The sequence below is a fragment of the Pleuronectes platessa genome, chromosome 10 (genome assembly GCF_947347685.1).
Source record: "Pleuronectes platessa chromosome 10, fPlePla1.1, whole genome shotgun sequence".
Taxonomy (NCBI): Eukaryota; Metazoa; Chordata; class Actinopteri; order Pleuronectiformes; family Pleuronectidae; genus Pleuronectes; species Pleuronectes platessa.
Genome location: NC_070635.1, coordinates 5,209,781 through 5,269,974, shown reverse-complemented (window position 1 = coordinate 5,269,974; position 60,194 = coordinate 5,209,781). Strand labels below are relative to the sequence as shown.

The following is a 60,194-nucleotide window of genomic DNA, read 5'->3' as shown; positions in this document are numbered from 1 at the left end:
TTTATATTCATGTAAAAATCACTGGAAACATCATAGTACTTACACAGTACTTGTATGCACACTGGTTGACTCTTATCCCCTCCACCAATGAGGTTTGAGGAGCTGCAGCTGTAACAAGCTTCATCTGCTCTTTGTATTGTTAAACTCAGCTCTCGTCTGTTTGTGTTCTTCCACCAAGAGTCAGTTTGTTGATTTTTGCTGCGGGACCAGGAGTAAGTCGTCGGGGCAGGATTGGCATCGGTGTCACATGTTAACGTGAGAGAACCACCAACTTTAACTTGGTTATCAGAAGAGCCACTGACAGAAATGCTCGTCTTCCTCGGCTTATCTGGAAAAAGGACCCAAGTGAAATGACCTTTATCTCAACAACAGGTGAATCTCAAACAGAAGATTCTTTCAGGTTAATTCACAACCCAGATAGCACACGGATGTGGGCCACTTCAGGCAATGATCCATCACTTCTGGTCTTCTCGTGGCCCCGGCAAATCTGGACCAAGACACTTGCTATGTGAGTGACGGTCCACTAAGAATGTAATATTGTGAATACTATGCAGAAGATTTTAGTTCAGAATTCAAACTAAATCTATACATGAGGACAAAGTTTGTGGACAAAGCTTTTGAAACAAGAGCCCTGAGATTTGAGAATTTTCGGTTATTAATTCCTGAGGTGTTGTTGTTTCAACTGTCAGAAGTAAAAATTAATGAAAAAAAATGGATCACTGAAAAAATACATGAGAAGATTTTTCTTCTGCATGGACAATTTTTTTATGGAAGATTTTGTCTGATTTGTTTGTTTAAAACATAAAGCCGCAGCTGAAACACTCACATTTCACCACCAACTTCTTCTGCTTGCTGTCCTTTGAGCCCTCAGTGTTCTGGGCACGGCAGAAGTACAAGCCAGCGTCGGATGAAGTCACAGTAAACGTGTGGTAGAGAGAGTTGCTGGTTTGTGAATAAATACTATTTTCAGTGCTTTTTAAAGACTGAGGATTTGTGTTGATCTTCATCAAGGTGAGAGTTGACTGTGGGAAACTTTCAGCAGTGCAGCTGACGGCGATGGTCTGACCTTCTGTGACCTCAGACCTCATAGACAGTTTAGGTTCAGTGGGCGGGTCTGTAGAGAGGAAGCAGAATCTTCTTTAAAGAAGGCACATTATGATTTTATTGTTTTTCTTCCCTCAGTGTAAACAACACATTTTCCTTCACATCAAGACCAGGTGAATCTGAGACATTTTTAATTGTTATTAAATGTATCTTCATATTTTGATGTGTTGTTACTATATATGTTATATCGGAAGCACTTTGTAACGTTGTTTTGAGAAGTGCTATTTAAATAAATCAAGTTATGACAACAGGACACTTTAATCATGTTGAAAAAGTAGAAGAAAGTAGAAATATCGCAGTACAAAATACTCCATTACAAGTATAGGCCCTGATTTCATAATTTGAATAAGCAGCACAGTAGTTTATCAGGAGTATTCATTAAGTGGCAGAGTGGCACCACGTAACATTACTGGATCATAATTATTGATAATTTATAGATTCAATTACTTTATATAGGGTCTGGTAGTTTATTCATATTGTCCAAGCTCTACAGAACTTAATCAAATAGACACATTTAGTTTAGGTCATTCATTTCTCAGGTGCTATTGTTTCAACTGTCAGAAGTAATAGTTGATAGAAAAATACATGAGAAAATCTACTTTTGCATAGATAGATTTGTTAAAGGAAGATTTGGTTTGATCTGTTTGGTTGAAAAAAAAAGGCGCAGCTGAAACACTCACATTTCACCACCAACTTCTTCTCGCTGTCCTTTGAGCCCTCAGTGTTCTGGGCATGGCAGAAGTACCAGCCAGAGTCGGATGAAGTCACAGCAAACGTGTGGGAGAGAGAGTTGATGGGTCGTGAATAAAGATTATTTTCAGTGATTATTTCAGCCTGATTATTTGTGTTGATCCTCATCAAGGTGAGAGTTGACTTCGGGAAACTTTCAACAGTGCAGCTGGCGGTGATGGTCTGACCTTCTGTGACATCAGACCTCATAGACAGTTTAGGTTCAGTGGGCGGGTCTGTAGAGAGGAAGCAGAATCTTCTTTAAAGAAGGCACATTATGATTTTATTGTTTTTCTTCCCTCTGGTCTGTGTCACATTGCTTTTTTCGAAAATGTAAAGGTTCTACAGAGATAAAAAATCCAACAATCAGTGGTAAAGGGAGCTCCTCTCCTGAAGCTCATAAACTCCTGGTCAGCAGATTTTCCCGTGCTTCAAAAACACACCATAACTGCATCATGTTCACCTAGTGGCTAACCGGTCACGCCCCCTCATTACAGTAATTTAAACGAGAGCAGAGGCTGACATTTCACACACAAGCTGGAAGCAGATGACCAAAGTATTTGAATTCACGTGAAAGTCACTGGAAACATCATAGTACTTACACAGTACTTGTATGCACACTGGTTGACTCTCATCCCCTCCACCAATGAGGTTTGAGGAGCTGCATCTGTAACAAGCTTCATCTGCTCTTTGTATTGTTAAACTCAGCTCTCGTCTGTTTTTGTTCTTCAACCAAGAGTCAGTTTGTTGATTTCTGCTGCGGGACCAGGAGTAAGTCGTCGGGGCAGGATTGGCATCGGTGTCACAGGTTAACGTGAGAGAACCACCAACTTTCACTTGGTTATCAGAAGAGCCACTGACAGAAATGCTCGTCTTCCTCGGCTTATCTGGAAAAAGGACCCAAGTGAAATGACCTTTATCTCAACAACAGGTGAATCTGAAACAGAAGATTCTTTCAGGTTAATTCACAACCCAGATAGCACACGGATGTGGGCCACTTCAGGAAATGATCCATCACTTCTGGTCTTCTCCTGGCCCAGGACAAATCTGGACCAAGACACTTGCTATGTGAGTGACGGTCCACTAAGAATGTAATATTGTGAATTCTACGCAGAAGATTTTGTTCAAAATTAAAATTAAATCAAAACATGATGACAAAGTTGGGGGACAAAGCTTTTGAATCAAGATCCCTGAGGCTCTGAAACATCCTGAACGAGGACATACAGCAGACTGAGTCAGGAGCTGAACACATACTTTCATCTTTCCTCATTCACTGATTTTACTTAGGTCTGGTTTCTATTCTTTTATTTATTCTTGAATGACAGACGTGTAATTATTGTTTTAATTCAAATTCATGTTTCGATGTGCTTTTACATTTAGTTTTTTGGAAGCACTTTGTTACGTTGTTCTGAGAAGTGCTATTTAAATAAATCAAGTTACGACAACAGGTCACTTTAGTCATGTTGAAATAGACGTTTTCAGTTCAAAGAAATGTTGCTTTAATGACTGTAACTCCAGTAAAAGTTAGGGTCACCCGTGCTTTTTATGGTCGGCCTTTACAGACACAAAACAACCCCAAAAAATTTCTCTTCAGAATATATTTCAACTCTCTGAAAAAATATAACAAAAATATACCCCAAATGCTGAGGTTCAAATAATATTGGACAAGTGCATCTGAACTTCTAGGGACAACAAAGAACCAACACAACACAATAGACAAGTGCCTCTTGTGTCTGCCTAAGAACACTTATAGACCACAGTATAACCACTCCGGATTTCTGTATATATCACTAACAGAAAGAAAAATCACTTACAACTCAAAGTCACAAAAATACTAGGAAAGTTTTGGTTTGATCTGTTCGGTTGAAAAAAAAGCCGGAGCTGAAACACTCACATTTCACCACCAACTCCTGCTGCTTGCTGTCCTTTAAGCCCTCAGTGTTCTGGGCACGGCAGAAGTACCAGCCAGCGTCGGATGAAGTCACAGTAAACGTGTGGGAGAGAGAGTTGATGGGTCGTGAATAAATATTATTTTCAGTGATTAGTAAAGACTGATGATTTGTGTTGATCTTCATCAAGGTGAGAGTTGACTGTGGGAAACTTTCAGCAGTGCAGTTGACGGTGATGGTCTGACCTTCTTTGACATCAGACCTCATAGACAGTTTAGGTTCAGTGGGTGGGTCTGTAGAGAGGAAGCAGAATCTTCTTTAAAGAAGGCCCATTATGATTTTATAGTTTTTCTTCAAATAAATGAGGTTTGAGACGTTGCATGATTAATTTTCAATGATCCATCACTTCTGGTCTTCTCGTGGCCCAGGACAAATCTGGACCAAGAAACCTGCTATGTGAGTGACGCTCCACTAAGAATGTAACATTGTGAATACTATGCAGAAGATATTAGTTCATTTATTAAATCAATACAAAAATGTGAAAGAGGTAAAATAACTGAAAATCACAGACACGCCACAAGTTGATATGGATTCATACAGAGCAGCCTGGTGACACTGGTGGACATTTGAGGGTTGTGGGAGGATGGAGCCAATCCCCAGCTGACTCTGGCTCTGAGAGGTCACCAGCGTATCACAGGGACGACATCCAGAGACAAACATCCATTCACACAATTTAGAGTTTCCAATGAACTTCATCCTAATCTGCATGTCTTTGGACTGTGGTGCGAAGCTGGAGTACTGGGAGAGAACTCATGTAGACTGGGAGAACATACAAACTTAACAGAAAGATCACAGCAAAGTTGGGATTCAAACCAGCAGCCTTCTTAGAATAATAATCATAACAGCAGGGTGTATTACCTAAAAAACAGAACATCAATAAAATGAATTCATCAACTTACATTTAACAGTGACTTTAATATTCCTGATCAAATATTTGTCCGTGTTGTCCTGTGTTTGGCATGAAAACTCTCTCCCATCATCCTCCCTGCTGGCTGTAAAGCTGAAGGTGGTGGTTCTCTCCTTATCCTGATGAGAGCCTGTGACCTGTGTCCGGTCGATCTGAGTCACATCTTGAATCTGAGGGTGTGAAGGACATGAACTTGAAGTGGAGCATGTGAGTGTGACCACGTCGGACTCCACCACAGCAGCTGGTCCCTCAAAAGTGAGCGGGCATCGGTTTACTGAGAATATGAAAGCAAGAGAAATGTGATGATGTGTCTACACAACAGCTAAATACAAATTGCGGAGGTGTCACTAAGAAAACATTATTTTAATAGAAGGGTTGATTTTTAAAGGTGAAGCCGACTTGACTGGGAAACTATGTGGAGTCAAGCTAAAGCCAAACTGCTCTAGAGTCATAACTGATCTAGAAGAGTTCAAACCATCGACGAAAAGTGAGGTCAAAGTGTGTAGATCGCCACCTGGTGCCTGACTGCAGTATATATCTCACCTCCTGAATCTCAGTGAATGGGACATGGAGCAAACTAAAGAGTCAAAATACACATCAACTAAAATGATCTCAAAGATGGATTGTATAGTTTTTATCACTGTTGTATGTTCAAATGTTCATTTTCATGTACATTTGATTAATTAGTACATTTCCTTGCTCGAGGCATGAAGGACACATTTGTCCACTAAATGTAATGTTATGTATATTATGAAATGTATTATAAATTCAGATTTTTATTAAAACATACCTTCAACACTGAGGGTAACTTCTTCAGATGACCATTGCTCCCTCCCTTCGAATCTCAAAGAATACTTTCCGCTGTCACTTCTTCTCAGGTCACAGATCAAAATATTGCACAGTGGCTTCGGCCCGGCAGAGTTAGCATTCTGCCAACTTGAAGATGGAGAACCAATGTAATTCACTCTGTTTGCAAAGTCAGGACTGACCGGACGTGTCACGGTGTTTGTGCTGTAAATGACAGTGGATGTATAGTCTTTCATCCAAAACCAGTATGCATCATGATCATCGACATCTCTTGTGACTTGGCATTTAATTTCAACACAGGATCCCTCAGTAGCCAGCAGCCCACCAGGTTCTAGTTTAAAGGGACTTGTAGAAACATCTGTCGGTGAAAACACAAGTGGAGATAATCGATTAATCTTTAATGCAAATGTTGGAAAAAAAATATTATTTTAAAAGTGGAGAAATAAAATCCTTACGTTTTATTAGGGCCAGAAAAACCAACCACTTGACTGTCTGAGCCTCCATCTCATGTGGGACTACAACTGGATTTCTGAAAATAATAAAAACTGAAAAGTGGATAAAAACTTCATAAGATCACAGAACTTATTCTTTTACTGTAAAACGTGTGATCAAAGTAATTTTTCAGCTTGTGTCAGAATTTCCATCTTCCTCTTTTCATTTCTTGTACTGACAGAGTGTCTTTGTTTTGTTCCTCATGTCAAAATGGTTGTGAAGTTGTGGTTTGAAAACACAAAAGTCACCTCACCTCTACAGAGAATTTGTTTTTTATCAAACGAATTTGAATTTAATAAATTTAGAAAAGGAATATTTATGCCACATGTTTTTGTTAATCTCAGAGTTCAGTTTCTTTTTTCCTTGAATAACAAAAATATTGTTTGTTTTGTGTTTTATATTTTACTTTATTTGACATTAACTACTTGATCAAATCACTTTCATTCAAAGAAACCTCAGAACACATTTAAAATATGTTGACTTGAAACATAACAGTGTCTTAATTACATTTTAATTTGTGAACCTTCAAATCTGAAATAAACAGTTTAAAAAGTCATATCTGGTTCTTTGGGTTCATCTCAGTCTTCAGGGAACTACAACATCTGAAACTGATGTTTGAATTTTCATTTGGATACAAGTTTTTCAACTGAATAGAAGAAAAGGGGTTTTAAATTATTATGAATTTTATTAAGAAAGAAATCATATTGTTTGTAATCAGTATATATAGTGTAAATAAAACTTCTGAAACACTATATTTTACTTTAGTAGATTAACATCATGAGGAGATAAATAACCATAGAAGCTTGTTCTTACCTCAGAGGACCCACTTGTATCAGTCTGTCACACACAGCCTCACTCCGAGAATGAGACTTTACAGAAAAAGGAAGTTTCTACACCTTGAAAGGGGATGTAAAAAAATGATCATCATCCCCTGTCAGGCAAGCTAGAAAACAGCTTCTTGTAGGTGTTATGATTACGGTGGTAGAGTTTTAAGCTTCTCACAGTATCTGCACGCAGATGCACTTCCCCCCCACTTCCTATTTTTGTCATTTTTTGTGGTGAAGTCTTGTTCCTAGACACAGAGCAGTTTTCATTACTTCATATTTATTTGGAGAATTCTTGCTCACATAGTATTTACTCCATTTGTCTCTATTTAAAACTTCATCTAACAATGTGAAAACGTATCAAAAGGGTTTGTGGAGAGTTGAATAAACATAAAAGTGCAGGTGAACAACAAGTAAACAGGAAACATCGCACACAGAGAAAAGCATCCCCCCCCCGAGAGCTGCAGCTAAGATATTCACGGCCTCGGCCGCCATTTCATCAATGGCGCCGTTCAGAGCTTGCAGCATGGTGGTGAAGGAGCGGCTGGCATAACGGTCTTTGCAGTAGTAATGATAAATCATCAACTTAGAGGAAACCTGAACTAAAATGTTAAATAATAATAATAATATTGTTGGGACCTAGTATTTGTGAACTACAGCTCAGCCTACATGTTTAGTAAAAATCTGACCACATGTTCATTTGTTCTGGAGACGAAGGAGAGCCTCCAGAACTTAGTCTCCCAGGGTGCTTCAACTTCACACCTAGAGATTCAAGACTCAAGGGATTCAAGAGTTTTATCATCAAATGCACAGAGATAACAATTAAGCAGCCGCTAGCAATGAAATGCTTGAGTCACAGGCTCTCTTCTAACAATGCTCAAGATTTGAAAAAACTAAAACAAAATTTGAATAAAATAGAATATCAAAAATGTAAAATATGAAATAAAATATATATATATATATAAATATATATATACAGCTGAAGGTGTGAAAACTGACCTTGGACACAACTTTCAACCTCTATAGGTCACTCTGGGCCCCATGACCCATGAGGTCACCAGGCAGACTGGTGACACTGGTGGACATTTGAGGGTTGCGTGAGGAAGGAGCCAATCCCCAGCTGACTCTGGCTTTGAGAGGTCGCCAGCGTATCACAAGCCCAGTTCCACCTCTCCTAATTCTCTTTCTGCTCAACTCTCTGAGAGGAGAAGTGTAGCTCTCCAGCTCACCTCTCGTTCTGATAAACTTCGATGGAGGAGAGGCGTAGCTCTCCAGCTCACCAAGCTAGGGAAACTTCCTCCCTAGCCAAGCTCTACCAACCCTCCAGCAGGCCTGCCTGCAGCAGACTGCTAAAACCTTCTTAGGCAGCGACGCACAAGCTACATCGCACAGCAGAACACACACGTGATCTCAGCCACATGGTGTAAACAACAGTGATTCTTTTTCTTCATAATGGCCAGCCGCCATTTTGAAAGCACACTCACTCACGCACACACATAAACACACACACACACACACACACATGCACACAAATTCCCATGTACACATCTGTATTTAGTAAGTAAACATTTAGTAGTTTGTGTTTTTTTACTTTTATTATCTTCATGGTAAATATTTTTCTTCAAAAAATGGTTGTCTTCGTTAATGTTGTATAAGTGTCACTTTTGCCAACCTCTACACAAGAATTCTATCTCCTTCAACTTTGCTAACTACTTATGTGTTCATTTCAGTTATAGTTATTTATATAATTATTAATCAGAGTTCCAAACTTGTAATTTTTAATGAGACTTAATCAATAAATTGTCTTTCTTTTCCTTTCAAATAAAGTGTATTGTTTTCTTCAGATACACTTTCCTTTGGGAAGGAACAAGAGGCTGAAGTCAAGCCCAAGAGAGAAAGACAGAAAGGCGTTGATGATGAGAGAGAAGGACCAGTGTTCCCACTGTTAAGATTAGATTAAGATTAAGATACATTTATTTGTCCCAAACACATGCAGAGACACACTTCTGCTTTTGACCGATCTGGTGCAGGACACACAGAGCAGTGAGCATCCATGTACGGCGCACAGGGAGCAGATGTTGGGGGAGTAAGGTGCCTTGCTCAGGGGCACTAGACAGGGTAGGGAGAATCCTCTTGGATTTTTGGACAGATAAATCCAGGTTCGTCTTTTTGTTGTTTCTCCGTGGAGTCGAACCAGAGACGAACCAGAGACTTTTTCTGCCCATAGTCCAAGTTTCTGCCACTAGTCCACCAGGGACATAATCAGTATTATATAACTGTGGTGTTGAATACAAAGACTGTTCTGATCCTGTTCATACAATGTAATAAAAATATGTTCTTTGCCAATTAGAATGGAATTTAAAGGCTCAAGATAAATACACACCTAGCAGAGTTATCAAAATAATATGGTATTTACTGTATAACACATTTTGCTTATGTGGATGCACTGTTTGAGACACGTTTCTATAGTTTAAATACAAAATGATGAAAACTCAAACACAATGTTAAGTCATTTATGCTATTGTCCACTGACATCATTTTGAAGCTACTGTTAACCAATAGCTGATCTCCAAACATCTTAAATATGTATATTTAGATCGGGGGGTACTGCCCTCCGGCTACGGCCCTGGCTCCATGGCAACTAAAATACTTACTCATTGATGCATCTTTATGAAAATGTAATAACGTATCTAATAATATCTTAATGTCTCAGAATTTGTACTTTTTTACTTTGGATGCTCAAGAGTTTAAGTTCAGGTTTTCAGAGGTGGGGGGGCGGGGAGAGCACCCTCACCTGCACCACAGAGGATCAATCAGTGCAGGTGAGAGCAGATAGCTGATGATCCTCACACTTTAAAAGGCAGCTTCTTCACTGCCTCATGGCGCTCAGACTCAGAGAAGGAGGAACCTGAGAGACGCTGGACAAAAGCTGGAAAGCTTGTAACGTTGTTTTGGATTTAAGTATTTGTTTGTACACATGTGTGGTGAGAATAAAGATGTGGAAAAGCAACATGTTCGTTTCTGGCTGTGTGTTGGAGAGCCCCGTGGCAAGCACCACTGCCACAAGGTTATAATCATATACTTGATTTTACTTTAGTTATTACTTAATTCAAGTAAATGAAAGGTTTACATGGTCCGTTAATAGAAATGCATCACAAGATAATGTCCATTTCATGACACAATGCATTTTGTGTGTACATGCATTCTTCAGAAACTCTTTCACACTGTGACATGTTCACAAATCCCACAATAATGTCAATAAACCTTAAAGTTCATCATTTGTTCCAACATATTTCATTTTATTTTGAGCTACAGGATATTAACATTTCATGTGTGTGGGTTTGGATTAAGTTCACAACACTGGAGGGCACAAAAAAAAACATTCAGCAGTGATTCTCAGCATTTCTTATCTAACTGCATGTCATTTATATATATAGATTATATAAAAAGTTATTAATACAATCATTTTATACTCACATTATTTACATTTAAAGTAGCAAAATAAGGATTTTAACCATTTATCCCTCACATATTGCTATGTTCACTGTTTTACCTTTAATTAATCAATCAATCAATCAATCAAATTTTATTTGTATAGCCCATATTCACAAATTAAAATTCGTCTCATAGGGCTTTAACAGGGTGTGACATCCTCTGTCCTTAACCCTCGGCAAGAGTAAAGAAAAACTACTAAAAAAACCTTTTACAGGGTAAAAATACATGGAAACCTCAGAGAGAGCCACATGTGAGGGATCCCTCTCCCAGGACGGACAGAAGTACAATAGAATTAACACTTTTAAATATTTATATATTATATTTTAGCTCATTAATGTAACTTCTGTGCCTTCTTGCTAACTAGTTTTAAAATACTCCTAATGGCAACACGCAGGTTTTTATTGTAGCTGCATAAGGTTTGTTTACCAGCTTACATTACTGTAGATTTACGGCTACGACCTATTTTGCTCAACTCATGAACTCTTCAGACTCTCTGTGATGACTTATTGTGAATATAAACTTCCTCAGGCCCGAGGTAGCTGTAAAAAGCAGGACGAGAACATCTCGGGTCAAATCCTGACGTTAGAGTAAAGACTCTCATCTTGGTGTGAGCTGCTGGAGTCTCTGTTGGTCGTCTGACGTCGGGGCGTCGCTGTGAATCTCACCTGTGGAAAGTTCAGCTCCACTTCACCTTCACTGGTGTGGTCGTCCAATAGATTTGGAGATGTTGGTGCACGTGCAGTTGCATTACCAATTTCATCATAGTCCTGCAGGCTCTCTGGTTCATTCTAGGATGAGAGCCGAGATGGTTTATAGATTATTGAGAAATTCTGGATTTAATGCACAGTAAAATTCGAACAAGACTCACATCTGATTCTTTAGGACTTACAGACGTTTTCCTTGATTTAATTGTTTTGTTCGTTGCACAGAATAAATGGGTGAAGGGGAGGTTTCATCTCCTGACGATTTGTGTTTCCTCTAACCCCATGATTATCCAGCAGCAACTGAATCTCTTCATTCATGCTCTAAAATGGATGCTGTACAGGTTGTCTTTTCATCACTGGCCCCAGTATACTGAGATATAAGTGCACTGATAGACAGCTACTGACAGGGCAAACAGTGAGGGCAGGATATGGAAGAACAAGGAGGGAAAAGCAACAGCTTGAACAGTAAAAGACACATCTGCATGTAGAGCCAGATTAATACTGATGATAGAAGATGGAAGGCAGCAGCTCTACATGGTCAATTTGAGGGGTTGTAGATATCCTGATAGATTATTTATTCCAAATTTTTGTATCTAATGTGCACATGTTGTTGTCTTGTTTCAGATCCTTGCATTGTGTGTTCTCAAAACAAAAGAAATAACAGATTTTGGGACTTCAGAGGTTTTATAATATCACCATTAAAACATATTTGATAACATATTATTGAAACTATGACATAATTTAGAGTATTTAGAAGAATTATTAGTTTTATAGCCGTAACAGGTCAGAAGTGGTGAAGCAGAGGCTTAAATATCCTGAATCTTATACCTGTACTCTCCTTAATCCAGTGGTTCTGTCATGACCCACCCGTTCTCCCTCCCTAAAAAAATGTGCCAAGTTTAACATGTGTATTTACATAAAATACACATGAATATTAAATCCACATTACTTTCAGGAATTTCTGATGTGCAAAATTTTTTTTTTTTCAAACAACTTTTTGTGACATTTGTCCCTTTAAAAATATAAAAGTGCCATAACTTTGCTTAAATTCTACTTAATTGATGTACTTTAGGTGACATTTATCTCTACATCCCTCCATCAGTCTGTACTTTTTCAATAATAGAGAAAAAATGTATTCAATTATAATAACTTTATTACAAAGATGATAAAGCTCAACCAAAAAGAACACATGCATGTGACTGAGTTGTAATGTTTCTAAGTGTCTTCTTAATTTGTTGGTTCTCATAGAGTTTTCAGACATAAACTACACACTGGTCTGTCCTCATGTTCTACCACATTGACTGTGAACCCAAGAGCAGGACAGGCTTCATCGTACTCTCTTTTCAACTTGGTTTTTGAACACTGTCTCTTGGTTGTTCCTGACCGGCTGCTTCATGTGAACGAGCTCTGATCTCACAGTGGTGTCTTAACCCGGGACTCACCTGGGGCAGATTCATAAGGTTGTAAACAAGGTTGATGTCGGTTGGAGGCCTGTGGAATATAAAAGGTATTTAAGAATAAACATATGTATACAGAGTGAAAGACTTTTATAAATAACAGGGCAGACTTTCATTGTGCTATTTATGTCAAAGGATCTCGAAAATAAATGGATGCTTTGACTCCAGCATGAGCAGCAGTCCATGTCTGACTCTGTTCCACACAGTGTTCCTTGTCCTGGCTGGGGACAGTGTGTTGAGTGGGTGTGGTCTTACGTGCTGTCTGGAAGAGGCTGGTGTCGTTGGGCATCTGGACGCCTCAACTGCTCTGACAAGAGGTCGTCTCTGCTCCTGAAAGGCTCCACAGAGACATTCTCATTTGTCAGACTCCTCCTCCTGATACCATTACACCAACCCTTAAATTATGTACACACACACACACACACACACACACACACACACACACACACACACACACACACACACACACACACACACACACACACACACACACACACACACACACACACACACACACACACACACACACACACACACACACACACACACACACACACACACACACACACACACAGGATATGTCACTTCTGTCCGGAGGTTTTCAATAGAGAAGTAGAATGGCTAAAACAAAAGTGTCATTACCAAAAATCCAGAAGGGGATTTGGTGTTTGTTGTTCCTTTTTGAATAGATTTCTTCTTCCTGAGTCTGAAAACATAGAGGGACATGATGTGGTTACACATGTCGAACCATCTCTGAAATGTGTTTATTTAATCAAATTCACTTCTTATTCATTCACCTTAAAACTACGACGATTAAAATGATGATTATCAGGACAAGTAGAGCAGGAACGATGAACTTCAGGATGTGCAGAGAGTTTCCTGTGGTTAAAAGAGGGAGGATCATAAAGACCTTTGACCTTTGACCTTTGGCTGCCGAAATCAAATCAGTTACTCCGTGATTCTAATCCAGGATTGTGTTTGTGCGAAGGACGTAGGACGTAGGACGTACGGACGGACAACTAGAAAACATGATCTGATATAAACCTCCCACATGTCTCCTGAGCAATAAAACACATAAGGTCTTGAAATTCACTCACGTTCAAACAGATGGACGGGATAAGACAAACTTTGATCTGCTTCATTTTGTGCGACGCAGTAGTAGACTCCTGACTGGTTTGAGTACACTGTGTGGTTTTGATGCTCTGACACAAGTTCGTCCTTTTCCTCTCCCTGACTCTTCCTGTACCATGAGTAGAGTTGGACTGGGGGAAAGCTGTGACTGAAGCAGCTCAGCATCACGGAGCTCCTCCCGTCAAGCTCCTGCTTCTCTGCCGACTCCGTGATGTGTGTGTGTTTTGGAGAAACTAGCCGGGAAATTCAGGAGAAAAGACAACGTCATTTTCTGAACATCATCAAAGATCAAAAATGAATAACATAACAAATGAAGTGACAGTATTGCTGCTCTTTAAAACCAGACTGAGAAGAATGGGAAACTTTAAATGGGAGATTACTTTTTTAACTTATTTTTTAGCAGGTTTGCTAAACGTTATTTTAAATGATTTGTTCAAAAAGTCTATCTGAAATAGATGTTGAAGTATAAACAACTTGAAATGTCATTAAATAATAAACAAAGCTTTTGTACGAAGACAAAGTTGGGGAACAGAGTTTTAGAAATAAGAACCCTGAGGCTCTGAAACACCCTGACTAGCTTAAAACTAAAATAAATACTTTTATCTTACTTCGCTCTATAATTTGACATATTTCTAGTTTTATTCTTTTTTTGTAATTTGGGAATCACATTTTTACGTTGTTTTGAGAAGTGCTATTTAAATATATCAAGTTATGACAACAGCCACTGTAGTAATGTTGAAATAGACGTTTTCCGTTCAAAGAAATGTTTGATAAGTTTAATGACTTAATTAATTAACACCATAGTTAAAAGCACCCTGTCATGTTTTTGACTTTGTGGAGTAATGTTTTCTTGTTTTTAGAACAAGCACGTCTGATCAGTATTTACTTTATACTCAGTAATGTAGAATATATCCTCCTTGTTTATCCATTCACCATCACAAGTGCATCATTCTACTCACATCTGACTTTAACCTCAGCTGGCTGTGACTTTCCACTTCCAATGTCATTGGTGGCTTCACAGCTGTACAGTCCACTGTCAGAGGGACTGGCTGAATTCACCCTGAAGGTCTGAGTCTGAGTCTGTTGGATGATTTCCTCTCTCCCATCAGTCGTCTTCCTCCAGGTGACAGAGCTCACTGGTGGGTTGGACTCAGCAGAACAGCTCAGTGTCAACGACACATTTTCATTCACATCAAGACCAGGATTGGCTTGAACTGTCACATGTTTGGGACTGTCTGCAGTAACCAAAGATATAGAAAACAGAGAACTGTCAGATTTAACCACTGTCCAATATAATGGTCTTTATAATATACAATGTCCATGCTTAATATTGTTTTTTTTATTTCATCAGTGGTTGATGTCATCTTAGATTTGTAGGTAGTGGACTAATTTACACAATGGAGAACAATAACATGCAAACCTTTGAAAACAATACATTGCATGTGTATTGGAAAATGAGTTAGTGTGGTTGAAACCTATTTAATAGTTGAAGAGTAACTTCTTGACTACCTGTTTAAGACCTGAAATGTTTATGACCTGAAACCAGTTTGTCCTTTCCATTACTTATTGACTGTCCAAAGAACCCAATGGAAATGTATTCAAATCATTTATTCCTGTGCTTTAGTACCTGTCTTAAACTATGCCTACAGAACCAGTCTGAACTGGCTCAGGCAAACATCCTTGTTCTCCTATATAAGATCCTTGCATTTGACTTTTCTCCATCTTCACTCTGAGATCCTTGTGACCCTGTGTTGATCCTTTCTGCAGAAAGTCCCTAAAATACACAAAGACAAATATGGTGTTCCAGCCTCTTGTATTTCCAGAACCTTCACATCTGAAAAATACATAAGAAAAGCTTCTTTTTTATAGATAGATTTTCTGAAAGAAGATTTGGTTTGATCTGTTTGTTTGAAAAAAAAAGGCCGCAGCTGAACCAATCACATTTCACCAACAACTCCTGCTGCTCGCTGTCCTTTGAGCCCTCAGTGTTCTGGGCACGGCAGAAGTACCAGCCAGCGTCGACTGAAGTCACAGTAAACTTGTGGGAGAGAGAGTTGATGGGTCGTGAATAAAGATTATTTCCGGTGATTTTTAAAGGCTGATTATTTCTGTCGATCCTCATCAAGGTGAGAGTTGACTGTGGGAAACTTTCAACAGTGCAGCTGACGGTGATGGTCTGACCTTCTGTGACCTCAGACCTCATAGACAATATAGGTTCAGTGGGCGGGTCTGTAGAGAGGAAGCAGAATCTTCTTTAAAGAAGGCACATTATGATTGTATTGTTGTTCTTCCCTCTAGTCTGTGTTACATAGGTTTCTTGTAAATGTAAAAGTTCTGCAGAGCAAAAGATCCAACAATCTGTGGTAAAGGGAGCTCCTCTCCTGAAGCTCCTGAACTCCTCTTCATCAGTCCAGCCCATACGATTGAATGTACTAAGAAAAAGTTGGGGGACAAAGCTTTGATACAAGAGCCCTGAGCCCTGCTGTGACATTAAAGATAGAGAGAGTGGCAGTTCCTCTTTCTTCTTTTAATAGAGCAAGTCATTGAATGTGTTTTTCCGCAGAGTTGTTCCTGTTCCATTTTTGATGCTTTGGTCAAAAACGTCAGTCCACTTGATCAACGTTTGAAGGAAACTGTCAACAGTGCACTTCAGAGTCAGACTCTTGCTTTCACTAACACATGCAATTTGGGTTATTCTGACTTTCTTCACATCTACGATAGATAATCACACGTTGCACAGTCATATAATGTGGTTAAAGCACAACGTTTCCTGTTGTAAAATTCAGCCAATCAGAAATGAAGTAGTTCTACTCACAGCTCACACTCAGAGTCGCCGTCTCCTCTGTGCTCACGTGTCCTTGGAAGAGGACCGTGCAGGTGATGTTGGTGCCATGATGTTCAGCTGAAGGGGAGAAGAACAGAGTCGAGCTGCGTCTCTTAGCGAACTCAGTCACGTTCTCAGTTTCGATGGCCGTGATGTTTCCTGTGAGGTCAGCGTCGCTCTCTCCTCTTCCTCGCCACCTCCAGTTGAATGCAGGTTCAGATCCAGAGCAGAGACCAGGAGCAGTGCAGGTCAGTGTGGTCAGCTGTCCTTCTGTCAGAGGTGGAATCATCACTGTGGGCCTCTGACTCAGACCTGATGGGAGACCAGTTCATGAATGGAGTCAGATGAGAACGTCGTCATTCACTTCATTCACTTTTTTAAAAATGGTGCAACGATAGGAATCTGCATCAGCTAAACAACGGCCAAAATTACTTTAGGTCCCACCCATAGACTGTGAATAAAGATGGACGACATGACAGCTCCACTAAAGTGAAGCCAAATTCCCAAGATCACCCTCTGGTAGTTGGCTGCAGTACAGGTCATTAACCATGCCACCTCCATGTTAGTGAATGGGACATGGATCAAAAACTCAAACTTCACCTCAAATGAACTTTTCATAACAATTGTTTCTGTCATTTCCGGGAGTCCGTTAAAGTGCAAATTCTTCAGAAAGTTGGTTTTGATTCGTTTTTTGGTGTTAGCCTCTGTAACGGGATGAAACATCTTAATTGGCCTTACAATCGGTTGAGCCCATGTACTGACGGGACTTTGACACCACTCTACATAACAACATCTCTACTGTACAAACTTTGACACCAAAAGTGCAACGTGGCATCACACGTATTTTGTACAACGGAAGGAAATGGAGAAGTGTCGTTCATGTTTATTTGCAGCCTATGGCCCAAATACACCAAACATGTCATACAGCAGGATGGTTCATACCTTGAACAGAGACATTTGCTGTTTGGGAGAATGTTCCTGAACCTGCCACCGGTAAAGCTTCAACTCTGTGTTTATATTCTCCAGAGTCCGACTCCTTCAGGTCATTGATGATGATGCTGCAGTTTTTCTTGCTCACATCAGACTCCAGCAGTGACACTCGTCCTTTAAACTCCGACCGAACCTGATCGCTGAAGGTGTTACTGTTGAAAATCATGTCTCCATCACCACAGTTCCCTTCAGTCGATTCACATTTAAACCAAACTATATGTAAGACTTTGATATCCTCAGGAACAGTGAAGGAGCATGGTATCACGACACAGAGTCCGGCCTCCGCTGTTATTTCTCCTTCAACTAGAGTGATACAGTAATCTGTCAACGGACAACTTTGTTTCCCCCACACTGAAGAACCTGTTAATGCAAACATTAAGAGAAAAACAGGGAGAGAGATTATTTAAACTTTTAAAATATACCAAAAAACAACGAAAGGCTATCAGTTTTACACAGTTTTAAATATACAAAATCATGTCAGCAAACACTACACAGAGGAATTCAAATATTCAAATCATATTCAAATTTTAATCCCAAATGAAAACCTTGTCAGTTTTTAATTGCAAACTATTTCCACCTATTTTCTTCATAACTATAAAGTTGGCATATGAGTTAATTAAAAAGTGAATACCTGTCTCAGCATCACTGACTCTCAGAGAGAAAAGCAGAGTCGCCCAGATGAAAACAAACATCCTGATATGATGAAAGTTCGTCTCTTCTTCTTCTTCCTCCAACGAACCTGACACAGAAAATACAGTAACGGAACCAGAGGACAGTCTACCATCGAAATCATCGTCTTGATAAAGGATGCTGCCTGTTCGGATTTTCCTTGAGTCGCTCTTTTACAAGAACAAGCAGCAGCTCTGAATCGATTTATATTTGTAAATGTTTCAACATTTCCATGTTTCACGACCCCTGTCCAACTGTGAACCATTAACTGTCAGTGTTGTGCATGAACGAACGCAAAAGAACGCGTTCATTGAACACGTTCACTTTTGTGAAAACGGTGAACTGAACGCAACTCAATGACAAATAATGAATTTGAACGGTGAACACGTTCATATTTCAGCGTCCTCGCTTATAGACGACAGGAAACTTCTCTCTTTATGTGTAACTTTATTAAAGTCCAGCGAACACGACACACTTCTTGTTGTAACTCCGACACTCCTGTCACCCACTACTGTGTTCTTCACTCCCCTTCCTCGTTCACCCTTGACATACCAACTCATCAGCCAATGAGAGCCTGTCATGCCAGATAACTCTCCAGCCATTGGTCTAGAACTGTCACTTGCCTCACCCCGACTGGTTCACTGAACCTCTGGAAATCCCAATACTTATTGACATGGTGTAGTTCGCTGAACATAAGTCATAACAAACACATAGCAGTCAAACAGAACATGAACCTAACTACCAGTCCGTTACAATATTATCTGAGTTCTAGCTAAAACGTTACGGAATGTCTTCCTTCTCCTGTGGAGAGACGCTGTCTAAATCGAATGCTTGCACCATGTCGTTGCTCAGTGCCCGTGAAATGTCCGTGATGTAGCCTAACCTGAACCAAGTAACTCGACTTCGCACTACGTTACCCATGATTCATCGCACACACACATGCACACCAAACAAGCAACGTATTCCAAGTGTTTTCTTCTTTGGCCAGTGTCTCGGCTCCGAGCCGTAGTCTGGAGCTCGGCTCACGGGTTATCTTGGCTCGCTGTCCGGACCACTCCGTGAAGAAGGAGGAGGAGATGTTTCTTTACTTGGAATGCGGCCACTTTATTTCTCGGATATACAGCAGGAGCAACACTCGCATCACCTCTAGGTGCTCCGTCACTTCTCGTTCTAAACACAGTTTTAGGGTGTCTTCCCACAATACCCAGGTGCACTACGTCACACACTACAAACTTTCCTTAAAGGGGCAGGCCATACCTGCAACACAACAGCTCTGGTCTCTTACAAAAAATGGCTCACTTTCCACCTTAAACTATGAAATGAACTGAACTATGAACTAGTTCAGAATTTAAATGGTGAACTATGAACGTGAACTATTCATATTTACTTGTGTGAACTGAACTTTGAACTAGTTCATGAGAGGTGTGAACTTGCACAACACTGTTAACTGTATAGTTTATATTTAACACTACATCCTCACTCTTTCTCCAGCACAGTCTCACACCCTCACTTCACCAGCAAAACCAGGAATGTGGCAAAGATTGTTACATAAACCTTCTCATTTCAAAACATTATATATGTCAAGCATTGGTTAAATGTTGTATTTTACCTTTCTGTCTCACTCTCTCTCTGTTACTGCTCTGAAGTGACTTCTGCTCTTGTTGCTTGTCTGTCTCCTCCCCAATTATCACACTCAACAGTTTAAGGAAGACACTGCTGAGAAATGTTTTGGAGGGGGGGTGTGTGTGGGGGGTGTGTGTGTGGGGTGGGGGGGTGGGGGGGGGGGGGGGGTTGGGTGAGGGTGCTCTGGGTGAGGTAGAGGAAAGGGGGGTGGGAGGTAAAGGGGAAGAAGAGGTTGGTGTAGGTAGCAAACAGGTGGAGGAGAAGACAGGTGAAGAAAAGAGCATTTAGCAGGATGGAGGGGACAGTGGAAGTAAAGCAGGAGAAGCAGGGGAGGGCAGGGTGGCATGGAGTGAACAGGTGGAGGAGGAGGAGTTGAGGAAGAAGCAATACAATCAAAACAAACAGTCAAACGCAGGAGGTCAGCCAGGACAGTTTTAAATGAAGCAAAGACTAGTAAAGTACAAATGGACAGTGATGTGAGTGAAAGTGAGTGTGTGTCTGACAGCAGCAACGTTACGCTTTTTCTAAGCAGTCAAAAAAAGAAATTTCTGACAGTAGACAAATTTAAATAGTTTTTTCATCTCACAAAAAATCAACAGGGTCTTAAACTTGAAGACCACTTCCCAGATGTAGGTCTTTTTATTTCCTCAGCCAGAATCCACATGAGCCAGAGGGAGGAGTCTGGCCTCACAGACCAGGTCGTTTTTAGAATAAAAAAACTGGTGCTCAAAGCAAAGAGACAACTGAGCAGTGATGGAAAGGACAGCAATGTGTGTGTTAATTAATTTTATTGTTTACTGTTGTTGTTTCTGACATTTTAAACAACATGGATGTTTTTAAAGTTGGGGTTTTAAATGTGAACGGTGCAAGAGATCAAAGGAAATGAACTCTTATTTATGAAACAATAAAAATGAAAAAAATGTATGTGATGTTTTTACAAGAAACGCACAGTGATTTTAATAATGAGTCTGACTGGAGGAGTGAGTGGGGAGGGGAGGCCATTTTAGGTCACAACACTTCTCTGAGTGGAGGAGTGGGCTTCCTCTTCTCCACGGCTTTATAATCGAACGCACTGGAGGTCAAACATGTGATCCAGGGGAGGCTTCTTTTAGCCAAAGCTCAGTTCGACCATTTTTCTGCTGTTTTTATTAACGTCTATGCTCCAACAACCGGTGCAGAGAGGAAGCCGTATTTACTAAAAATAAGTGAGGTTCTTAATGATTGTGCAATGGAGGATTTTTTATTCTTGGGTTAGGATTTTAACTGCACTGAAGATGCGATTTTAGACCGCAACCACGCAGAGCCTCATCCAGCCTCTCAGCACTCCTTAAAGCAGCTGGTCCACTCTCACGGCCTGGAGGACGTGTGGAGGAGGATGCACCCAGACTGCAGACAGTACACCTGGTCCCACATCAGAGAGAGTAGGGTCTCCTCAGCCAGGCTAGACAGGATGTATTGTTTTAAACATCACTCTAACATTTTTAAAAGCTGTGCCATCATGCCTGCTGGTTTTAGTGATCATTCCCTGCTTTTATCTCATGTTTTTGTTCGGAATGTTTTACTGAAGAGATCGTATTGGCATTTTAATTCTGTTTTAACATTCGATAAGAATTTTAAAGATGTCTTTACATTTTTCTGGAGTGTTTTTAGAAAGAGGAAGGGCGATTTTAACATTCTTAGGCAGTGGTTGGACCATGGCAAGAAACAAATACGCCTATTGTGTCAACAGCACACCCTCAATGTCACACCAGATGCCACCCGATCTATGAAAGATCTAGAGACTGATATAGTGGAACCAGAGCATTTAAGTGAGTCCACCGGAATAACAGGGCGCGTTGGTCAGGTCTCGGTTCCAGAACATCACTGAAGTGGATGCTCCAACCAGCTACTTCTTCAGTCTGGAGAAAAAGAACGGGCAGAGGAGAGTAATCCACACACTGCTCGCGGACACTGGGCAAGAGCTAGTGGAACCACGCCAGATAAGAGAGCGATGGCCATTTACATCAGTAGAAAGATCAGGGGAGAGAACAGAGACGGGCAGGAACAGGGGCGGTGTGGGTGGTAAGCCTCCGGGCCAGACTCCGACTCGAGTTCAGTTTTTACACAATGGTATCTGATCTTAAGTCTTTTAAAGGAATTTGGTGTTTTAACGACATACTCTGCAATGTCACCAACAATGAGCTGTCCTTTCCACACTTTTTAACAGACCGAGTTTTTTTACATTAGCACTTTTGTTTATTTATTGTATACTGTAAGCAACTGTTTATAAAATGAAAAATATGTAAATAAAGTGTTTGTGAAAAATCTCTCTCTCTCTCTCTCTCTCTCTCACATGGTTTTGAAGCTATACTGTTAACCAATAGCTGATCTCTAAACATCTTAAAATGTGCATATTTAGATCGGGGGATACTGCCCTCCGGCTACGGGCCTTGCTCCATGGCAACTTAAATACTTACTCATTAATGCACCTGTGTTAAAATGTAATAACGTATCTAATAATATCCTAATGTCTCAGAATTTGTACTTTTACTTTCAATACTCAAGAGTTTAAGATCAGGATATAGTCATATACTTGATTTTGTTTTACTTATCAATTAACTCAAGTGAATCTAATGTTCACATGGTCCGTTAATAGAAATGCATCACAAGATAATGTCCATATAATGACGCAATCCATTTTGTTTGTTCATGAATTCTTCAGAAATTCTTTTGCGCTGTGACATGTTCACAAATCCAACAATACAGTCAATAAACTTTATAGTTCATCATTTGTTCCAACATATTTCATTTTATTTTGAGCAACAGAATATTTTACATTTCAGGTGTGGGGGTTGGATTAAGTTCACAACACTGGAAAGCAAAAAAAAAACATTCAGCAGTGATTCTCAGCATTTCTTGTCTAACTGCATGTCATTTATATATATAGATTATATAGAAAGTTATTAATACAATCATTTTACACTTACATTATTTACATTTTAAGTTGCAAAATAAGGATTTTAACCATTTATCCGTCACAATTAACTGTGTTCACAATTTTCTCCAGAACCTTTAATTAACAGTTTTAAATATTTATATATTATATTTTAGCTCAGTTATGTAACTTCTGTGCCTTCTTGCTAACTAGTTTTAAAATACTCCTAATGGCAACACGGTTTAACACATGAACTCTTCAGACTCTCTGTGATGACTTATTGTGAATATAAACTTCCTCAGGCCCGAGGTAGCTGTAAAAGCAGGAGGAGAACATCTCGGGTCAAATCCTGACATCAGAGTATGAACTCTCATCTTGGTGTGAGCTGCTGGAGTCTCTGTTGGTCGTCTGACGTCGGGGCGTCGCTGTGAATCTCACCTGTGGAAAGTTCAGCTCCACTTCACCTTCACTGGTGTGGTCGTCAAATAGATTTGGAGATGTTGGTGTACGTGCAGTTGCATTACCAATGTCATCATAGTCCTGCAGGCTCTCTGGTTCCTCCTAGGATGAGAGCGGAAGTAGTTTATAGATTATTAGTGTGAGGATTTCTGGATGTGATGCACCATAAATTTCATAAAATACTCACATCTGATTATTTTAGGACTTGCAGACATTTCCTTGATTAATTGTTTTGTCTGTTGCACAGACGTTTTGTTTCCTCTAACCATATGATTATCAAGCAGCAACTGAATCTCTTCATTCATGTTGTAAAATGGATGCTGTACAGGTTGTCTTTTAATTACTGGCCCCAGTATACTGAGATATAAGTGCACTGATAGACAGCTACTGACAGGACAAACAGTGAGGGCAGGATATGGAAGAACAAGGAGGAAAAAGCAACAGCTTGAACAGTAAAAGACACATCTGCCTGTAGAGCCAGATTAATACTGATGATAGAAGATGGAAGGCAGCAGCTCTACATGGTCAATTTGAGTGGTTGAAGATATCCTCACAGATTATTTATTCATAATTTTTAGTTCTAATGTGCACATGTTTTTGTCTTGTTTCAGATCCTTGCATCGTGTGTTCTCAAAATAAAAACAAATAACTCATTGTGGGACTCTGGAGGCTTTGTAATATCGCCATTAAAATATATTTGATTAAATATTATTGAAATTTGCTGAAAGTAATTTGAAGAATTTGTAGTTTTACAGCTGTAACAGGTCAGAAGTGATGAAGCAGAGGCTTAAATATCCTGAGTCTTATTCCTAAACTCTCCATAATCACTGTTTCCTACGATTTCCATAATACAAATAATCAAATAGAAACTGATTTAGAAGTTTCAACGACTGGTAGTTAAATAATTAAAAAATCTATTGTGCTAAGACAAGGTTCTGACAACAGGCCACCATGACCACACACTTTGAATCAAACTCTTTTTAATATAAATCTTCACGAGTTTTACTATAGTCTCCATATATGGTTGTTGTAACTTGTTGTTCCTTGTTTGAATTTTTTCCTCAACCTGGGACTCACCTGGGGCAGTTAACCCCCCACCCCCCCCCCCCCCCCCCCCCACACAGACACACACACGATGAATCATTTCTGTCCTCATGTTTTCAAAAAAGAAGTAGAATTGATTAAACAAATGTGTCATTACCGAAAAACCAGAAGGGGATTTGGTGTTTGTTGTTCCTTGTTGAATAGATTTTTTCCTCCAGTATCTGAAAACATAGAGGGACATGATGTGGTAAAACAAGCCAGACCATCTCTGACATGTATTTATTTAACTTGATCAAGTGCACTTCTTATTCATTCACCTTAAATTTACGACAATTACACTGATAATCATCAGGAGAAGTAGAGCAACAACGAGGAACCTCAGGTTCTCCAGATAGTCTCCTGTGGTTAGAAGAGAGAGAGCATCATATAGACACTGAGTTGTGAACATGTAGAATTAGTTTCAACTTTATTCAATGAGCAGTGATTTATTTCAGACTGAAGTAGAAATACTGTTCTGCCGTTGTTTACCTCCATCAACCAAAAGTCTGATGAGGCCATTGTGACCTTTGACCACTGATATCTAATCACTTCACATCTTTGAGTTCTCATCAAAAGTTGACATTTTTTTCTGAAGGCAGTTTTGTGAACTTGACCTTTGACCTTTGGCTACCAAATTAAATCAGTTACTCTTTGAGTCTAATTGTGTGTTTGTGCCAAATGTGAAAGCACTCCCTCAAGGTGTTAGGTGAATATTGCTTTTACATGGCAAAAATATGCTTTGTGAATTCACAGCTTTGTGACTACACTGTAAATTTAACATTTTCACAAAGTTTAAACATATTCACTCAAGACCTTCTTGAGATGTCACGTTCACAAACATATGACGTATGGACGAACAACCAGAAAACATGATCTGATATAAACCTCCCACATGTCTCCTGAGCAATAAAACACACAGTTATAAGGTCTTGAAATTCACTCACGTTCAAACAGATGGACGGGATCAGACAAAGCATGATCTATTTCATTTTGTGCGACACAGTAGTAGACTCCTGACTGGTTTGAGTACACTGTGTGGTTTTGATGCTTGGACACAAGTTCATCCTTTTCCTCTCCCTGACTCTTCCTGTACCATGAGTAGTGTTGGACTGGGGGAAAGCTGTGACTGAAGCAGATCAGCATCACGGAGCTCCTCCCGTCAAGCTCCTGCTTCTCTGCCGACTCCGTGATGTGTGTGTGTTTTGGAGAAACTAGCCGGGAAATTCAGGAGAAAAGACAACGTCATTTTCTGAACATCATCAAAGATCAAACATGAATAACACAACAAGTGAAGTGACATTATTACTGCTCTTTAAAACCAGACTGAGAAGAATGTGAAACTTTCAATGGGAGGATAAAACAGACTGGCTTTATATTCACCTGGTGAAACTTTCAGTTTTTTTCTAAGCAATTTCTCTTTGAAACAAACTACAGCCACAGATTTTAGGTTACTGTTCCTTTTTCAACTTCAATGTTTTTTTATCAGGTGTGCTAAACGTTATTTTGAATGATTTGTTGAATTTGCTGAAATAGATTTTGAAGTATAAACAACTTGAAATGTAGTTAAATAATATACAAATCTTTTGTACTAAGACAAAGTTTGGGAACAGAGCTTTAGAAACAAGAACCCTGAGGCTCTGAAACAGCCTGATCTTCAGGACTGCTTCAGCACGACGGACTGGTGCCTGTTCCAGGATGATGATATCAACACGTACACAGACGCGGTCATCTGCTACATCAGCAAATGCATCGATGACGTCGTACCCAGGATTTCTGTACGAACATTTCCAAACCAGAAGCCCTGGATTAATGGTGACGTCCATGCTAAACTCAAAGCACGGACTGTTGCCTACATCTCAGGGGATCTGGAGGAATACAGGAAATCCAGGTAAGCACTCCGGAGTGCTATTAGCAGTGCTAAGAGACTCTACAGGGACAAAGTTGAGTCCCATTACAAGGGCTCCAATACTAGGAACATGTGGGCCGGACTGAGAACCATCACAGACTACAAAGCTAAGACCAGCAGTGCTGATGTAGTGTCTGCATCTCTCCCAGAGGATCTGAACACTTTTTATGCACGCTTTGAGAGTAACTCCCCGGCTGCGGAGATCGAAGAGGCCCAGGAGGACCGCTGCCCCCCCGTCATATCCAGGGTAGACGTGTGGAAATTCCTTAACCAGATCCACACCCGCAAGGAACCTGGACCTGATGGGATCCCTGGCCGAGCTCTCAAGGTGTGTGCAGATCAGCTGGCAGATGTGTTCACAGACATCTTCAACCTGTCACTGCTCAGAGGGAGACATATGTGAGAATGCTGTTCATCGACTACAGTTCAGCATTCAACACCATCGTGCCCCTGATGCTCGTCACCAAGCTCAGAGACCTTGGGCTCAACATCGCCCTCCGTGAGTGGATCCTGAACTTTCTGACGGGCAGACCACAGGTAGTGCGGATCGGCAGCACCACCTCCTCCACCCTGACTCTCAACACTGGTGCCCCCCAGGACTGCGTGCTCAGTCCTCTCCTGTACTCCCTGTTCACGCATGACTGCTTGGCCACCCACTGTCATAGGCCTGATCACCGGCGACGATGAGAAGGCCTAGAGAGAGGAGGTCAGAGCCCTGACATATTGGTGCCAGGACAACAACCTCCATCTCAACGTCGGCAAAACGAAGGAGCTGATCGTGGGCTACAGGAAGAGACGAGGAGAAGAACACGCCCCCCTCTCCATCAACGGGACCACGGTGGAGCGAGTCAGAAGCTTCAGGTTCCTCGGGGTCCACATCACCGATGACCTGACCTGGACCCATCACACAGACTCCATCAGGAAGACGGCCAGGCAGCGACTCTTCTTCCTCCGCAGGCTGTGGAAGCTTCACATAGACTCCAGGATTCTCTGCAACTTCTACAGGTGCACAATAGAGAGCATCCTGACTAACTGCATCACCGCCTGGTATGGCAACTGCACCGCCCTGAACCGTAAGGCTCTACAGAGGGTGGTGAAGTCCGCCCAGCACATCACCAGGACGGCGCTACCATCCATAGAGGACCTCTACACCCAGCGGTGCAGGAAGAAGAGCAACCGGATTATTAAAGTACCCTTTCACCCCAGCCATAAACATTTTGACTGCTGCCGTCTGGCTGACGGTACCGCAGCATACGGGCCCGCACCACCAGGCTCAAGGCCGAATTATAGTCCTGCGACTGCAGCCGCAGAAGGCCACGCAGTTGCATCGACAGACTCGTTTTGGTTTATGCTTCTCTAACGTGTTGCGCGTGTTGCAACCCAATTCACCGCCAGAACACTAGGCGGAGTAGTGTGTTTTGTCGAAGACAAAACACACAAAGAAGAGACGTCTTCTTCTTCGTCGACTGTTTATTTACATCGCCACTGCGGCTCCTTATAGCCTTTTTCTGTAGTAAGCAGACCAATTACAAGCCTTGCGGGCTGCGTGAGGCTCGCGACGCTTTGTCGTATAGTTAGAAAAATTGGCGGACGCACGCGACGCGAGGGGCGTGTTGCGCGTCTTGCGTGCATGCGTGCGTGCGTAAACCCGACTATAAATCGGCCTTCAGAGACAGTTTCATCCCCCAGGCCATAAGACTCTTATGCTCCTCTGACCTGCAATAACTCCACTAAATAAGCAACGTGGCATATTTGCACTATTGCACAAAATTGCACTACTGTTCTTTCTTTCTTCTTTGAAATTCTATTTTACACTATTTTATTCAAATTTTGTTTTTTGTTTTTTTTTAATTCTTGAGCATTGTTAGAAGAGAGCCTGGGACTCAAGCATTTCATTGCCAGCGACTGCTTGATTGTTATCTCTGTGCATTTGATAATAAAACTCTTGAATCTTGAAACTAGCTTAAAACTAAAAATAACACTTTTAACTTACTTCATTCACTGATTTTATGTAGTTTTAGTTTTAATTCTTTTATTTTTTCTTTTCTTACAGATTTTATTATTTGTTTTTAAATGTATATTTATAAATTGATCTGTATTTAATTTTTTTTTTTCGTGAAGCCCTTTGTAACGTTGTTTTGAGAAGTGCTATTCAAATAAATCAAGTTATGACAACAGGCCACTTTAGTAATGTTGAAATAGACGTTTTAACTTAAAAGAAATGTTGGATAAGTTTAATGAATTAATTAATTTACACCATAGTTAAAAGAACCCTGTGATGTTTTTGAGATTGTGGAGTAATGTTTTCTTCTTTTTGGAACCAGCACGTCTGATCAGTATTTACTTTATACACAGTAATGTAGAATATATCCTCCTTGTTTATCCATTCACCATCACAAGTGCATCATTCTACTCACATCTGACTTTAACCTCAGCTGGCTGTGACTTTCCTCTTCCAATGTCATTGGTGGCTTCACAGCTGTACAGTCCACTGTCAGAGGGACTGGCTGAATTCACCCTGAAGGTCTGAGTCTGAGTCTGTTGGATGATTTCCTCTCTCCCATCAGTCGTCTTCCTCCAGGTGACAGAGCTCACTGGTGGGTTGGACTCGGCAGAACAGCTCAGTGTCAACAACACATTTTCATTCACATCAAGACCAGGATTGGCTTGAACTGTCACATGTTTGGGACTGTCTGCAGTAACCAAAAATATAGAAAACAGAGAACTGTCAGATTTAACCATTGTCGAATATAATGGTCTTCATAATGACCTGCATAATATATGTTTTTTATTTCATCAGGGTTGAATTCATGGTTAATTTGTAAGTAGTTCACTAATCTATATAAGGGAGCACAATAAAATGCAAACCTGTGAAAATCATACAACTCTGTTTGTGCCAAATGTGAAAGGATTCCCTCAAGGCATTGCGTGGGTATTGCTTTTACAAGGTAAAAAATATGTTTTGTGAGTTCACAGCTTTATGAGGACACAGTAAACTGAACATTTTCACTAAGTTTAAACAAATTCCCTCAAGACCTTCTGGAGATGTCAGGTTCACAAAAACAGTACATATGGACAGACAACCAGAAAACATGATCTTATATAAACCTCCCACATGTCTCCTGAGCAATAAAAAACAGTTATAAGACCTTGAAATTCACTCACATTCAAACAGATGGACGGGATCAGACAAACTTTGATCTAGTTCATTTTGTGCGATGCAGTAGTAGACACCTGGCTGGTTTGAGTACACTGTGTGGTTTTGATGCTCAGACACAAGTTCATCCTTTTCCTCTCCCTGACTCTTCCTGTACCATGAGTAGTGTTGGACTGGGGGAAAGCTGTGACTGAAGCAGCTCAGCATCACGGAGCTCCTCCCGTCAAGCTCCTGCTTCTCTGCCGACTGCGTGATGTGTGTGTGTTTTGGAGAAACTAGCCGGGAAATTCAGGAGAAAAGACAACGTCATTTCCTGAACATCATCAAAGATCAAACATGAATAACACAACAAATGAAGTGACATCATTGCTGCTCTTTAAAACCTGACTGAGAAGAATGTGAAACTCGTTTCTCTTTGAAACAAACTACAGCCACTGATGTTTGGTTACTGTTCCTGTAATAACTTCTATATTTTGACATTGTGGAGTAATGTTTTCTTCTTTTTAGAACCAGCACGTCTGATCAGTATTTACTTTATACACAGTAATGTAGAATATATCCTCCTTGTTTATCCATTCACCATCACAAGTGCATCATTCTACTCACATCTGACTTTAACCTCAGCTGGCTGTGACTTTCCTCTTCCAATGTCATTGGTGGCTTCACAGCTGTACAGTCCACTGTCAGAGGGACTGGCTGAATTCACCCTGAAGGTCTGAGTCTGAGTCTGTTGGATGATTTCCTCTCTCCCATCAGTCGTCTTCCTCCAGGTGACAGAGCTCACTGGTGGGTTGGACTCGGCAGAACAGCTCAGTGTCAACAAAACATTTTCCTTCACATCAAGACCAGGATTGGCTTGAACTGTCACATGTTTGGGACTGTCTGCAGTAACCAAAGATATAGAAAACAGAGAACTGTCAGATTTAACCACTGTTCCTAATATAATGGTCTTTATAATATAGAATGACCCTGCATAATAAATGTTTTTTATTTCATCAAGGTGGAATTGAAGTTAAGTTTGGAGATAGTGGACTAGGGAGCACAATAACATGCAAAACTGTGAAAAAAATACATTGCATTACACAATTACACAACATATTATAATTAAAAAAAACTTAAAGTCACAAGTTTTCAAATTAATAGAATTATTCTTTACTCTGGTGGAAGAATTACAAAGATTTAAGTACTTTAGGTAATTATTTCCGAGGTGCAATTGTTTAAACTGTCAGAAGTAAAAATTAATTTAAAAAAAATGGATCACTGAAAAAATACGAGAGAAAAATTTACTTTTTCATAGGTAGATTTTTTTAAAGGAAAAATTGGGTTTGGTCTGTTTGGTCATGAATAAAAAGCCGCAGCTGAAACACTCACATTTCACCACCAACTCCTTCTGCTCGCTGTCCTTTGAGCCCTCAGTGTTCTGGGCACGGCAGAAGTACAAGCCAGCGTCGGCTGAAGTCACAGTAAACGTGTGGGAGAGAGAGTTGATGGGTCGTGAATAAAGATTATTGGTGTAGGTCTTCATCAAAGTGAGAGTTGACTGTGGGAAACTTTCAGCAGTGCAGCTGATGGTGATGGTTTGACCTTCTGTGACCTCAGACCTCATAGACAGTAGAGGTTCAGTGGGCGGGTCTGTAGAGAGGAAGCAGAATCTTCTTTAAAGAAGGCACATTATGATTTTATTGTTTTTCTACCCTAAGTGTCAACAACACATTTTCCTTCACATCAAGACCAGGTGAATCTGAGACATTTTTAAATGTTATTAAATGTATCTTCATATTTTGATGTGTTGTTACTATATATGTTATATCGGAAGCACTTTGTAACGTTGTTTTGAGAAGTGCTATTTAAATAAATCATGTTATGACAACAGGCCACTTTAGTCATTTTGAAATAGAAGTTTTCACTTAGAGGAAATGTTGGATAAGTTTAATGAATTAATTAATTTACACCACAGTTAAAAGAACCCTGTTGTGTTTTTAACATTGTGGATAAATGTTTTCTTCTTTTTAGAACCAGCACGTCTGATCAGTATTTACTTTATACACAGTAATGTAGAATATATCCTCCTTGTTTATCCATTCACCATCACAAGTGCATCATTCTACTCACATCTGACTTTAACCTCAGCTGGCTGTGACTTTCCACTTCCGATGTCATTGGTGGCTTCACAGCTGTACAGTCCACTGTCAGAGGGACTGGCTGAATTCACCCTGAAGGTCTGAGTCTGAGTCTGTTGGATGATTTCCTCTCTCACATCAGTCGTCTTCCTCCAGGTGACAGAGCTCACTGGTGGGTTGGACTCAGCAGAACAGCTCAGTGTCAACAACACATTTTCCTTCACATCAAGACCAGGATTGGCTTGAACTGTCACATGTTTGGGACTGTCTGCAGTAACCAAAGATATAGAAAACAGAGAACTGTCAGATTTAACCACTGTTCAGTATAATGGTCTTTATAATATAGAATGACCCTGCATAAATTGTGTTTTTTTATTTCATCAGGGTCTAATTCATGGTTAATTTTTAGGTAGTGAACTAATTTATATAAGGGAGCACAATAACATGCAAACCTGTGAAAATAATTCATTGCATTACATAATTACACCACAAATTGTACTATAAGAAAAATTATAAGTGCTTAAAATCACAAAGCTTCATATCAACAGAATAATAATTTACTCTGGTGGAAGAATTACAAAGATTTAAGTAAAAGTAGAAATATTGCAGTACAAAAATACTCCATTACAAGTATAGGCCCTGAATTCATAATTTAAATGAGCAGCAAAGTAGTTTATCAGGAGTATTCATTAAGTGGCAGAGTGGCAGCACGTAACATTACTGGATCATTATTATTTATAATTTATAGATTAAATGACTTTATATAGGGTCTGGTAGTTTATTGATATTTTCTAAACTCTACAGTACTTAATCAAATAGACACATTTAGTTTATGTGATTCATTTCTCAGGTGCTTTTGTTTCAACTGTCAGAAGTAAAAGTTGATGGAGGAGTAAATGAGAAAAGCTACTTTTGTATGTATAGATCTTTTAAGAAAGATTTGGTTTGATATGTTTGGTTGAAAAAAAAAGCTGCAGCTGAAACACTCACATTTCACCACCAACTTCTTCTGCTTGCTGTCCTTTGAGTCCTCAGTGTTCTGGGCACGGCAGACGTACCAGCCAGCGTCGGATGAAGTCACAGTAAACGTGTGGGAGAGAGAGTTGATGGGTCGTGAATGATGATTATTGTCAGCGATTATAAAAGACTGATGATTTGTGTTGATCCTTATCAAGGTGAGAGTTGACTGTGGGAAACTTTCAACAGTGCAGGTGACGGTGATGGTCTGACCTTCTGTGACCTCAGACCTCATAGACAGTTTAGGTTCAGTTGGCGGGTCTGTAGAGAGGAAGCAGAATCTTCTTTAAAGAAGGCACATTATGATTTTATTGTTGTTCTTCCCTCTGGTCTGTGTTACATATGTTTCTTTTAAATGTCAAAGTTCTGCAGAGCAAAAAATTCAACAATCAGTGGTAAAGGGAGCTCCTCTCCTGAAGCTCCTGAAGTTCCTCTTCATCAGTCCAGCTGATACGATTTACTGTACTGAGACAGAGTTGGGGGACAAAGCTTTTGAAACAAGAGCCCTGAGGCTCTGAAACAGCCTGAACGAGGACATACAGCAGACTGAGTCAGGAGCTGGATACATACTTTTATCTTTCTTCATTCACTGATTTCATGTAGGTCTGGTTTTTATTAATTTATTTATTCTTCTCCTGATATTTGAAGCCGGCTTGACTGGGAAACTATGAAGAGTGAAGCTTTCGCCAAACTGCTCTAAAGTCATAACTGATCTAGAATAGTTCAAACCATCGACTAAAAGTGAAGCCAAAGAGTCTAGATCGCCGCCTGGTGCCTGACTGTGGTATAAATCTCACCTCCTGAATATTAGTGACTGGGACATGGACCAAACTTAAAAGACAAAATACACATCAACTAAAATTATCTCAAAGATGGATTCTGTAGTTTTATCACCGTTTAATGTTCAAATGTTCATTTTTCATGTACGTGTGGTTATTCATTATATTTCCAACCAGAGGAGCCTTGGTTGCTCGGTGCATGAAGGACACATTTGTCTACTGATTGTAATTTTATGTATATTCCGAAATATATTTTAATATTCCAATTTTTAATGTACATACATTCAACAGGATTTCCAGGATCATTTGAAGAAACATCTGTCGGTAAAAACACAAGTGGAGAGGTCAGTTAATCTTTAATTATGCAAATGTTGGTAAAAATACAAAACATTGTTTTAAAGTGGAGAAATAAAATCCTTACGTTTTATTAGGGCCAGAAAAACTAACCACGTGACTGTGTGAGCCTCCATCTCATGTGGGACTACAACTGGATTCCTGAAACAAATAAAAACTGAAAAGTGGATAAAAACATCATAAGATCACAGAATTTTCTCCTTTTACTGAAAAACGTGTGTTAAAAGTTATTTTTCATTTTGTCTTAGAATTAGCTTCTTTCTCATTTCATTTCTTTTACTGACATTTAGAGTTGTCTTTGTTTTGTTCCTCATGTCAAAATGGTTGTGAACTTGTGGTTTGAAAAAACAGAGTCACCTCACCTCTACACAGAATTTGTCGTTCAGTAAAATAAATTAAATGTAATTATTTTGAAATGGAATATTTGTGCCACATGTTTTTGTTAATCCCAGAGTTCAATTTATTTTTCCTTTAATTTCTTAAATATAGTTTGTTTTCTGTTTTCTGTTTTAATTTTATTTGACATTAGCTACTTGTTCAAATCTCTTTAATTCAAAGAAACCCCAGAACACATTTAAAATATGTTGACTGGAAACATAACTGTATCTTTATTACATTTAAATTGTTGAACCTTTAGTCTGAAATATACTGTTTAAAAAGTCACATCTGTCTCTTTGGGTTCATCTCAGTCTTCAGGGAACTACGACACCTGAAACTGATGTTTGAGTTTTCATTTGGAAAAAATCATTTCAACTGAATGGAAGAAAAAGGGTTTTAAAGTATTATGAATTTTATAAAGAAAAAAATCATATTATTTGTAATCAGTGTATATACTGTAAATAAAACTTCTGAAACACTATATTTTACTCTAGTAGATTAACATCTTGAGGAGAGAAATAACCATAGAAGCTTGTTCTTACCTCAGAGGACCCACTTGTATCAGTCTGTCACACACAGCCTCACTCCGAGAATGAGACTTTACAGAAAAGGAAGTGTTACAATTTTGAAAGGGGATGTAAAAAAATGATCATCATCCCCCGTCATGCAAGCTAGCTTCTTGTAGGTGTGATGATTACGGTGATAGCGTTGGCAGCTTCTCACAGTATCTGCACTCAGATGCACTTCCTCCAACACAGAGCAGTTTTCATTACTTCATATTTATTTGGAGAATTAATGCTTACATAGTTTTTACAATGTCTCTATTTAAAACTTCATCTAACAATGTGAAAACGTATCAAAAGGGTTTGTGGAGAGTTGAATAAACATAAAAGTGCAGGTGAACAACACGTAAACAGGAAACATCTCACACAGAGAAAAGCATTTCACTCCCTGAGAGCTGCAGCCACGATCTTCACGGCCTCGGCCTCCATTTCATCAATGGAGCCGTTCAGAGCTTGCAGCATGGCGGTGAAGGAGCGGCTGGCATAACGGTCTTTGCTAGCCTGGATGCCAGACGAACTTAGCCCCGCCCACAACATTTTTGGTCGGGCAGTTCGGTCTGGAGTCGCTCCATTGGGAAAAAATTATGGCCCGACCGGGCCAATCAGATTGTCAGGGCGGGCTTTATACGATGATTGACAGATGATCAACGGTAACGTAATCAACCACGTCATCACAGTGCCCTCGGGTTGAATTCGTTTTCAACAAACATGCCTGCCGCTGGCGAGCTGAGATGTGTAGATGCTGCCATTGAGTCTGTTTTAGAAGACATCGACAGCGCATTCATTTTGAAAGAGGAACACAGAACGTGGAGGCGACGCCAGAGCACCGCGCTAATCCCTATCGCCCCGGCGCTTGGCTGTTCACACCGGACACTGAAGCGACGCTGAACCGCCGGGCAGCGCTAATAATATCACCCGTTGATCCAGTAGATCGCTGCACGGCTTTGTGCCTCGCGGTGCTTCAGCCTCCGGTGTGACCGGCACAAAGTTTTAACATGGGAGTGGATGGGAGCCAGCTGTTATTTAAGGCTTGGCGCTGCGCTGAAGCGTCCGGTGTGAACCCGGCGTTAGTAAATAACTCACAATGCGTTGCTTAGCATACGTCACATACTACGTTGCTCTGATTGGTTGTAGGTCTATCCAATTGAGCGAAGAGGAATTTTACTTCCTGGTCAGTTGAAACACGCCCCATAATCACAGCCCAATGGAGCGGTCTCAGACTCACATTCTGACTAGAATTGTGAGTCTGACAACGTCAGGCTAGGTCTTTGCAGTAGTAATAAAAAATCATTAACTTAGAGGAAACCTGAACTAAAATGTTAAATAATAATAGTAATATTGTTGGGACCTAGTATTTGTGAACTACAGCTCAGCCTATGTTTAGTAAAAATCTGACCACATGTTCATTTGTTCTGGAGACGAAGGAGAGCCTCCAGAACTTAGTCTCCGATGGGTGCTTCAACTTCACACTGAGGTGTCAAAACTGACCTTGGACACAACTTTCAACCGCTATAGGTCACTCTGGGCCCCCTTCGTTAATGTTGTATAAATGTCACTTTTGCCAACCTCTACACGGTCAAGAATTCTATCTCCTTCAACTTTGCTAACTACTTATGTGTTCATTTCAGTTATAGTTATTAATATACTTATTAATTAGAGTTCCAAACTTGCAATTAGTACTTTAATGAGACTTAATCAATAAAATGTCTTTCGTTTCCCTTCAAATAAAGTGTATTGTTTTCTGTCCCCAGCAAAGTCGGAGGACTGTCAGAGGCTGTTTAACATGTTTTATAATTTCCGTAACAATGTCTACACTGTTGCCCATATCTGTTATTCAGCATGTAAATGGAATAGAACATTTAAAAGAAAAAGTAAATAGTACATTGGTTCTAATTAAACCATCGATCGGTTCAGGAATCCACATCCTGAGATCTCCTCTGCCGCTTATACACCTGAGCCACCACACAGTAAGATGTTTCCATGACTCTTTTTTTAAACCTATAATATGCAACGTATCTGCATTAAAAAGTGTCATAAGTTCTACATCTACATATATGTGTTGTTGATTTGTATATCTGCATTATCTGAAATGTTTCCAACAAATCTCCAACCCAGAGAAGTTAGAGAAATCCCAAATTTAATTCAAGTAACAGGCTTCTGCAGACATTTGTTTCTTCAATTAGAGGAAAAGTCCAAATAGGGTTTTTAAATTCTTGAATGCAACAGTGCAACAGTTCTGATAAAAAATATGCTCTCAGGGTATTACTACACACTGTATTGTACTGATACTACAACTTCATGATGTGTAGATACTTCAGAGTGAAATGAGGTTGAGTGTAGCCTGCCAGTCATTTGAAACTAATTAAACAGTTCAGAACTATTGACAGGGAAAGAACACTTCAGCACCAAGACAGCACACTAAGAATGTCGTAATCTGATTGGCTGTCAGTGAATTAAAAATATACGCGGCTGGCCCCCCCACAGGGCTGAAGCCGCTTCTCGCTTCAGGGTTCACACCCCTCACTTTTTGCAGTAGTAGAGAAATAACGGAAGAACTTCTTGCCTGGAGAAGCTGTTGTATTTATTTTCCAACACACTGTGACAATGTAAATATGTGAGCTGGGTTGTTGTGTTTCTTCACTGAGACTCAAATGAAGAGATTTCTTCAGACACACTTTCCTTTGGGAAGGAACAAGAGGCTGAAGTCAAGCCCAAGAGAGAAAGACAGAAAGGTGGTGATGATGAGAGAGAAGGACCAGTGTTCCCACTGTTAAGATTAGATTAATATTAAGATAGATGTATTTGTCCCAAACACATGCAGAGACACAATCCTGCAGGTAGGGAAATTTAACCTCTGCTTTTGACCGATCTGGTGCAGGACACACAGAGCAGTGAGCGAGGTATCGAACTGTTAATATTAACAGTTCCCACTGTTAAGATTAGATTAATATTAAGATACATGTATTTGTCCCAAACACATGCAGAGACACAATCCTGCAGGTAGGGAAATTTAACCTCTGCTTTTGACCGATCTGGTGCAGGACACACAGAGCAGTGAGCGACCATGTACGGCGCCCGGGGAGCAGATGTTGGGGGAGTAAGGTGCCTTGCTCAGGGGCACTAGACAGGGTAGGGAGAATCCTCTTGGATTTTTGGACAGATAAATCCAGGTTCGTCTTTTTGTTGTTTCTCTGTGGAGTCGAACCAGAGACGAACCAGAGACCTTTTCTGCCCATAGTCCAAGTTTCTGCCACTAGTCCACCCAGGACAGAATCAGTATTATATAACTGTGGTGTTGAATACAAAGACTGTTCTGATCCTGTTCATACAATGTAACAACAATATGTTCTTTGCCAATAAGAATGGAATTAAAAGGCTCAAGATAAATACACACCTAGCAGAGGTATCAAAATAATATGGTATTTACTGTATAACACATTTTGCTTATGTGGATGCACTGTTTGAGACACGTTTCTATAGTTTAAATACAAAATGATGAAAACTCAAACACAATGTTAAGTCATGTATTCTATTGTCCACTGACATCATTTTGAAGCTACTGTTAACCAATAGCTGATCTCCAAACATCTTAAAATGTGCATATTTAGATCGGGGGATACTGCCCTCCGGCCACGGGCCTGGCTCCATGGCAACTAAAATACTTACTCATGTATGCACCTTTATGAAAATGTAATAACGTCTCTAATAATACACTAATGTCTCAGAATTTGTACTTTTTTACTTTGGATGCTCAAGAGTTTAAGTTCAGGTTTTCAGAGGTGGGGGGGCGGGGAGAGCACCCTCACCTGCACCACAGAGGATCAATCAGTGCAGGTGAGAGCAGTTAGCTGATTGATCCTCACACTTTAAAAGGCAGCTTCTTCACTGCCTCCTGGCGCTCAGACTCAGAGAAGGAGGAACCTGAGAGACGCTGGACAAAAGCTGGAAAGCTTGTAACGTTGTTTTGGATTTAAGTATTTGTTTGTACACATGTGTGGTGAGAATAAAGATGTGGAAAAGCAACATGTTCGTTTCTGGCTGTGTGTTGGAGAGCCCCGTGGCAAGCACCACTGCCACAAGGTTATAATCATATACTTGATTTTACTTTAGTTATTACTTAATTCAAGTAAATGAAAGGTTTACATGGTCCGTTAATAGAAATGCATCACAAGATAATGTCCATTTCATGACACAATGCATTTTGTGTGTACATGCATTCTTCAGAAACTCTTTCACACTGTGACATGTTCACAAATCCCACAATAATGTCAATAAACCTTAAAGTTCATCATTTGTTCCAACATATTTCATTTTATTTTGAGCTACAGGATATTAACATTTCATGTGTGTGGGTTTGGATTAAGTTCACAACACTGGAGGGCACAAAAAAAACATTCAGCAGTGATTCTCAGCATTTCTTATCTAACTGCATGTCATTTATATATATAGATTATATAAAAAGTTATTAATACAATCATTTTATACTCACATTATTTACATTTAAAGTAGCAAAATAAGGATTTTAACCATTTATCCCTCACATATTGCTATGTTCACTGTTTTACCTTTAATTAATCAATCAATCAATCAATCAAATTTTATTTGTATAGCCCATATTCACAAATTAAAATTCGTCTCATAGGGCTTTAACAGGGTGTGACATCCTCTGTCCTTAACCCTCGGCAAGAGTAAAGAAAAACTACTTAAAAAAACCTTTTACAGGGTAAAAATACATGGAAACCTCAGAGAGAGCCACATGTGAGGGATCCCTCTCCCAGGACGGACAGAAGTACAATAGAATTAACACTTTTAAATATTTATATATTATATTTTAGCTCATTAATGTAACTTCTGTGCCTTCTTGCTAACTAGTTTTAAAATACTCCTAATGGCAACACGCAGGTTTTTATTGTAGCTGCATAAGGTTTGTTTACCAGCTTACATTACTGTTGATTTACGGCTACGACCTATTTTGCTCAACTCATGAACGCTTCAGACTCTCTGTGATGACTTATTGTGAATATAAACTTCCTCAGGCCCGATGCAGCTGTAAAAAGCAGGACGAGAACATCTCAGCTCAAATCCTGATGTTACAGTAAAGACTCTCATCTTGGTGTGAGCTGCTGGAGTCTCTGTTGGTCGTCTGACGTCGGGGCGTCGCTGTGAATCTCACCTGTGGAAAGTTCAGCTCCACTTCACCTTCACTGGAGTGGTCGTCCAATAGATTTGGAGATGGTAGTGCACATGCAGTTGCATTACCAATGTCATCATAGTCCTGCAGGCTCTCTGGTTCATTCTAGGATGAGAGCCGATATGGTTTATAGATTATTGAGAAATTCTGGATTTAATGCACAGTAAAATTCGAACAAGACTCACATCTGATTCTTTACGACTTACAGACATTTTGCTTGATTTAATTGTTTTGTTCGTTGCACAGAATAAATGGGTGAAGGGGAGGTTTCATCTCCTGACGATTTGTGTTTCCTCTAACCCCATGATTATCCAGCAGCAACTGAATCGCTTCATTCATGCTTTAAAATGGATGCTGTACAGGTTGTCTTTTAATCACTGGCCCCAGTATACTGAGATATTAGTGTACTGACAGACAGCTACTGACAGGGCAAACAGTGAGGGCAGGATATGGAAGAACAAGGAGGGAAAAGCAACAGCTTGAACAGTAAAAGACACATCTGCCTGTAGAGCCAGATTAATGCTGATGATAGAATAATATAATAATATACATCTTCAAGAATTTTACTAAAGACTCCATATATGATTTTTTTAATTTATAGTTTTCTTGTTTGAATTGTTTCCTCAAACCCGGGACTCACCTGGGGCAGATTCTAGTGCAGTAAACCCCCCCCCCACACACACACACACGCACACGCACACGCACACGATGAGTCATTTCTGTCCAGATGTTTTCAAAAAAGAAGTAGAATTGATTAAACAAATGTTTCACTACCGAAAAACCAGAAGGGGATTTGATGTTTGTTGTTCCTTGTTGAACAGATTTCCTCCAGTGTCTGAAAACATAGAGGGACATGATGTGGTGAAACAAGCCAGACCATCTCTGACATGTATTTATTTAACTTGATCAAATTCACTTCTTATTCATTCACCTTAAATTTACGACAATTACACTGATAATCATCAGGAGAAGTAGAGCAACAACGAGGAACCTCAGATTCTCCAGATAGTTTCCTGTGGTTGGAAGAGAGAGCATCAAATAGAGCTTGACCTTTGACCTTTGGCAGCCACATCAGTGTGTTTGTGCGAAGGACGTCGGACATAGGACGTATGGACAGACAACCAGAAAACATGATCTGATATAAACCTCCCACATGTCTCCTGAACAATAAAACACTCAGTTATAAGGACTTGAAATTCACTCACGTTCAAACAGATGGACGGGATCAGACAAACTTTGATCTACTTCATTTTGAGCGATGCAGTAGTAGACTCCTGGCTGGTTTGAGTACACTGTGTGGTTTTGATGCTTCGACACTAGTTCATCCTGTTCCTCTCCCTGACTCTTCCTGTACCATGAGTAGTGTTGGACTGGGGGAAAGCTGTGACTGAAGCAGCTCAGCATCACGGAGCTCCTCCCGTCAAGCTCCTGCTTCTCTGACGACTCCGTGAGGTGTGTGAGTTTTGGAGAAACTAGCCGGGAAATTCAGGGGAAAAGACAACGTCATTTTCTGAACATCATCAAAGATCAATGCCATGTAAGAGAGACTCTCATTTCTCCTGTGAGGAGAGAAGCATATGGAAGCTCATTCACAGTCACTCAAGCATGACATTTCTGACTAGAGTTTTTGGGAAGGTAGACATGATAGATACCCAAATGAATGTGTAGAAGCACTACCAAAGTGGAATTTTCATAAGATGTCCCCTTTAAATGAATCAAGTTATGACAACAGACCACTTTAGTCATGTTGTTATAGACGTTTTCAGTTGAAAGAAATGTTGGATAAGTTTAATCAATTAATTAATTGGAGTAATGTTTTCTTCTTTTTGCAACCAGCACGTCTGTTCAGTATTAACTCTTGCAAGAACTTAATCAAACAGACGCATTTGCTTTAGGTCATTCATTTCTCAGGTACTTTTGTTTCAACTGTCAGGAGTAATAGTTAATGGAAAAATACATGAGAAAAGTTACATCTGGAGCGATTGACTTTTTAAAGGAAAGTTTTGGTTTGATCTGTTTGGTTGAAAAAAAAGCTGAAACACTCGCATTTCACCACCAACTTCTTCTGCTTGCTGTCCTTTGAGCCCTCAGTGTTCTGGGCACGGCAGAAGTACCAGCCAGCGTCGGCTGAAGTCACATTAAACGTGTGGGAGAGAGAGTTGATGGGTCGTGAATGAAGATTATTTTCAGTGATTATTTCAGCCTGATTATTTGTGTTGATCGTCATCAAGGTGAGAGTTGACTGTGGGAAACTTTCAACAGAGCAGCTGACGGTGATGGTCTGACCTTCTGTGACCTCAGAACTCATAGACAGTTTAGGTTCAGTGGGCGGGTCTGTAGAGAGGAAGCAGAATCTTCTTTAAAGAAGGGACATTATGATTTTATAGTTTTTCTTCCCTCACTGTCAACAACACATTTTTATTCACCACAACACGAGGATTGGCTTGAACTGTCACATGTTTGGGACTGTCTGCAGGAACCACAAATATAGAAAACAGAGAACTGTCACATTTAACCATTGTCCAATATAATGGTCTTTATAATATAGAATAACCTGCATAATATGTGTTTTTATGTTTCATCAGGGTGTAAATCAAGGTAAGTTTGGAGATAGTGGACTAGGGAGCACAATAACCAAAATATATTCTATTAGATAACGTATAACTGCTTAAAGTCACAAGGCTTCATATCAACAGAGTTATATTTTACCAGATTTTAAGAATTACAGAGATTTAAGTAAAAGTAGAAATATTGCAGTACAAAAATACTCCATTACAAGAATAGTCCCTGAATTCATAATTTAAATAAGCAGCACAGTAGTTTATCAGGAGCATTCATTAAGTGGCAGAGTGGCACCACGTAATATTACTGGATCATTATTATTGATAATTTATAAATTAAATGACTTTATATAGGGTCTGGTAATTTATTGATATTTTCTAAGCTCTAAAGTACTAAATCAAATAGACATATTTACTTTAGGTTATTCATTTCTCAGGTGCTATTGTTTCAACTGTCAGAAGTAACAGTTAAATAAAAAAATACATGAGAAAACCTACTTTTGCTTAGCTAGTCTTTTTAAAGGAAGATTTGGTTTGATCTGTTTGGTTGGAAAATAAAGCTGCAGCTGAAACACTCACATTTCACCACCAACTCCTGCTGCTCGCTGTCCTTTGAGCCCTCAGTGTTCTGGGCACGACAGACGTACCAGCCAGCGTCGGCTGAAGTCACAGTAAACGTGTGGGAGAGAGAGTTGATGGGTCGTGAATAAAGATTATTTTCAGCGATTATAAAAGCCTGATATGTGTTGGTCCTCATCAAGGTGAAAGTTGACTTTGGGAAACTTTCAACAGTGCAGTTGACGGTGATGGTCTGACCTTCTGTGACATCAGACCTCATAGACAGTTTAGGTTCAGTGGGCGGGTCTGTAGAGAGGAAGCAGAATCATATCTAAAGAAGGCACATTATGATTTTATTGTGTTTCTTCCCTCTGGTCTGTATTACATAGCTTTTTTTGAAAATGTAAAGGTTCTGCAGAGATAAAAAATCCAACAATCAGTGGCAAAGGGAGCTCCTCTCCTGAAGCTCCTAAACTCCTCGTCAGCAGATTTTCCCGTGCTTCAAAAATACACCATAACTGCATCATGTTCACCTAGTGGCTAATCGGTCACGCCCCCTCATTACAGTTATTTAAACGAGAGCAGAGGCTGACATTTCACACACAAGCTGGAAGCAGATGAACAAAGTATTTGAATTCACGTGAAAGTCACTGGAAACATCACAGTACTTACACAGTACTTGTATGCACACTGGTTGACTCTCATCCCCTCCACCAATGAGGTTTGAGGAGCTACAGCTGTAACAAGCTTCATCTGCTCTTTGTATTGTTAAACTCAGCTCTCGTCTGTTTGTGTTCTTCAACCAAGAGTCAGTTCCTTGATTTTTGCTGCGGGACCAGGAGTAAGTCGTCGGGGCAGGATTGGCATCGGTGTCACAGGTTAACGTGAGAGAACCACCAACTTTCACTTGGTTATCAGAAGAGCCACTGACAGAAATGCTCGTCTTCCTCGGCTTATCTGGAAAAAGGACCCAAGTGAAATGACCTTTATCTCAACAACAGGTGAATCTGAGGCAGAAGATTCTTTCAGGTTAATTCACAACCCAGATAGCACACGGATGTGGGCCACTTCAGGAAATGATCCATCACTTCTGGTCTTCTCCTGACCTAGGACAAATCTGGACCAAGACACTTGCTATGTGAGTGACGGTCCACTAAGAATGTAATATTGTGAATTCTATGCAGAAGAGTTTAGTTCAGAATTAAAATTAAATCAATACATGAAGACAAAGTTTGGGGACAAAGCTTTTGAAACAAGAGCCCTGAGGCTCTGAAATAACCTGAACGAGGACATACAGCAGACTGAGTCAGGAGCTGAACACACACTTTCAACTTCCTTCATTCACTGATTTTACGTTCGTAAAGTTTTAATTCTTTTATGACAGATTTTTAAGTTGTTTTTAAATTTATATTCATATTTTTCTGTATTTTTACTTTTTTTGTTATTTGGGAAGCACTTTGTAACGTTGTTTTGAGAAGTGCTATTTAAATAAATCATGTTATGACAACAGGCCACTTTGGTGATGTTGAAATAGACGTTTTCACTTAGAAGAAATGTTGGATAAGTTTAACGAATTAATTAATTTACACCATAGTTAAAAGAACCCTGTTGTGTTTTTGACCCTGTGGAGTAATGTTTTCTTCTTTTTGGAACCAGCACGTCTGATCAGTATTTACTTTATACACAGTAATGTAGAATATATCCTCCTTGTTTATCCATTCACCATCACAAGTGCATCATTCTACTCACATCTGACTTTAACCTCAGCTGGCTGAGACTTTCCTCTTCCAATGTCATTGGTGGCTTCACAGCTGTACAGTCCACTGTCAGAGGGACTGGTTGAATTCACCCTGAAGGTCTGAGTCTGAGTCTGTTGGATGATTTCCTCTCTCCCATCAGTCGTCTTCCTCCAGCTGACAGAGCTCACTGGTGGGTTGGACTCGGCAGAACAGCTCAGTGTCAACGACACATTTTCCTTCACATCAAGACCAGGATTGGCTTGAACAGTCACATGTTTGGGACTGTCTGCAGTAACCAAAGATATAGAAAACAGAGAACTGTCAGATTTAACCACTGTTCCTGATATAATGGTTTTTATAATGTAGAATGACCCTGAGTAATATTGTTTTTTATTTCATCAGGGATGAATTCATTGTAAATTTATAGGTAGTGAACTAATTTGTCAAAGCGAGAACAATAACATGCAAACCTGTGAAAACAATACATTGCTTTACACAATTAAACACCACAAATTATACCATAAGAAAAAGTATAACTGCTTAAAGTCAGAAGGCTTCAATTTAATAGAATTATACTTTAGTCTGATGGAAGAATTACAGAGTTTTCAGTACTTTAGGTCATTAATTTCTCAGTTGCTATTGTTTCAACTGTCAGAAGAAATAATTCCTGAAAAAAAACTGGATCGCTGAAAAAATACATGGAACAATTTGCTTTTGCAATGATAGTTTTTTTAAAGGAAAATTTTAGTTTGATTTGTTTGGATGAAAAAAAAGGTCGCAGCTGAAGTAAGTCTTCGGGGCAGGATTGGCATCGGTGTCACAGGTTAACGTGAGAGAACCACCAACTTTCACTTGGTTATCAGAAGAGCCACTGACAGAAATGCTCGTCTTCCTCGGCTTATCTGGAAAAAGGACCCAAATGAAATGACCTTTATCTCAACAACAGGTGAATCTGAAACAGAAGATTCTTTAAGGTTAATTCACAACCCAGATAGCACACGGATGTGGGACACTTCAGGAAATGATCCATCACTTCTGGTCTTCTCGTGGCCCAGGACAAATCGGGACCAAGACACTTGCTATGTGAGTGACGGTCCACAAGGAATGTAATATTGTGAATACTATGCAGAAGATTTTAGTTCAGAATTCAAACTAAATCTATAGATGAAGACAAAGTTTAGGGACAAAGCTTTTGAAACAAGAGCCCTGAGATTTAAGTACTTTCGGTTATAAATTCCTGAGGTGCTGTTGTTTCAACTGTCAGAAGTAAAAATTAATGAAAAAACTGGATCACTGAAAAAATACATGAGAAGATTTTTCTTCTGCATGGACCGTTTTTTTTATTGGAAGATTTTTTCTGATTTGTTTGTTTAAAACATAAAGCAGTAGCTGAAATACTCACATTTCACCACCAACTCCTGCTGCTCGCTGTCCTTTGAGCCCTCAGTGTTCTGGGCACGGCAGAAGAACCAGCCAGAGTCGAATGAAGTCACAGCAAACGTGTGGTAGAGAGAGTTGATGGGTCGTGAATAAAGATTATTTTCAGTGATTATTTCAGCCTGATTATTTGTGTTGATCCTCATCAAGGTGAGAGTTGACTGTGGGAAACTTTCAACAGTGCAGCTGACGGTGATGGTCTGACCTTCTGTGACATCAGACCTCATAGACAGTTTAGGTTCAGTGGGCGGGTCTGTAGAGAGGAAGCAGAATCATATCTAAAGAAGGCACATTATGATTTTATTGTGTTTCTTCCCTCTGGTCTGTATTACATAGCTTTTTTTGAAAATGTAAAGGTTCTGCAGAGATAAAAAATCCAACAATCAGTGGCAAAGGAAGCTCCTCTCCTGAAGCTCCTAAACTCCTCGTCAGCAGATTTTCCCGTGCTTCAAAAATACACCATAACTGCATCGTGTTCACCTAGTGGCTAATCGGTCACGCCCCCTCATTACAGTTATTTAAACGAGAGCAGAGGCTGACATTTCACACACAAGCTGGAAGCAGATGAACAAAGTATTTGAATTCACGTGAAAGTCACTGGAAACATCACAGTACTTACACAGTACTTGTATGCACACTGGTTGACTCTCATCCCCTCCACCAATGAGGTTTGAGGAGCTACAGCTGTAACAAGCTTCATCTGCTCTTTGTATTGTTAAACTCAGCTCTCGTCTGTTTGTGTTCTTCAACCAAGAGTCAGTTCCTTGATTTTTGCTGCGGGACCAGGAGTAAGTCGTCGGGGCAGGATTGGCATCGGTGTCACAGGTTAACGTGAGAGAACCACCAACTTTCACTTGGTTATCAGAAGAGCCACTGACAGAAATGCTCGTCTTCCTCGGCTTATCTGGAAAAAGGATCAAAGTGAAATGACCTTTATCTCAACAACAGGTGAATCTGAAACAGAAGATTATTTCAGGTTAATTCACAACCCAGATAGCACACGGATGTGGGCCACTTCAGGCAATGATCCATCACTTCTGGTCTTCTCCTGGACCAGGACAAATCTGGACCAAGACACTTGCTATGTGAGTGACGCTCCACTAAGAATGTAATATTGTGAATACTATGCAGAAGATTTTAGTTCAGAATTCAAATTAAATCAATACACGAGGACAAAGTTTGGGGACAAAGCTTTTGAAACAAGAGCCCTGAGGCTCTGAAACAGCCTGAACGAGGACATACAGCAGACTGAGTCAGGAGCTGAACACATACTTTTAACTTACTTCATTCACTGATTTTACGTACGTCTAATTTGTATTCTTTTATTTGTATTTTTATGACATATTTTCTAATTTATTTAAATTTATATTCATATTGTGACGTGTTTTTACTTTTTTTGTTATTTGGGAAGCACTATGAAACCAGGTTTTGAGAAGTGCTATTTATACATACATTCGACGGGACTCACAGGATCACTTGTAGAAACATCTGTCAGTGAAAACACATGTGAAGAAGTAAGTTCATCTTAAACAATAACCTTGTTTAGAAAGAAGAGAAATAAAATCCTTTCCGTTTATAAGGGCCAGAAAAACCAGCCACATGACTGTCTGAGCCTCCATCTCATGTGGGACTACAACTGGATTTCTGAAAAAAATAAAATAAAAGATGAAAAGTGGATAATAACTTCCTTAGATCACAGAACTTTTTCTTTTTACTGTAGAATGTGTGATCAAAGTTATTTTTCATCTTGTCTCAGAATTTCCTTGTTCCTCTTTTCATTTCTTTTACTGACAGTTAGAGTTGGCACTGTTTTGTTCTTCATTTCACATAAGTCACCTCACCTCTACATGTAAAATATGTTGACTGCAAACATTTATACAATATTTATTACATTTTAATATTTGAACCTTTATTTTGAAATATACTGTTAAAAAGTCATATCTGGCTCTTTGGGTTCATCTCAGTCTTCAAGTATTTCAACTTAATGGATAAAAAGGGTTTTGAAACATTATAATTATTATTATTAATAATAATACAACAATGTATTGATCTTGATAACAAACATATTTATGAAAAAAATCAGATTGTTTCATCCCGAAAAAATACAGTTTGTTGTCAGTGTATAAACTGTAAATACAACTTCTGAAACACTTTATTTTACTCTAGTAGATTAACATCATGAGGAGATAAATAACCATAGAAGCTTGTTCTTACCTCAGAGGACCCACTTGTATCAGTCTGTCACACACAGCCTCACTCCGAGAATGAGACTTTACTGAAATAGGAAGTTTTCACACTTTGAAAGGGGATGCAAAGAAATGATTATCATCCCTTATCATTCAAGCCAGAAGACAGCTTCTTGTAGGTGTGATGATTACAGTGATAGCGTTTGCAGCTTCTCACGGTATCTGCACGTGAACTCTTGTTCACAGGCACAGAGCAGTTTTCATTACTTCATATTAATTTGGAGAATTAATGCTCAAATATTTTTTACAGTGTCTTTATTTAAAACTTCATCTAACAATGTGAAACGTATCAAAACGGTTTGTGAAGAGTTGAATAAACATAAAAGTACAGGTGAACAACACGTAAACAGGAAACATCTCACACAGAGAAAAGCATTTCACTCCCGAGAGCTGCAGCCACGATCTTCTCGGCATCGGCCGCCATTTCATCAATGGAGCCGTTCAGAGCTTGCAGCATGGCGGTGAAGGAGCGGCTGGCAGTTGAAACCGCGGTTTCCCACTACAGCAAAGTTGATCCTATTTTTCCTTCTAAAGGAAACTCAGGCCTTTGAAAACATCAGCCATTTCTGCAGAGAGACACAGAGTGAATTATTAGAAGAGTCACAACAGGTCCTTTGATAAAGAACAGATATGATGGATACTATCTATCATCTATCCACTAATTCCACTAATCTCTCTCTCTCTCTGTTTAGTCTGTTGTTCTGTGACTTTCATATCTGGAGAAGAGTTCATCTTATCGGCTTCACACGTGACAAGTGCATTGTTAAGGGCCCAAGGAAGTGCAGTGTGGAATTTATCGTGACTTGGACACGCAATACTTTCAACAATAAGCTGATAAGCTTTGAATAAACAGGCGACCAGTGCTCTGCAGCAGAGGCGACTGGGACCATCAACGGTTCTGTGGACTGAGTCCCACAGTCGGCCTTTAGTTGCTGTGACAAATCAAACAGGCACGTTTACAACTGGCTCTGGTAACAGTAGATACAACAGGTGTCTTTGCAGTAGTTATGATAAAGCATTAACTTAGAGGAAACCTGAACTAAAAAGTTAAATAATAATAATATATTAATGTTATATTCTTAAGCAGTACTGTTAGTGGAGGAAAGTAAACATGTAAATATTCTCCAGAACTGTGCATTTCTTGTTTTTTAATTAAACTTCTTCTCTACAACTTATCACCCTTCATCTGTCTTTAGTTGTTCAGGAGAGCATGACCCAGACAAATACCTTCATCTGAAGTAACTGAATCAGCTCCATGCAGGTCCGGACCTCTGTATTATTTAACAATGTGTGTATGTGGGCGGTGGGTGAGTGAGTAGGAGGTGGAGTGGATCATCTTCTGGTAAATATACAGAATACAGAATCTACTTTGCACTGTTGCAATGTAAATATGTGAGCTGGGTTGTTGTTTCTTCACTGAGACTCAAATGAAGAGATTTCTTCTGACACACTTTCCTTTGGGAAGGAACAAGAGGCTGAAGTCAAGCCCAAGAGAGAAAGACAGTGAGGTGGTGATGATGAGAGAGAAGGACCAGTGTTCCCACTGTTCCCACCCAGGACAGAATCAGAATTACATCGCTGTGCTGTGGAATACAAAGACTGTTCTGATCCTGTTCAAACAATTTATTAACCACAAGTTCTTTGACAATTATAAAGGAACTTACAGGCTCAATGTAAATACACACCATGATGCAAACTCAAACACAATGGTAAGTCATTGATGCTATTGTCCACTGACATGGTTTAGAAGCTACTGTTAACCAATAGCTGATCTCCAAACATCTTAAATTTGCAAATTTAGATCGGGGAATACTTCCCTCCGGCTACAGGCCTGGTTCCATGGCATCTAAAATACTAACTCATTGATGCACCTGTATGGAAATTTAATAACGTGTCTAATAATATCCTAATGTCTCAGAATTTGGACTTTTACTTTGGATAATCCAGAGTTTAAGTTCAGGATATAGTCATATCCTTGATTTTATTTTAGTTCTTACTTAACTCAAGTAAATGAAAGGTTTACATGGTCTGTTAATAGAAATGCATCACAAGATAATGTCCATTTCATTACACAATGCATTTTGTGTGTACATGTTTTCTTCAGAAACTTTTCCGCGCAGTGACATGTTCACAAATCCCACAAAAATGTCAATAAACTTTAAAGTTCATCATTTGTTCCAACATATTTCATTTTATTTTGAGAAACGCGATATTTACATTTCAGGTGTGTGGCTTTGGATCAAGTTCACAACACTGGAAAGGACAAAAAACACATTCAGCAGTGATTCTCAGCATTTCTTGTCTAACTGCATGTCATTTATATATATAGATTATATAAAAAGTTATTAATACAATTATTTTACACTCACATTATTTACATTTTAAGTTGGAAAATAAGCATTTGAACCATTTATCCCTCATATTTTGCTTTGTTCACTATTTTCTCCAGAACCTTTAATTAACAGTTTTAAATATGTATATATTATATTTTAGCTCAGTAATGCAACTTCTGTACCTTCTTGCTAACTAGTTTTAAAATACCTCAACTGGCAACACGGTTTAACACATGAACTCTTCAGACTCTCTGTGATGACTTATTGTGAATATAAACTTCCTCAGGCCCGAGGTAGCTGTAAAAAGCAGGACGAGAACATCTCGGGTCAAATCCTGACGTCAGAGTAAAGACTCTCATCTTGGTGTGAGCTGCTGGAGTCTCTGTTGGTCGCCTGACGTCGGGGCGTCGCTGTGAATCTCACCTGTGGAAAGTTCAGCTCCACTTCACCTTCACTGGTGTGGTCGTCAAGTAGATTTGAAGATGTTGGTGCACGTGCAGCTGCATCACTAATGTTTTCATAGTCCTGCAGGATCTCTGGTTCATTCTAGGATGAGATTAGAGGTAGTTTATAGTTTATTTATGGAACAATTTCTGGATTAATTCAATTTATAGCAAAACATAGAGACTGATATAAAGAAATGAGAGTTCACGGTTCCTGACCTTTTTAACTCGTGTTGGCTTGGACACCTTCGCATACACGGAGTCTTCTTCCACCTTTCTTTGCTTCTTCCTTGAAAAACAAATATCAACATGACATGTGCTGATTAATAACGACTTTGTTGTTCTGGTATTGTAACACAAAGATTAAATTCTCACTTCAGATTATTCTTAAAGTTCAGAGGAGCGTAGTTGACAGAATCCTCCTCGGTGTTTCCAGCTTGCCGTCTTGTGTGGTTTTGTGCAGAGGCAGCCTGAGCAGATGCAGACAGAAAACATCATTGATTATCAAGCAGCAACTGAATCTCTTCATTCAGGCTCTAAAATGGATGCTGTACAGGTTGTCTTTTAACTATTGGCCCCAGTATACTGAGATAGAAGTGTACTGACAGACAGCTACTGACAGGACACACAGTGAGGGCAGGATATGGAAGAACAAGGAGGGAAAAGCAACAGCTTGAACCGTACAAGACACATCTGCATGTAGAGCCAGATTAATACTGATGATAGAAGATGGAAGGCAGTAGCTCTACATGGTCAATTTGAGGGGTTGAAGATATCCTGATAGATATTTATTCGTAATTTAAAAAAAATGATGTGCACATGTTGTTGTCTTGTTTCAGATCCTTGCATCGTGTGTTCTCAAAATAAAACAAATAACAGATTCTGGGACTTTGGATGCTTTGTAATATCACCATTAAAACATATTTGATAACATATTATTGAAATTATGACTTTAGAGCAGAGGTTTTCAAACAGGGGTCCGCGGCCCCCTGGTGGTCCGTGACGGCATTGCAGGGGGTCTGCCAAATTAACTTTGATATTTCAACACATTTCCAGATTACTCTTGAATATCATGAAAAATATCTAAAATAAGAGAAATATATCTATAATAATATAAAGGTGATGAGGGGAACCTTGAAACCGGCTTGGGGCTAGAAACTGCAGGTAGTTTTCCCCTGTGCATGCGTGTTAAAGAGAGATGTACAAGAGCGGTTGAGCTAGGTAGAAAAACTCTCAGGAGGTGTTGGAGATGTAGTTTGTGTGATGGGAATTTTTGTTTTCCCAAAAAGAAGGCCCAAAAGGGCCGCATTAATAATGACAATATGAAATAAAACAAAAGAGTGAAAAACAAATACTTTGTAATGAGAAAAATGAATTGGCATAATAGCCAAAACAATTAATTGCAATAACAGTCAACTTTACCACGTTCGCTGGTTGAGAAACAATTTCTTAGGAGAGTTATAACACTTACGTCTATCGAGTAGCAGTTCTCCCAACAGAATGAATAGACAAGCTTAAATCGGGCCTAAGCACGCCCCTACAGTTGGCACAAACCATGATTGTTATTGATCACCGTTACTTTAACGTTCTCTCAACATGTCAGCTACATGTCTGTACATTTAAGTCATGAACGTTATATATTGATGTACATATGGTTCTAAGATGCAGTACAACTACAAACTGCATTTTAATTATGTTTCCAATTCTTAAGCACTGAAAATCAACCATTTTTGTTGTTTTTTACAGAGATTTTTCTAGATTTGTTAACTAGATATATTTAGATTTGCTTTAGAGTATTTGGAAGAATCAGTAGTTTTACAGCTGTAACAGGTCAGAAGTGATGAGGCAGAGGCTTAAATATCCTGAATCTTAGACCTGTAGTCTCCTTAATCACTGTTTCCTACGATTTCAATATACATAAAGCCAATTAGATATAAATGTTGAAGTTTCAACAACTGGTTGTTAAATAATTAAAAAATCGATTGTGCTACGACACGGTTCTGACAACAGGCCACCATGACTAGACACTTTGAATTAAACTCTTTTTAATATGAATCTTCTTGAGTTTTACTAAAGTCTCTGTTTAAAGACTGTTTTAACTTATTGTTTTCTAGTTTAAAGTGTTGTCTCAACCCGGGACTCACCTGTCCCACCTGGGGCAGATTCAAAATGCTGTAAACAAGGTTGATGTCGGTCGGAGGCCTGTGGAATATAAAAGATATGTAAGAATAAACATATGCATACAGAGTGAATGACTATTATAAATAACAGGGCAGACTTTCATTGTGTTATTCATGTCGGAGGATATAGAACATAAATGGATGCTTTGACTCCAGCATGAGCAGCAGTCCATGTCTGACTCTGTCCAACATGATGATCCTTGTCCTGGGTGGGGACAGTGTGTTGAGTGGGTGTGGTCTTACGTGCTCTCTGGAAGAGGCTGGTGTCCAGGGGCGTCTGGACGACTCAACTGCTCTGAAAAACCAGAAGGGGATTTGGTGTTTGTTGTTCCTTGTTGAATAGATTTTTTCCTCCTGAATCTGAAAACATAGAGGGACATGATGTGGTTACACATGCCGGACCATCTCTGAAATGTATTTATTTAATCAAATTCACTTCTTATTCATTCACCTTAAAACTATGACGATTAAAATGATAATCATCAGGACAAATAGAGCAGGAAGGAGGAACTTCAGGATGTGCAGAGAGTTTCCTGTGGCTAAAAGAGAGAGAGCATCATATCGAGCTTCACCTTTGGCTACCGAAATCAAATCATTTACTCCTTGATTCTTATTGTGTGTTTGTGCGAAGGATGTAGGAAATGGGACGTACAGATGGACAACCAGAAAACATGATCTGATATAAACCTCCCACATGTCTCCTGAGCAATAAAACACAATTATCAGGCTTTGAAATTCACTCACGTTCAAACAGATGGACGGGATCAGACAAACTTTGATTTACTTCATTTTGTGCGATGCAGTAGTAGACTCCTGGCTGGTTTGAGTACACTGTGTGGTTTTGATGCTTTGACACAAGTTCATCCTGTTCCTCTCCCTGACTCTTCCTGTACCATGAGTAGTGTTGGACTGGGGGAAAGCTGTGACTGAAGCAGCTCAGCATCACGGAGCTCCTCCCGTCAAGCTCCTGCTTCTCTGCCGACTCCGTGATGTGTGTGTGTACAACTATCCGGGAAATTCAGGGGAAAAGACAACGTCATTTCCTGAACCTCATCAAAGATCAAACATGAAATACACAACAAGTGAAGTGTCATTATTGCTGCTCTTTAAAACCAGACTGAGAAGAATGTGAAACGTATTTTCACACCAGTTAATGGGCATTGAAACCATAAAAGATAAAACAGACTGGCTTGAGATTCTACTGATGAAACTTTCAATTTTTCTCTCAGCATTTTCTCTTCCTAGCAAAGGGTTAACCCTAACAGCCACTGATTTTAGGTAAGTGTTCCATTTTTTTACTTATTTCTGATCAGGTTTGCTAAACCTTATTTTGAATGACATCATATTGTGAAGTAATGTTTTCTTCTTTTTGGAACCAGCACGTCTGATCAGTATTTACTTTATACTCAGAAATGTAGAATATATCCTCCTTGTTTATCCATTCACCATCACAAGTGCATTAGTCCATGTGATCCGCGATGGAAGGAAACCTTCAACACTGCACTTCAGATTCAGAGTCTCACTCTCACTAACACATTTTGGGTTATTCTGACTTCCTTCACATCTACGATAGATAAACACACGTTGCACAGTCATATAATGTGGTTAAGAACAAAGTTTCTTGTTGTAAAATTCAGCCCCTCAGAAATTAAGAAGTTCTACTCACAGCTCACACTCAGAGTCGCCGTCTCCTCTGTGCTCACGTTTCCTTGGAAGAGGACCGTGCAGGTGATGCTGGTTCCATGATGTTCAGCTGAAGGGGAGAAGGACAGAGTCGAGCTGCGTCTCTTAGCGAACTCAGTCACATTCTCAGTTTCGAAGGCCGTGATGTTTCCTGTGAGGTCAGCGTCGCTCTCTCCTCTTCCTCGCCACCTCCAGGTGAATGTAGGTTCAGATCCAGAGCAGAGACCAGGAGCAGTGCAGGTCAGTGTGGTCAGCTGTCCTTCCGTCAGAGGTGGAATCATCACTGTGGGCCTCTGACTCAGACCTGATGGGAGACCAGTTCATGAATGGAGTCAGATCAGAACGTCATCATTCACTTCATTCACTTTTTTTTTTAAATGGGGCAACGATAAACTGCATCAGCTAAACAACGGCCAAAATGACTTTATGTCCCACCCATAGACTGTGAATAAAGATGGACGACATGACAGCTGCACTAAAGTGAAGCCAAATTCCCTTGATCACCCTCTGGTGGTTGGCTGCAGTACAGGTCATTAACCATGCCACCTCCATGTTAGTGAATGGGACATGGATCAAAAACTCAAACTTCACCTAAAATTTACTTTTCACAAGAACTGTTTCCGTCACTTCCAGGAGATCATATCACACTGATGTTTGTCAAAGTGCAGATTCTTCAGAAAGTTTGTTGCTAATACGTTTTTTGGTGTTAGCCTCTGTAACGGGATGAAACATCTTAATTGGTCCTACAATCGGTTGAGCCCATGTACTGACTGGACTTTGACACCACTCTACATCACAACATCTCTACTGTGCAAACTTTGACACCAAAAGTGCAACGTGGCATCACACGTATTTTGTACAACGGAAGGAAATGGAGAAGTGTTGTTCATGTTTATTTGCAGCCTATGGCCCAAATATAACAAACATGTCATTCAGCAGGTTGGTTCATACCTTGAACAGAGACAGTTGCTCTTTGGGGGAATTTATATGAACCTCCCCTCGGTAAAGCTTCAACTCTGAGTTGATATGCTCCAGAGTCTGACTCCTTGAGGTCATTGACGATGATGCTGCAGTTTTTCTGGCTCACATCAGACTCCAGCAGTGACACTCGTCCTTTAAACTCCGACTGAACCTTATCGCTGGAGGTGTTACTGTTGAAAATCATGTCTCCATAACCACATCTCCCTTTAGTCGCTTCACATTTAAACCAAACTATATGTGAGATGTGGATATTCTCAGGAACAGTGAAGGAGCATGGTATCACGACACAGAGTCCAGCCTCAGCTGTTATGTTTCCTTCAACTAGAGTGATACAGTAATCTGTCAACGGACAACTTGTTCTCCCCCGCACTGAAGAACCTGTTAATGCAAATGTAACCTGTTGGAAAAAGAAACCCAACTGTTACTAAATATGTTGGAAGAAAGTGTTACAAATATGAGAAATATGTTAAAAATATGTTCTTTCACTGAGAATTATTTTTATTTAATTTATACATTTATTATTTAATTCATAACTACATTCTTTATTTTATTCTTCATTTCATTGATCATTTCATTTGATCTCAGAGGTCTTTTTGATTCAGTAGATGGTCCTGTGAAGAAAAACTTCTCAAATTGATTTCATTGGTTCATTTCAGTTTAGCTGAGTTGCTATTGGTTAAGGCAACGCATGTCCCGCCTCCTTCACGTTAGAGACGCTGCGGTAGTGTGTGAAAAATACACAGAGAGCAGCAGGACGATAATTGAGACACAGAGGTTTTGGAGTGATGAAACTTTAAAAAATACACTTTATATTGTTAAAAGGAGGAACTGTGTAAACAGAGAAAAGTCCGGTGAACCACTGAAGCGACCCTGGGAACATCTTGTGTTTGTTTTATTATTTTATTGTCCCGGTGAGTACTATCTGTATTAGCAAATAGCTCTGTGAATTAGCTTAGCCTCGTGGTGGGTTAGCTACCGAGTGGGAACATAAAGTCACAGTGTTGTGGTATTTTTCTAATGATAGTAAAGGAAAACGGGAATATGTGTGTAAAATGAGTATGCGTGCATGTTATTTACATTGTATGAACAGAGAAAGACATCATTTAGCTGAGTTTCATGGGTTATGAAGCTATATATTCTGTATATTACTGTGCTGTGGTGTGTATAGGTACGAGGTATCAGTAATCTGAGCATTTAATGGTGAACTGTGAGTGGTCTTATATTAATGGTTTTCTCACTACAAAACAGTGAAGTGGACATTTCATGTGTTAATATTGCGATGCAGCAGTTATCTTTTAACAAGTTAACAGTGAAAAGTTGCATTATACATTGATATTGATAAAATTAAACTGTACAGTTAAGAAAGGTTGAATAGATTTATATCAGTCTGTTATATTATACAGGCTGGGTTTTTTGGATACCCTGAGATCCTGGACCGTGGATTTGGAGTGATTCTCTCCCTGACGAGGGGGATGGCGAGCTACCCGCGTGAGCATTTTGGATTGAGGAGGAACCTTTCCATTCTTCATTCTCTGTCCTGCCAGAGTGGTAGGGTTGTGGGGAAGGACTTCCAAGAACTTTCGAATTGAACTATTTCTTTTGGGTAAAACATTTTATTTTATTTAGGGTGCACCCGGTAAAAAAGACATTTCAAATAAGAACAAAAGTAACTGTCGGCAGTGTATGTAAACTGTTTATTTTCTATATATGTTAATACAGTGTTTTGCTTAAATCTACCTGTGTGTTCCTTTTACTCATTGCGGTGTCCAATCTCTTCTTATTACTTTGCCCTGCGAACCTAGTGTGTACTTACCTGTCAAGTGGGTTACACAAACATTAAGAGAAAAACAGAGAGGGAGATTATTTACACTTTTAAAATATACCAAAAAAAGTAGAAAAGCTATTTAGAAAGAAATAGAACATGAGAATCTGACAGTTTTACACAGTTTTATACATAATGATGTCAGAAAACACAACACAGAGGAATTCAAATTTTAATCCCAAATGAAAAAAAAAATGTTTTTGTTTTTTTTGGCAAACTATTTCCACCTATTTTCTTCATTACTATAAAGTTGGCATATGAGTAAAATAAAAAGTCAATACCTGTCTCAGTATCGCTGACTCTCACAGAGAAAAGCAGAGTCGCCCAGATGAGAACAAACATCTCTTCTTCTTCTTCTTCCTCCAACGAACCTGACACAGAAAATACAGTAACGGAACCAGAGGAAAGTCTACCATCGAAATCATCGTCTTTAAAAAGGATGTTGCACCTTTTAGGAGAACAAGCAGCAGCTCTGAATCGATTTACATCTGTTAAAGTCTCAACTTTTTGCCATGTTTCACGACCCCTGTCCAACTGTGAATCATTAACTGTACAGTTTATATTTAAAACTACATCCTCACTCTTTCTCCAGCACAGTCTCACACCTTCACTTCACCAGCAAAGACAGGAATGAGGCAAAGATGGTTACATAAACCTTTACAATTCAAAACATTATATATGTCAAGCATTAGTTAAATGTTGTATTTTACCTTTCTCTCTCCCTCTCTCTCTGTTACTGCTCTGAAGTGACTTCTGCTCTTGATGCTTGTCTGTCTACTCCCCAATTATCACACTCAACAGTTTAAAGAAGTCACTGCTGGGAAATGTTTTCCTGTCCACATCGACAGGCTTTTACACACTGTGATATGTAAGAGGCTTGAACACCATATTTGTCTTGTGTATTTTAATAGGAGCTTTCTGCAGAAAGGATCAACAAAGAGAGTCACAGGGATCTCAGAGTGAAGATGGAGAACAGTCAAATGCAAGGATCTTATATAGAAGAACTAAGGATGTTTGTCCGAGCCAGTTCAGACTGGTTCTGTAGACGCAGTTTGAGACCGGAATTAAGATTTGCATATGTTTCCTTTGAAGTTTAATCAGACGAAATTAGGTACAAAATAGGTTTCCCACACACTCTCTCTCTCGGTGCATGCTGGGAGTTTGGTGCATGAGCGAGTGACGGAGCGAGTGTGATTTTCGTTCTTTATTTTTCTTTTGTTTGTTATAAATGTTATTATTTTTCAATCACATAGCACATTAGAGTCGAAGTAGTTTATTTTCTGGTGGTTTGGGTCTTTCTGTGGGTGTCTTTCCCCTCACCAGCGTCTGGCTGGTGGCGTGGCGGCCGCCATGGCCAGCGGGAATTTTAAATCACTAACAAGAAAACACGGGGTTAAAATATGTGTAAGTTTCCCCTGCAGCGTGGAGAGCATCGGGCTCGCTGTGGGAGAGAAGGTCGGTCACAGCTGCGTGGTGTCGGCCGCGTGGATGAACAGCGCCGTGGTCGTGTTCCTCGGCCGCGTGGAGAAGGTGAACTCGGTGGTCGAGACAGGTATCACTGTGAACGGCTGTTTGGTACAGGTACTGCCTTTGTCCCAACCCGCTACCAAGGTGGTCCTGTCCATCCGTTCATCACCGATGAGTTCCTCAGCAGACTGCTGTCCAGGCATGGGAAGGTACCGTCGCCTATACGGAAGTTGTTGTCTGGATGTAAGTCTCCATTACTGAAACACGTACTGTGACAGTGGGTGCTTTGGGAGAGGTAGAGGAAAGGGAGGTGGGAGGTAAAGGGGAAGAATAGGGTGGTGTAGGTAGCAAACAGGTAGAGGAGAAGACAGCTGAAGAAAAGAGCATTTAGCAGGATGGAGGGGACAGTGGAAGGAAAGGAGAAGAAGCAGGGGAGGGCAGGGTGGCATGGAGTGAACAGGTGGAGGAGGAGGAGATGAGGAAGAAGCAATAAAATCAAAACAAACAGTCAAACGCAGGAGGTCAGCCAGGACAGTTTTAAACGAAGCAAAGAGCAGTAAAGTACAAATGCACAGTGATGTGAGTGAAAGTGAGTGTGTGTCTGACAGCAGCAACGTTCCGCTTTTTCTAAGCAGTCAAAAAAAGAAATTTCTTACAATAGACAAATTTAAATAGTTTTTTCATCTCACAAAAAATCAACAGGCTCTTAAACTTGAAGACCACTTCACAAATCTAGGTCAAACTCCACATGAGCCAGAGGGAGGAGTCTGGCCTCACAGACCAGGAAGTTTTTAGAATAAAAAAAATGGTGCTCAGAGCAAAGAGACAACTGAGCAGTGATGGAAAGGACAGCAATGTGTGTGTTAATTAATTTTATTGTTTACTGTTGTTGTTTCTGACATTTTAAACAACATGGATGTTTTTAAAGTTGGGGTTTTAAACGTGAACGGTGCAAGAGATCAAAGGAAGATAACTCTTATTTATGAAACAATGAAAATTAAAAAAATTGATGTCATGTTTTTACAAGAAACGCACAGTGATTTTAATAATGAGCCTGACTGGAGGAGGGAGTGGGGAGGGGAGGCCATTTTAGGTCAAAACACTTCTCTGAGTGGAGG

The 60,194-nt window shown here is 39.8% G+C and overlaps 4 protein-coding genes, 1 long non-coding RNA gene and 1 pseudogene across 11 annotated transcripts; 1 reads left to right on the top strand and 5 right to left on the bottom strand.

The window, feature by feature from the left end:
• Positions 1-785: 785 nt before the first annotated feature.
• LOC128450163 (sialoadhesin) lies at positions 786-29,183 on the bottom strand. Of its 2 annotated transcripts, XM_053433673.1 has the most exons (5): positions 28,485-29,183; positions 25,106-25,372; positions 24,440-24,521; positions 24,280-24,343; positions 22,536-23,180 (listed from the first exon to the last, which is right to left on the bottom strand). In XM_053433673.1, the coding sequence occupies exons 1-5, from the start codon at positions 28,807-28,809 to the stop codon at positions 22,962-22,964; spliced, it is 957 nt and encodes a 318-aa protein (XP_053289648.1). In that variant the 5' UTR covers positions 28,810-29,183; the 3' UTR covers positions 22,536-22,961. The 2 variants fall into 2 exon arrangements, with proteins under 2 accessions (XP_053289649.1, XP_053289648.1); XM_053433674.1 differs by lacking the exons at positions 22,536-23,180; positions 24,280-24,343; positions 24,440-24,521; positions 25,106-25,372 and adding an exon at positions 786-1,114.
• On the bottom strand, positions 3,523-7,010 carry LOC128450153 (sialoadhesin-like). 2 transcript variants are annotated; one of them, XM_053433656.1, is made up of 5 exons: positions 6,802-7,010; positions 5,952-6,041; positions 5,480-5,854; positions 4,682-4,963; positions 3,523-4,015 (listed from the first exon to the last, which is right to left on the bottom strand). In XM_053433656.1, exons 2-5 carry the CDS (start codon positions 5,998-6,000, stop codon positions 3,657-3,659), a joined length of 1,065 nt encoding a protein of 354 aa, XP_053289631.1. In that variant the 5' UTR covers positions 6,001-6,041; positions 6,802-7,010; the 3' UTR covers positions 3,523-3,656. The 2 variants fall into 2 exon arrangements, with proteins under 2 accessions (XP_053289631.1, XP_053289630.1); XM_053433655.1 differs by having other exon boundaries at positions 5,952-6,025.
• LOC128450183 (uncharacterized) lies at positions 10,128-14,272 on the bottom strand. The gene is made up of 5 exons (XM_053433702.1): positions 13,566-14,272; positions 13,266-13,347; positions 13,111-13,174; positions 12,724-12,863; positions 10,128-12,502 (listed from the first exon to the last, which is right to left on the bottom strand). Exons 1-5 carry the CDS (start codon positions 13,762-13,764, stop codon positions 12,355-12,357), a joined length of 633 nt encoding a protein of 210 aa, XP_053289677.1. The 5' UTR covers positions 13,765-14,272; the 3' UTR covers positions 10,128-12,354.
• LOC128450149 (sialic acid-binding Ig-like lectin 14) lies at positions 14,374-19,667 on the bottom strand. 5 transcript variants are annotated; one of them, XR_008339952.1, is made up of 6 exons: positions 18,045-19,667; positions 17,366-17,773; positions 16,415-16,735; positions 15,541-15,828; positions 15,227-15,373; positions 14,374-14,834 (listed from the first exon to the last, which is right to left on the bottom strand). XR_008339952.1 is itself a non-coding variant. In XM_053433649.1 (5 exons), the coding sequence occupies exons 1-5, from the start codon at positions 18,103-18,105 to the stop codon at positions 15,324-15,326; spliced, it is 1,128 nt and encodes a 375-aa protein (XP_053289624.1). In that variant the 5' UTR covers positions 18,106-19,667; the 3' UTR covers positions 14,374-15,323. The 5 variants fall into 5 exon arrangements, 4 of the variants coding, with proteins under 4 accessions (XP_053289624.1, XP_053289622.1, XP_053289621.1 ...); XM_053433649.1 differs by having other exon boundaries at positions 14,374-15,373; XM_053433647.1 differs by having other exon boundaries at positions 14,374-15,828; positions 18,045-18,152; positions 19,022-19,667.
• Positions 29,184-48,695: 19,512 nt separating the features above from the next.
• Positions 48,696-58,227, bottom strand: LOC128449208 (sialic acid-binding Ig-like lectin 14; annotated as a pseudogene).
• Positions 56,438-57,523, top strand: LOC128450192 (uncharacterized). Its single transcript, XR_008339957.1, has 2 exons — positions 56,438-56,698; positions 57,191-57,523. It is a non-coding gene; the product is annotated as an uncharacterized LOC128450192 (long non-coding RNA).
• Positions 58,228-60,194: the final 1,967 nt, after the last annotated feature.

Excerpts from the sequence above, each read along its gene's own strand:
- LOC128450153 (XM_053433656.1), bottom strand. The coding sequence starts at position 6,000 with ATGGAGGCTCAGACAGTCAAGTGGTTGGTTTTTCTGGCCCTAATAAAA. Across the intron at positions 5,855-5,951 it reads TTTTCTGGCCCTAATAAAAC|ATGTTTCTACAAGTCCCTTT; the intron begins GTAAGGATTTTA and ends TTTCACCGACAG. Across the intron at positions 4,016-4,681 it reads TATTAAAGTCACTGTTAAAT|ACCCACCCACTGAACCTAAA; the intron begins GTAAGTTGATGA and ends TCCTCTCTACAG.
- LOC128450163 (XM_053433673.1), bottom strand. The coding sequence starts at position 28,809 with ATGGTTAAATCTGACAGTTCTCTGTTTTCTATATTTTTGGTTACTGCA. Across the intron at positions 25,373-28,484 it reads AGCTGAGGTTAAAGTCAGAT|TTTCTCCAAAACACACACAC; the intron begins GTGAGTAGAATG and ends TTTCCCGGCTAG. Across the intron at positions 23,181-24,279 it reads AATCCCCTTCTGGTTTTTCG|GAGGAACCAGAGAGCCTGCA; the intron begins GTAATGACACAT and ends CTCTCATCCTAG.
- LOC128450149 (XM_053433647.1), bottom strand. The coding sequence starts at position 18,105 with ATGTTTGTTTTCATCTGGGCGACTCTGCTTTTCTCTCTGAGAGTCAGT. Across the intron at positions 16,736-17,365 it reads AGCAAATGTCTCTGTTCAAG|GTCTGAGTCAGAGGCCCACA; the intron begins GTATGAACCATC and ends GTCTCCCATCAG. Across the intron at positions 15,829-16,414 it reads GGCGACTCTGAGTGTGAGCT|ACCCGCCCACTGAACCTATA; the intron begins GTGAGTAGAACT and ends TCCTCTCTACAG.
- LOC128450183 (XM_053433702.1), bottom strand. The coding sequence starts at position 13,764 with ATGCTGAGCTGCTTCAGTCACAGCTTTCCCCCAGTCCAACTCTACTCA. Across the intron at positions 12,864-13,110 it reads AATCCCCTTCTGGATTTTTG|GGTTGGTGTAATGGTATCAG; the intron begins GTAATGACACTT and ends ACATAATTTAAG. Across the intron at positions 12,503-12,723 it reads CAGCCTCTTCCAGACAGCAC|GCCTCCAACCGACATCAACC; the intron begins GTAAGACCACAC and ends TATATTCCACAG.